Below are 58,141 nucleotides of genomic sequence, written 5' to 3'. Positions count from 1 at the left end.
AGGTAGATCTTTTCATCTTCTAATGTCTTTTTTCTTTCTTTAGCATTCTGTAGTTTTCATGGTAGAGGTCTTTCACCTCTTTCGTTGATTCCCAAGTTTTTAATTTTTTTGATGCTATTGTAAATGGAGTAGTTTTCCTTGTTTCCCTTTCAGAGGATTTGTCACTGATATACAGAAATGCCTTTGATTTATGGGTGTCGATTTTATATCCTGCTACTTTGCTGAATTCATTTAGTAGTTCTAGAAGTTTTCTGGTGGAATTTTTTGGGGTCTTCTAGGTATAGAATCATGTTATCGGCAAGTAGTGCTAATTTGAATTTTTCTTTACCTATCCATATACCTTTAATTTCTTTCATCTAATTGCTCTGGCTAGTATTTTAATAACTATGTTGAATAAAAGTGGTGAAAGAGGGTATTCCTGTCTTATTCCAGTTTTTAGAGGGAATGCTTTCAATTTTTCTCCATTTAGAATGATGCTGGCCTGGGGCTTAGCATAGATAGCCTTTATGATGTTGAGATATAGTCCTGTTATGCCTAGTTTTTCTAGTGTTTTGAACATAAAGGGGTTCTGTATTTTGTTGAATGCTTTTTCTGCATCTATTAAAATGAACATATGGTTCTTATCTGTAAGTCTATTGATGTGATCGATTACATTTTTTGATTTCTGTGTGTTGAACCAATCTTGCATCCCTGGAACAAATCCCACTTGATCATAATGTACTTTTTGATACAATGTTTTTGTATTCAATTTGCCAGAATTTTATTGAGAATTTTTGCATCTATGTTTATGAGAGATATTGGTCTTAAGTTTTCTTTTTTTGATGTGTCTTTGCCTGGTTTTGGAATCAGGGTGATATTGGCCTCATAGAATGAGTTTGGAAGTGCTTCCTCTTTCTAGTTTCTGAAATAAATTGAAGAGTATTGTTATTAGTTCTTCTTTAAAGGTCTTGTAGGACTTGGCTGTGTATCCATCTGGTCCTGGGCTTTTCTTGGTTGATAGGCTTCTGATGGCGTTTTCTATTTCATCGCTTGAAATTGATGTTTAAATTGTGTATATCATCCTGATTCAATTTGGGCAAATCATATGACTCTAGAAATTTGTCAATGACTTCGATATTTTCTATTTTATTGGAATACAGATTTTCAAAATAATTTCTAATTATCTTCGGTATTTCTGTAGTGTCTGTTGTGATATTTCCTTTTTCATCATGTATGTTAGTGATTTGAGTTTTCTCTCTCCTTCTCTTCATTAGCATGGCTAAGGGTTAGTCAATTTTATTTGTTTTTTCAAAGAACCAACTTTTTGTTTTGTCAAATTTTTCAATTGTTTATTTCATTTAAATTTCATTGATTTCAGCTCTGATTTTAATTATTTCCTGCTTTTGCTTTTGGTGTTGATTTGTTCTTCTTTTTCTAGGGCTTTGAGATGTAATGTTAAGTAATTTATTTGTTGAGTTTTTCTTCTTTTAAGGAATGAAATCCATAAAATGAACTTTCCTCTTAGAACTGCCTTCATAATGTCCCAGAGATTTCAATATGTTGTATCTGTGTACTCATTCATCTCTAAAAATCTTTTCATCTCTCCTCCCTGATGTCTTCCTCAACCCATTGTTCATTCAGTAGCATATTATTTAGTCTCCAGGTGGTGGAGTAGCTTTTATTTCTTATTTTATCATTGATTTCTAATTTCATTACATTATGAACTGATAGAATGCAGAATAGTACCTCTACTTTTTTTTTTATATTTGCTAAGATTTGCTTTGTGGCATAATATATGGTCTATTTTAGAGAAGGATCCATGTGCTACTCACCCCACCCCCCAACCTGGGAACCCAAGCCTAACCCACTTCCATCTTGGGACACTGTAGATGTCGCCATAACCTTCCCCACACAGTAGCTCCTACCTTTTTGACAACAAACAGGGCCTATAAGAAGTTGCATTTCAAAGCAGGAATCCCAAAGGCAGTGTAAGGCCCACCCTTTTGGCCTCATCTCTATAAGACATTACATCCATCTTGGGGCACCTCCATTATTATCTCATGTTACTTCTGCTATTGCTGCCACCACCTTTAGTTGCAGTAGCATACTATGAGGGACACCAGCAGGGTCTGGAAGCCCAATATCAAGGTGAGGTACAGACAATCTGTACAGGTACTACATGAATATTGGGAAGAAACTGTAATGTGTCAGATCCACTGCAAGAAAGGAAGACACAGAGACAACATGAAAAAACCAGGGAGGAAAGTGCCCCAAACAAACCATACTACAATAACAGAACCCATGGACAGTAAAGTTGATGAAAAATTGATCACTCCAACAAAGAGATAAGAGAGCAAATACAGTTAGCAAAATATTACTTCAAGAAAGAGAGACTCTGGGGAAAAAAACAGTCAGAAATCCTTGAAATGAAGGATAAACTAAATAAAAGACTCAATAGAAAGCATAACCAACAGACTAGGTCACTTGGAAGAAAGAACTTCAGATAGTAAAGACAAGGTATACAATCTGGAAAATAAAGTTGACCACACAGTGAAGATAGTAAGAAACAAGTATTTAGTAAACATCAACTATACTCCAGTATACCACTAGATTTGTGTTAAGTATGCCATATAATATATACATATAATATATATGTATTTATATATAATATACAAAACTTTAAATATATTTAAAGTTAGTTTTTATTCTTAAACAGCTAACTATGTCCCCAGGGTAATGATATATCTATCTCTATATAACAAAATTTAAAAATATTATTAGAAAATAAATGCCAAAAGTGTGGTAAAGAAAAAAACTGGCATCTTTGTATTTCTTTCTGTTCTTGTTGGTGGACTGTTTTGAGATGGTCTTGTTATGTTGCCCAGGTTGGCCTCAAACTCCTGGGCTCAAGCAATCCTCCTGTCTCAGCCTCCTGAGTAACTGGGACTACACATTCATGCCACCATGCTCAGTTTTTTTTTTTTTTTAATTTCTTAAGCACAGAATGCATATTCCAATTTCAGGGAATTAGCTAAGGCTTTTCCCACTCACTCCTACACTTTCTTCCTTTAGTTCCTCTGCCTGACTCCAATGTATCTATCAAGACACAGCTGGAATGTCACTGCCTCAGAGAGGCTTTCCTTCCTTCCTTGCTGTGAAATAATAAGAAGTATACAGATTGATTTCTGCCTCCAGTCCAGCTTCTAAGTCACTTGAGATTCCTTGGGTAATAGGAGTCTTTTGTTCTAATGAGGTGACTCTTGCTGAGCTCTTGGTTGGGGGCTAATCACCAGAAAGGCTAACCATGATTGTAAGCTTGGAGCTTTCAGCTACTACCCCATCTCTAGAGGGGAGGGCTACAAATGGAGTTAATATTATCAGTCATGCGTATGTGATGAAGCCTCCATAATCTTCCCTGAACTTGGAGAGGGGTGTGGAGAGCTTTTAGGTTGGTGAATATATCCACATGCTCAGAGGTTGGTGTACCATAACTTTGTGAAACAAAATTTCCTGTGCTCTGGACCATTCTAAACCTCGCCCTTTGTATTTTTTCATTTGGTTGTTCATCTGTGTTCTTTATTATGTTCTTTACTAATAATCTGGTAAATGTAAATAAAGCTTTCCCCCAAGATCATGAGCTGTCCTAGAAAATTAATAGAACCAGGGAAGAGGGTAGTGGTATATCCAATTTACAGTTGGTGGGTGAGAAGCACAGGTTACAACCTGGGATTGTGATTGGCATCTGAAGTTGGGGGTAGTTTTGAGGGACTGAACCACTTAACCTGTTGGATCTAATGCTATCTGCATGTGGACATAGTCAGAACCAAACTGAATTGGAGTACACCCAGCTGTTTACTGGTGAATTACTTGGTGTATGAGAAAAACTCCCAGACATCTGGGATTAGAAGTGTTGCACTGAGTGACTCAATGGCCTACGAAATTAGAAAAAACACGTCAATCCATCCCCCATTCTTAATATCTGTCTAAATCAACACTTTTCTGTTTATATCTTTCAGAGAAATATTCATCACCTTTTAATTATCCAGTTTCTTCACTTGTTTACTGATTTAATGCTTCCACAGTAGACTAAGCTGTATAAAGACAAGAACATGTTTTTGTTTTGTTTTGTTTTTTTGACCAGCATATATTCAGTCTCCGGTACAGAATCTAGTATGAAGTAAATGTTCAATTAACATTTGTTTAATAAATACACAAATATCATTAGTTGAAAAGTGTGAACCAACATCATAGAGAAAAAAACCATCTTAAAATTAACTTTTAGGGCTGAGGATGTGGCTCAGTGGTAGAGCACTTGCTTAGTATTCATGAGGCCCTGGGTTTGATCCTTAGCATTGAAAAAAAAAAAAAAAAAAAAAGATGAATCAAGTAATTTCCTGAAAACCTGAAAAAAAAAAAACCAAAAACTTTCAGAATGAATTCTGTCACCTAGAGCCTGCGAATCTTTTGTAGTACTGCAAATATTTTCATTCCCTACCTTCCCAACTCCATATTTTCTTAATCTAGCCTAGATATATGAGAAAGAATAAAGACAGACATTCTAAAGAAGAATTTTAATCATGTCATATGTTTGGGGGGTGTTCATTACATATCTTAAGGACATGTCAAAAGATGTTGTATCTTATTAAAGAAAAGGAAATCCCAGTTAGGAGGCTGAGGCAAGAGGATCACAAGTTTGAGGTTAGCGTTGGCAATTTAGCAAAATCCTGTCTCAAACTAAAAGATTTAAAAAGGCTGGGGATATAGCTCAGTGGTAGAGTGTCACGGGGTTTAATCCCCAGTTTTAGGGGGAAAAAAAGATCATCTGTTTGGCACATGAGGCCACTTGACAAATCAGCATGAACATGTTGAGATTAAAACATTTGCAAATCATGCTTTTTCCAGTGTGGTTAAATGGATCTTTATATTCATCTATTATAATTTATAATCATTGCTAATGTTCAAGTATATTAGGGTTAAATATAACATGAAAATGGAAAAACATAAAAGATTAGTATCCATTCTTCTACAGATGACTCATGCTGATGGCTTAGCTATTTTCTTTAGCTTTTTCATAATTATGGTATGTTTCATGTAGTGAAATATATTTAACATATATTATTACTGATGCTAAAGGTACAAAATTCATGTATAATCATTATCCTAAAAATAAACAAGTTCCAATTACTTCTTCTGAATTCTAGGTATATTAATTGAGATTTTTATCAATTAAATTAATTATTACACTAAGTTTAACTTTTGTGTGTGGTTTTTAAAATTAGTTACTATTTTTTGGTACAGGAGCTCAAACCCAAGAGTGCTTTGGCACTGAGCTACATCTCCAGCCCTTTTTATTTTTTTATTTTATTTTATTTTTTAAAGAGAGAGAGAGAGAGAGAGAAAGGGAGAATTTTTTAATATTTAGTTTTTAGTTTTTCGGTGGACATAACATCTTTATTTTTATGTGGTGCTGAGGATCAAACCCAGTGTCCTGCGCATGCCAGGCAAGTGTGCTACCACTTGAGCCACATCCCCAGCCCTCCAGACCTTTTTAAAAACATTTTTTAAATTGTTGATGGACCTTTATTTTATTTATATTTATATATTTTATTTATTTATATGTGTTGCTGAGAATAGAACCAAGTGTCTCACACATATGAAGCAAGTACTCTACCACTGAGCCACAACCCCAGCCCTTTTTATTTTGTATTTTGAGGCAAGGTCGCACTAAGTGCCCAGGCTGGTCTCAAACTTGTGATTTTCCTATCTTGGCTTCCCCAGTCACTGAAATTAACAGATAATCCCACCATGGACTGACAAATTGTAACTTTGAATGTAGCAATGGAAATGAAGAGAAACTATTTCTTACATGTATCACTTTAGAAAAATCTCAGGAAATATTTTGTATAATAAACCTGTTTGAAACAATTTAAACCTAGAAATGTTTCTAGGCTATAGCAAGATAAATTCAGTTTGTCTGGATTTTGATCCACCACTAAATTTTGGATCTGAGGAGAGTCTTGTTTTTAAATTTAATACAGAAATTAAGTTTTAACTTGGAAACTGGGATTTCCATGGGCTGAGACATGCAGAAATTGTGTAAGAATAAGTCAGTTACTGCTGTAATTCTAATGTTTGTACCCACCACACATATCTAATGTTGAAATTCTCACTCTCAAGATGACGGTATTAGTAGGTGGGCCTTTAGGAAGTGTTTAGGCCATGAGAGTAGAGCTCTCCTGAATGAGATTAGCCCTCTAAAAAAGGAAGCTGGAGAACTAGCTACTCCTTTCTTCCATGTGAAGATACAGCAACTAGGTGCTGTCTATAAACAGACAGTAGATGCCTACCAGACACCAAATCTGTCAGTGATCTTTGACTTCCTAATCTCCAGAACCATAAGGAATAAATTGCTGTTGTTTATAACCTACCCAGCTTATGGTATTTTGTTATAGCAGCCAGGACAGACTAAGATACTATATAGAGACAATAGGATGTTTTTTACATCTGGCAATTCTGAGCAAAACCTAGTGGAATTCACAGTTAAGAACATTTTTCAATCTCCAGACAGTCCTGCAGACTTCAGGTTTAAATGGTTCTGGACTCCCTCTAGTGGCTCAACATTTTTGTGCATTAATTGATGCTCTTCGAGTCATAGAATTGCCAAATTTGGGATGATCTTGAAAACAAATAAGCAAAAGAACCACTCAACTCCTATTAGAATGCTTTTACCAAAGAAGATTAAATAATTTAATGGTATTATAAATATGAATTCACAGATGGTTGAAATAATAGTGTTGGAAAAAGGTCTGACCCAAAGGAACAGAAAGGATCGATAAGAGTTAAAGGTCCAGGAACAGGATCCCTTGTTGATTTTGTTTGAGACTTAAGGTGAGGACTCACCTTTTCAGGGAGGGTGAAGTGAACATTTCCTGGCTATATGGGTCCTACAAGGGCAGAGGATTCTAGTTTGACCTGTATGAAAACCAACCCATCAGATTAACACAAACAACATGCAGTTTTCTCACATCATATTCCTAATTTCAGAAAACACTAAGGTTGAGTTAACTTTATTTGCCTTCTTATGTTTGCTCCCCTAAATTGGCTTCAGTCATGTCCCTTAACTGTATCTTCCATATGCCCATACTCAAAATACAAGTAGAGAAATATCTTAAGTTCATTCCACTGATCTTTCATTTCCTGGTTCTTCTATATTATAGATATTCCTAAATATGCTGACTCTTTTACATGACAGCCCTTTACATACTTAAGACAGTTATCATGTCCTTATTAAGTCTTCATTCTCTTTCCTAGATCCTCACAGTTACTTGGAACTGGAATTAAAGAATCTTCATTGAGGTACAGCCATCATGATGAATAACTTAATAGGCATTTTACTCACAACTTTAGGGGTCAGGAAAATGGGTTTTTTTTGAGAATATGCAAGACAATTATTGAAAAGCCTGAAAGCAGCTGGGGTACTGTGGCACACACCTGTAATCCCAGTAATTTGGGAGGCTGAGGCAGAAGGATTATAGCTAGTTCCAGGTTAGCCTCAGAAGTTTAGCAAGACCCTATTCCAAAATAAAAAAATAAAAAGGATTGGGGTCAGTGGTAGAAGAGCATCCCTGGGTTCAATCCCCAGTGTATGTTGGTGGGGAGAGCGGAGTCTGAAGGCCAAAGAGGACAGAGGCTAATGAAATTAAAGGAATGTAAGAATTACCCATTTCTGGACCTCCTCCTGCTATTTGTGCTATTTTTTGGGTGAATTTTAAGTTGTTCTAGCACTGGAGTTGGGGAAGTAAAAAAGAGATAAGTTACAGTAGAGTCTAGAAGTCTTTCATACGGTTTGCTATTAAGTTTAGATAGAATGAGACCAGGAATTAGCATTGGTCCCAGATCCAAGAAAACTTTCCATTGATTTGATAATATACAATCTTGGATTATTTGCAACAGAAACTATATAACTGCATCCCAGCCATTTAGGCATTCTGTTTGCAATCAGTTTTGTTATTTCACAAATTTGGGTTTCAGTGAAGGTGAGAAAAATAGAGGTAGGAAGATGTGAGCAGGATTAAAAACAAGGCATATTGCCGGGCATGGTGACACACTCCTGTAATCCCAGAGGTTTGGGAGATCAAGGCAGGAGGATAACAAGTTCAAAGCCAGCCTCATCAATTTAGCAAGGCCCTAAGCAACTTAATAAGAAAAATACAAAATACAAAATAAAAAGGGGTGGGGATGTGGCTTAGTGGTTAAAGCACCCCTGGGTTGAATCCCTGGTTAAAAAAAAATGGCATAGCTTCTTGCCTTTAAATATGTCATCCCTTTTAATGAAAATTAAAAGGGATAGGAAATGAATTTCAGCTGAAAAGAGTAATTACTTTCGAAAACGCAGAAAGTAGGTGGAAAAAGAAGAGTAGGCAGTTGTTTTAATAATGTAGACAGGTATAGTCTCTAATCCAGTACAAGACTTAGTAGTGCTATGTCCCAAATAGCCTTTTAATGCCAAAGAACATTCAAAGGAGTAAATCAGGAATCGGAACGAATGTACTAGTATGCTACCAATACATCAGATAGCCTAGCTTTCCTTCTTTCCCCTCTCCAAGGGATTTTAAATGTCACACTGTGCTCCTCTCCTTGGTGCTTTTCTATAGAAAGGCTGGACCACCCCAGCAGGTTAGAATTTCGGTTATGGAAGGTGCCAAGGTTGTTAACTCAGCTAATCCGAGTTACCTAAGACATAAGCAATATGACACCCCCTAAATACTGTTCCCATGGGGGACAGTTGGGAGTTTCTTTATAAAAAACAAAACAACGAGTCTGTAGGCTGATACTCCAATAGCGGCAATAGTAATGAAGCAGACCAGGTACCCTCACTCCAAAGACCCTTGCCATAATTAAGCTTCTCCTCTTGTCAAATTAGCAACATGTCTACAGAAGTTATTGTGATTGGTAGTTTCCTCCTTCCTATAAACGCCAGGTTTGCGCACAAAAGGTGTGACAGAGTTCGTCTGTAAGCTTGTACAGAATATATTATCTCTTGGTAAAATTATCTGTTTTCTTGGTAAAACAAACAAACAAACTTGTGAACCCTGTGTCTGGTCTAGAGGAACAGAAAGTACTTGTCATGTGAGCCTCCAAGTGCTCCCCTCCCACTGGGTATAATGTTAAAAGAATTTCCATATCTTTGATCAGAGGAAGAATTCTTAGGCAAGCGCCACCTCTGAACCCTGCAGTCAATAAACCTGCTTCCTGAAAATTTCTCTGGTGTCCAGCCTCTCCTGTCCTACTCAGTAATGCCGCGGTCCTAGGGCCAGGGAAAAGAACATGCAATGCTGGTGACTCCCAAGGTACCAAGGCCATACTTAATGGTTAGCTTACGTTGCCTCCCAGGCACCTGTAAACACCACCTCCATAAAGCTCTGGGCTGCTCAACTTCATCAAATTGGACCAAAAATTCCCCAGAGCCCAAACGTTGTCTCCTTCTCCTTGATATCTTCACTCAACCGCTAGCTACTGAACATCATCCTTAGCGCATGCGCGCAGCCTGCTTCCGGTCCGGGAGCGCGGTGTGTTTGGCCTTTCCGTCCGGATGGAGTTCCTGCTCCAGCTTCCTAGGACTGAGTCTTCCACGTGCCATGGTCCCGTACTCAGGTCCCTTCCCTGAAGGGCCCGTCTTAAAGCTGCTACCTGTAGATGCTAGGGACCGGGGCACTCAGCGCTGTCGCCTGGGTCCTGCCGCCTTCCGCACCTTGGGTGCGCGTGTGGGCTCGAAAGTGAGGATCTTGCTGCCCGAAGGCGGCTCCTGCCTCTGCACTGCCTGGCCGCGGCGGGATGGAGCTGATGGTTTTGTGCAGCTGGACCTGCAGTGCGCAAGTCCCGGGGCGGCGGTGGGGGAGCGGGGTTCCCCGGGGACTCTCAGCCTGAGCCGCCTCAGCCTGGTACCCTGCCCGCCCCTGCGGCGCCTCTCTGTGTGGCCAGTGTTGCGAATGCCCGCAGGCGCGCCGAGTGCCCCGAGTCCAGCCGCGGTGCTGGAGGCCGCGCAGGAGCTGCTGAGGAACCGACCGGTCTCCCAGGGCCATGTGGTGGCCGCTCCGCCGGGCGACCCAGGTCCTGTGACCGCCCTGCACATCATCGGCGGGACACCCAACCCGGATCCAGCGGGGCTTGTCACCCCTCGAACCTGCATCGCTCTCTGCCGGGAGCCTCCGTCAGCGGCGGCGCCACAGCCCGAGGTGTCCCTAGGGGGCCTTTCCGAGGCGGCCGACTCGCTGCGGGAGCTCCTCCGCCTGCCGCTCCGCTACCCCAGCACCCTGGCCGCGCTGGGGCTAGCTGTGCCCCGTGGCGTGCTCCTGGTGGGTCCTCCCGGAGTGGGCAAGACCCAGCTGGTGCGGGCGGTGGCCCGGGAAGCGGGCGCAGAGCTGCTGGCGGTGAGTGCTCCGGCGCTGCAGGGCTCCCGGCCTGGGGAGACGGAGGAGAACGTGCGGCGGGTCTTTCAGCGCGCCCGGGAGCTGGCCAGCCGAGGGCCTAGCCTGCTTTTCCTGGACGAGGTGGACGCCCTGTGTCCGCGGAGGGGCGGCGCACACCGGACCCCCGAGAGCCGCGTGGTGGCCCAGGTGTTGACGCTCCTGGACGGCGTCTGCGGGGACCGCGAGGTGGTTGTGGTGGGAGCCACCAATAGGCCAGACGCGCTAGACCCAGCACTTCGCAGACCCGGGAGATTTGACCGAGAGGTGAGCAGGCGGGACCGGTTAGCCCTTTTGTCCCTAGAACTCTGGCCTCTTCTTGCCCTGCCTGGTTGGGTGCTTCGAAGCATTTGCCTCTTAGGTTTGGGAGTCAGAGGCTCGACTGGGACGTCTTGTAACGAGCCCTTAAGTAATCTGAGTCAGGACCTGTTTTGTCCAGAATCCATTTGGGGTTATTTTTGCTATACTGTTCCTGAAGATCAGTACTATAATCGGCAATGTTAATTCTTAAGGGAACTAGGTCTGCTACGAAAGTATTAAATGCTAGTACATTTGAAAGCACAACCTACAGGCAGGATAACTTCAAAAGTGTGTTGAAATAAAAAGGGTAAAGGCAAAAAAGACCTAAATCAAAGCAGGCATAAACTCATTGGGATTTATTCATTCCTTATCAGGACACCAGTATACAGTGTACATTTGCTCCTTGAGTTGCCATTAAGGTTAAATATCTAGATAGGCAAGGTGATTCACGTCTTTAATCCCAGCAGCTCGGGAGGCAGGAGAATCATGGGTTCAAAGCCAGCCTCAGCAACTCAGAGAAGCTCTAAGCAAATCAGCGAGATCCTGTCTCTAAATAAAATTATAAAAAAGGGCTGAGGATATGGCTCAGTGGTTAAGCCCCTCTGGGTTCAATCCCAGGACACTACCAAAGAAGTTTGAAGCTTAGGAATTATGTAGTATTTCAGTTCTGTATTAGACTCTAAAGTGGAATAATAATTGCACACTTTTAGCTTATTATTGTACGAGTTGGTGAAGATAAAAAAAATTGAAGCTGTAAAGTTAATTTTTTTTTGTTTTTGTATTGTCTTTAGGTTATCATCGGGACTCCCACACTTAAACAAAGAAGGGAAATTCTACAGGTTATTACCTCAAAGATGCCCATCTCCAGTCATGCTAATTTGGGTCTCCTTGCAGAAATGACAGTTGGCTATGTTGGTGCCGACCTGACAGCACTCTGTAGGGAGGCGGCCATGCACGCTCTCCTTCACAGTGAGAAGGTAAGAAATATTGATTACCCTCTACGTTAATCTTTTTATTAATATAATAAATTAATTTTGGAGTTCAAAAAAGGTGGTAAGTATGTTTTCTAACCTCTTCAGGAAAAAATAATTTCAGTAGGCTGAAGATTCTTAGAGTTTTTGACTTCAATTGTAACATCAAGATTGTTCTTTGATCTTAAACTTAATAAGGATGATTTATCAACCTGAATTTTGAGAAACCTTTTTATCTAAATAATTTATATCCTTTCTTAATTCTTTTTCCTTTATTTTTACTCTTGTATTAAATGTGGGAAGAAGTTATGTGAACTTATGGGTTTGTAGCCAAAACTACTCAAAGTTTTAATAAGTCCTATATGTAAAGGTATGAGAATATATGTCCTTTGAGAGACAGGTAACAATACCAGGGGATGGGAAGAGAGATTTACATTTCAGATTTCATCTACTTTAGAGTTCCATGTTTGACCTTAAGCACCTCTGGCTTAGGTGGACCAGTCAGCTGCTGTCGTCCTAGGGTGGAGCCCACTGCTACTTCAGGAGGGGCCTATCTAAGCATAGTTACCACAGTTGACGGCTGAGTTCAGAAACAACCCAGGGAAAGTGGAAGGAAGAAAGGCAAAAAGGAAGAAGGGACAGAGACATCTGGGAAGGTACTGGCTCCATCTTTTTCTTCTTTTCCCCACTAGGCAGCTGAGGGGCTACTGCTGCCTTTGTCTGTGTCAGGGCAGACAAGGGATCTGTTAAAGATGGTTAAACTTTTGTGGAGAATTTCTGTTAAAGGACTAGAAATGTTAAATACACACCCAGAGGAAAGAATTTATATGCCTGAGAATCAAGTGTTCTAGATCTATAAATCAGATTTTCAAATGTTGGTATCACCTAAAAATTAATTAGTATTTGGGTACCCAATATCTAATATTGCCGTACAGTTTTTTAAAAAAAAGCTATAGTCATGTGCTGCATAGCAACATTTTGGTCAACGACAGGCCTAAAAACACAATCAAAACTAAGAGAAATACTTTTATCCCAATTTCCTTGATATAGAAAGAACTCTTATAAATCAATAAGCTAAGATCAATAATCCAAGAGAAAATGGATAGTAAGATAGGTAAATGACAATAAAAGGAGTACCAGTAAACATGAAAAGTCTTCACTTTTAGTTTCTGAGTGTGTGTGCATGTATCTGTGCATCTATTTTTTTAATTTAGGGGAACTATTTGAGAATGGATTGCATACCTTTTGTTCCTTAATATGTTACTATCTGTTTCTTAAGAATAAGAATGTTGCCATGATCACAGTATAGTCATATATAGTTAATATTCTCAGGAAATTTAACATTGATATAAATATTATCAGATCTATAGTCCATAGTCTCATTTGGATTCTCCCAATCTTTCCAGCATTTTTTTTCTCTCAAACAGAATCTAGTTCAGGATAATAGATTGCATTTTTTTTAGTCTTTTAAAAATCACAATGGTTTTTTTTCCCTGTGAGGGGAGGGTACCAGGGTATTTAACCACTGAGTCATATCCCCAGCCCATTTTTTAATTTTATTTAGAGACAGGGTCTTGATGAGTTGCTTAGGGCTTTGCTAAGCTGTTGAGTCTGGCTTTAAACTCATTATCCTCCTGCCTCAGCTTCTGGGATTATAGGTGTGCACCACTACTTCCAGCTCACAATGGTTTTTTGGCTGAGACATTTGACATAAGTGATGCAGGTCTGTTATTTTATTAAATGGTCAGAATCTGAGTATACATCTCTGTTAGCAACACTGATTAAGTGATGTTATATTTTTAAAGTACCACAAATGGAGGCATACATGTCCATTGGTTCCTCATTGGTGATGCTGATTTTGATTAATGATCAAGGTGGTTTCTAAATTTCTCCACTGTGTAGCCACTGAGAAATTTGTGGGGAGATACTTTAAGGCATGCAAATATCCTCTTTATCAGACTTTGACATCCCTAGATGTAGTATCTTTTTCTTGCCAAAAGAGCCTTTACAATGAAAGTTGCAAAAAAGGTGACTGATTTCACCATTCCCTCACAGTGGTGAGTACCATTTTTTCCTGTCACACTGGGAGAAGCTTAAAAGTTTGGTAATATATAGTGTTGAGGAGGTAGCAGGAGAGCAATAGCTTCATATTACTAAAGGAGAATAAATTGATGCATTTTCTTTTGAGAACAGTTTGGTAATGGCTGTCAAAATTGTAAATGCACATACTCTTAAACTCAATAATTCTACTTTAAGGAAATTATTATATAAAATACTTGAATATGACCATAAAGATTTTCAGTTGAAGCTTGTTTTTCTTTTTGAATAACAAGACTAGGAATAACCTAATGTTTGTCAGAAAGACGATTATGATGTGTTTATTCAATAGTGTATTATGTGTCACAAAGAGTAACAGAATCATATTAATTGACATGAGAAAAATCTCAAGAGAAAAAAATATATATATAATGGTTCAGTTTGCTTATCTGTTTAACAGGATGTACATATGCTTATTGTCATTAAACATACTAAAAAATACACTAGAAAATGTTGACATTCTCTGGGGATGAATACTAGTAGGAATTGGGGAGACATTCAGTTTTTTTGTTTTATGCGTATAAGTTTCTTTCATAATGATAACAAAATAGATTTACAAATTCCAAAAAGTATTTTTTTAAAAAGATTTGTGCTTGTTTACCACAAAAAAGGGTCACCTAATTTTTGGTTTGATTTTGCTTTTTTGTGTGTATTTCTTCAGAACCAAGACAATCCTTTGATTGATGAAACAGACTTCCTTGAAGCTTTTAAGAAGATTCAGCCTTCATCATTTCGAAGTGTTATTGGATTGATGGACATCAAGCCTATTGATTGGGAGCAGATTGGTGGCCTTGAAGATGTAAAACGGAAGTTAAAACAGGTAACAATCTGCTTAAGCTAGTAGAATATTAGAGATTAATATTCTGTGCTTTTACAATGAAAACAGACTGCACTGAAATTGCTCTTGCTATGATCACTAATGTGATCTTGACACCTAAATCCAACAATCACTTTTCTGTCTTTGTTTAAGTGGACTTTTGTAGACATCAAATTAAATTTCTACTTTCCCACCTCAACCCTACTTTTGTTGTTTTTTCTTTAAAGAGTTTATAATCTAGCTAAGTGTGGTGGCTTAGGATGCTGAGGCGGGATGAGATAACATATTCAAGGCCAACCTTAGCAGTTTAACAAATCCCTATGCAATTTAGCAAGACCCTGTCTCAAAATAAAAAACAAAAAGGACTGGGGATGTGACTCAGTGGTAGAGCACCTTGAGTTCATCCTTAATACCTGCAAACCCCCATCCCCCCAAATTTAAAATCTAAAACAGGATTCAACAGATTTTCTGTAAAAAGCCAGATAGCAATTTGTTTTAAGGTTAGTGAGCCAAACAGTATCTGTCACAGTCATTCAATTTCATCACTGTAGTGCAAAGACAGCCATAGACAACACATAAATGAGTACAGTCAGCCCTCTATCCACAGGTTCTGCACCTGTGGATTTAAATCACTATTAAAAATATTCCGGGGGAGGAACTGTAACTGTGCTGAACACTTTACAGGCTTTTTTCCTTGTCTTCATTCCCTAAACAATATAACATAACACTTATCTATATAGCATTTATATTGTATTAGGCATTATAAATAATCTAGAGACAATTTAAAGTACATGGAGGATGTGTAGATTACATACAAATACTATGCTTTTTCTCTTTTTTGGTATTGAAGATTGACCCCAGAGTCTTGGAGTGCTAAGCACTAAACTACACACCCCAGCCAACATCATTTTATATGAGAGACTTGAGCATCCTTAGATTTTGGTACTTAGTCCTCTGTAGATACTATAATTGTATTCTGGTTAAATTTATTTATGAACACTGAAACCATAATTTTCACAAAAATTATTTTATTTTGACTTCCCCAAGATTTAGAAATGTTAAAACTATTTTTAGTTTGTGGGTTTTAAAAATAGGGGCAGTGGGTGTTAGTTTCCTCTGACCTCTGATCTGCATGGCTATAAGACAGGAACTGGTAAAAACACAAAATTGCAATAAACAGTCAGTATGGCATAGTTGTTACTGATTTTCACTTATGGATGAAGGATACAACTCTCTAGGTCCTTTTGCCTGTATTGACTAAAGGAACTAGTTTTCTGTAGGTACGTACATGAAAGTCTGACTTATAAGTATCAATTAGAATTTATTCATTTTAACTAGGAGCTGTATCACCAGAAAATACTGGAATCCTTAAGTCCATGATTGAGAGCATTTATAATATGCCCCAAGTTTTTCATACTCTTTATTTCATTTAATCTTTGTAAGATGAATGAGATAAATTAGCCACATCTTCTTGGAAACTTTTCCCTTAGCTTGGTTGTTAAACTTTCCTATCTTTCTGAGCATTCCTCCCCCCTCCCTTAAATGCTGCTTCAAGAGGTTCCTGGGCTCTTCTTTTTGAAATCTGTGAGTCCAAGGTCTCAACTATCCCTTGAAACCTGTTAATTCAAAAATCAATCTATCTGTCTACCTACCTATCTATCTATCTGTCTATCTAAATATCTATATTTCAGTAGACATTTCTTCTGGTTATCGGGACTATTGACTGGCCTGTCTATATATAATCCTATGGCTCTCAAAATCAGTGTGTTCATAATCCAGTAAGTCAACTACTAACTGACTGAATTCCCTGTCTCAGTGAAAGCAGCCAGCTACCCATCCCTTGTCAGAACTTGTGTTCTAAGAGCAAGTGGCCAGAACTGAGTCCCAACCAAAAATACAGTTCCTTTTTATGTTTCAAATACCCATCCCTTCCATGCCATTTCTACTTTGACATTTCCAGCCTTGTAATTTTTGTAGACAAAATCATTGCAAGAAATTTCTAACTGGTCTCCCTACCTCTAGCTTTAGTTCCTTCCAATGCATTTCTCATGCTCCTTTCTTAGTGTAGACTTAAAAACTCTCATTTGTGTTCTGACTCCTACCTCTACTTTAACTCCATTGCTTCTACTTTCTCCCATCCTCTCCACTGCTCCTGCTTAATGTTGGAATAAATTAGATGGTCTCAGGCACATCTTGTAGTGTTCCTTCCCCTTGGAATGCTCTTTTCTGGCTGTTAGTTAATAATCCTGTTTCCCTAACCAGAATGTGTGTACACAAGGTTCAGAATTCAGGGGTCTTGTCTTATTGTAGTAGTTATATATCAGTAATTAAGAACAAGAGTGAATGCTCTAGAGTTATATTCCTGGCATCAGACTTGTTTCTGCCACATCACTAGCAATAAGAGGTGGGCAAGTTTATCTTTTCTTTCTTTCTTTCTTTCTTTCTTTCTTTCTTTCTTTCTTTCTTTCTTTCTTTCTTAGTTGGACATAATAACTTGATTTATTTATTATTTAGTTGTAGGTGGACATAATACCTTTATTTTATTTGTTTTTATGTGGTGCTAAGGATTCAGCCCAGAGCCTCGCATGTGCCAGGCAAGCACTCTACCGCTAAGCCACAACCCCAGCTCCAAGATTAACTTCTTTAAGCTTGAGTTTCTGTATCTGTAAAATTATGATAATAAAACCATTTATCTTAGAGACAGTCAGGACTCATTGATTATTTGGTACATTTGTTTAATGCCTGCTTGGGGCTGGGTCATTCTAGGTGTTGAGGATTTAGGGGTGGGTGAACTTTGCTTTTATATTCCAGTAAGAACAGAACAGTAGACCCAACATGGAAAAATATTAGCAAATAAGTGCTCTAAAAGTAAATATAGGTAGCAGCATAGAGAATAATGAGGAAGAGGTTCTGTTTTGGCTAGGGTGGTTAAAAAAGACCTCTCCATGGGAAATGGATTTGAACTGAGACCCAAATGGTGAGGAATAGCCACACAGAAATCTTCTGGGAGGTTCAATCAGAGAGAACAGCAAGTAAAGGCTCTGAGACAGGAGTAAGCCAGATGTTTGGGAGATAGATTATGTAAGGCCTTGTAACAGTGGAAGTAGGCAGTTTGGACTTGGATTTTATGCCAGTTCTGTGAGAAGTCACTGAAGCGCTTTCAGCAGGAAGTGATGTGACCTGACTTAGTTTCTAAAATCCTTGGCTACTATGTAGAGAATAGACTGTATTTCAGCTCATAACACATACCTGAGAATTGCTGAGTGAACTGAATGAATTTACTGAATTATTTTATGTTTTCTTATTATACTAAAACAATTTTTTTAATCTCTTTTTGCATATTTACAGAGCATTGAGTGGCCTCTGAAATTCCCTCAGGACTTTATTAGGATGGGCCTGACACAACCAAAGGGCCTTCTCCTCTATGGGCCCCCTGGATGTGCTAAAACCACCCTGGTGAGGGCCCTGGCCACAAGCTGTCACTGCTCTTTTGTTTCAGTGAGTGGAGCTGATCTCTTTTCACCTTTTGTTGGAGATTCAGAAAAGGTTTTGTCTCAGGTTTGTTACTTTTCTCATGCCTTTAAGTATACTTTTTATCTTTTATTTCATATCTTATTAGATAAACCCTATTTTAAAAAATATTAGTAGTTGTGTTTTAAATCATAAAAGTTTTACATGTTTGTTTATAGAAAATTTAGAAAATACAGAGCAGTTTAAGTAAGATACCTTTTATAATCCCTCTACCTACTGTTAACTTTTTGTTGAATTGCCTTTGTCTTTTTTTTTTTTTTTTTTTAAAGCAAAATAGAAGTCAGGTCTTATCTTTCTATAGCTTTATCCTGCTTTTTTAATTTAACATATCTCTTTTGAAATTTCATATTAAATATCCTTTCAAAATATGACTTTAAAGTCCTGCATAATACTTCATTATTCTTTGATTTATTGGTTCCCAGTTTCTTAGGCATTTAGAATCTTCCTTTTTGTACTTTAAAAATTATAGTGGGCTGAGGATGAGCTCAGTGGTAGGGTGCTTGCCTAACATGCACAAAGTATTGGGTTTAAAATAAAAATAAAAGTTAAACGTAGTAATGCAGAGAATGTACATTCACATGAATGGTGTATAACATTAGCTTTTTAATATTTTTTTTCTCCAACATTAGGTATTTCGACAAGCAAGAGCAAATACTCCAGCAATTGTGTTTTTGGATGAAATTGACTCAATCTTGGGGTCTCGCTCAGTTAGCAAAACAGGATGTGATGTTCAAGAGCGAGTTCTTTCTGTTCTCCTGAATGAGTTAGATGGTGTGGGACTTAAGACAATAGAAAGAAGAGGAAGTAAATCAAATCTACAGGGTAAATACCAGGAGCTGAAAAAAATGAAGAGGTATTTATTAGCCAGAGCACATAAAAAATCCAGACCAACATTAAGTAGAATTCTTACCATGCTCTTGCTTTACATGTGCTGATTTATTTAGAGGGATGTATGTAATTTCATTTTGACTCTGTGTCAAACATAAATGTTAATAAGATTTTTAAAGGGCTGGTGGAAATTGTGATTTGGCGAGGAAATGTGAAGTAAATTTTATAATTATCTTTGATGTATGTGAATGTAAATATTGTTTTCCGAGTCTCTTTTCCAGCTAGAGTTTGATTTCTATTTAGTATCCCTAGTAGATAATTTTTTAATTAGAAGGCACCAATGAGATTATCAAACCAAATCTTAAGAATACAGGAATTCCTCATATAGTATTTGGCAAGTATTCACCCAGCCTCTGTTAAAGTACATGGAACTCCCTGCTTGGAGGGATTAGATGACCAAAGAACAGTTCCCATTATTCAGTTCAACAAATAATTTTAATTGATCATTGTATACAAGGCCTTGCTTGTCTGCTTTTAGACATTTCTTCTCTTCATCCAGGATTTACATGCAGCTTAGGTTATTTGTCATTATTTATGTCTCTGGAAAGAAAAATAAGAAGTAAAGTAAATCCCCTTGGGGATAGATAACCAAGAATTTTCAGAGCCTTACATTTCTACTTGCTGAGTCATTTGCTTCTGTCATTTCAGGTAGTCCATTTAAGTTATAATCATTGAGGGTTCAAGTACATTCAGGTCACCAGGTAGGGCAATGAGGCTTTTCATTGGTTCTCACATGGAGAAACAGTTTCTCAGGACTATCCACTCTCTTTCTGCACACAAAGTGGCTCTTTGATGATGATATGTTTCTGGAATACCTTGATACCAAGAAAGTGGTCTGGTTAGGAGGTATAAACATTCTGGTCCAAAGAAAAAGATATCCCTATTTAAAAACAAATGGACCTTCTGATGCATAACTTGGAAAAAAAAAAAAAGAGAATAATTTATTGGTATTACTTTGTGTCATATGTTTTCCCTCAGAGTTTCAAGAAGTTTTTAATCAAAATGTCATGATTGTTGCTGCAACAAATAGACCTGATGTGTTAGATGATGCCTTATTAAGACCTGGAAGATTGGATAAGATCATCTATATTCCCCCTCCAGATCAGAAGGTACTCACTGTAGATATTTACTCTGAACATTCTGAACACCACATCAACATCTACATTCCAAGAGCTTGGCAGAATTGAATTCCAAACTGAACATAGTTGAACATAGTGTCCTCCTCACACTGGGCTTTCAGTATCTCCTTGCCTGATGGCCCTTCATAAAATCATAATCTTGATCTGCTCTTGGTGGATACCTGGCCCTGCTTTCAGAGAAAGATAAGCCTAAAAGTAAGGTAGTGTTGTGGCAGACTCGGTGCTGAGTCCTGAATCTGCTCAACATTATTTTGCAACTGGAATGGAGGAATCCTAGAGTGTTGAAAAGAGGTTAAAAGGGTTTTGGAGATAATCTGGGTCAGCATCCTCATTTCACAGAGGAGAGATTTTAGATTACAGAGCTTATGCAATGCATCCACAGTCAAGTCAGTAAATCCTTTGCCCTTAGCATCTAGAACCACTGACAAGGAATGGCAGAAGACTCAGAATGAAGTGTTTTTTTATTCTCCCCCCCCCCTTGGGCTTTTATCAAGTTTTTAAGAAATTTTTTAAAAATTAAAATGTCTGTAATACTTTTAAATTTTATCTGACAATTCATATATTTTTATCTTAAATTGTTATAGTTGTACTATTTGTACCCAAGAGAGATTTGTCTTATGTCTTAAAGAGATCTGTCTACAGTTGGCTAATTTAAAATTATAAAATATTATAATATTATAAAAATATTAAAGTTTTTTATGAGTGATTATTTTTACCATGGTCACATGGGCCATTGAAGACTTAATTTTTCTTACTCTTCAGAAGTAAAGATATATATATATATTTTTTTACTGTTTGATTCCCACATACACACACACACACATACTTTATATATGATAGATAACTCAAAATGTTTTAATATATTATTGTGTCAAACATAAATGTTAATAAGATTTTTTATTTTGTTCCAGGGCAGGCTTTCAATTTTAAAAGTCTATACAAAAACCATGCCATTAGGACCCGATGTTTCCTTAGAAAACCTAGCAGCAGAAACCAGTTTTTTCTCTGGAGCTGATCTTAGAAACCTCTGCAAAGAAGTAAGTTAATTAGTGAAGTAATCAATGTATGGTTCAAAACATTTCATCATCTATTCAAATCTTCATTCACTCAAAAACATTAACTATAAGACTTCTGTGTAACAAATATCATTCAACAGGAAGCAGACAGGGGTGGCCCCTTTCCTTAGAAGGTAGATAGACATTAGTAGGGGAGGGAGCAGAGATTGAAAATATGTAGAGTTGAGGAAATCTAAGGTGCTATGGGAACATGTAGGAAGGACATCAGCCTAGAATTGGGACATCAGGGAAGGCTTTTGAGAGAAGATATGTAAGCTAACGTTGAAAAGCTAATCAGGGAGTCAGCCAGCTAAAAGTGGAGGGAATTATTTGAAGCAGGGGGCATAAAATGTGAAGAGGATTAGAGTTAAGAGATACCTGAGCCAGGCGCGGTGGCTGGGGATGCTGAGGCAGGAGGATCATGAGTTCAAAGCCAGCCTCAGCAACAGCGAGGCGCTAAGCAACTCAGTGAGATCCTGTCTCTAAATAAAATACAAAATAGGGCTGGGGATGTGGCTCAGTGGTTGAGTATCCCTGAGTTCAGTCCCCAGTACCCCCCAAAAAAGAAATGACCTGACATTACTGAATGTTGGAGTGGAGAAAGACAAGAAATAAACCTGGAGAAATGGACAGAAATCAGATCATATGGGCCCTTACAAGTCTTTAAGACCTTTATGTTTTATTTTGAAGGCAGAAGACATTACAGGTCAGCTTTAAATGTAACATTCAGAAAGCACAGATCATAAGGATATGGTTTATGGAATTAATATAAAGTGATCACGCTTTTTAATTACTACTCATATCAAGAAATAGAATGAATATTATCAGCACACCAAAATTTTCTTTTGGGCCATTTTCACCTCTGTTCCCTGCACTTCCAAAAGGGAACCACTTTCCTGACTTAAAACACTGGAGACTGGTTTGCCTGCTCTTGAACTTTATACAAATGGAACCTTACAGTATATAGTGTTTTCTGTCTGCTTCTTTAACTTAAGATTGTGTTTGAAACTCATCTGTAGTTTTGTGTGTAGCTATAGTTTGTTTTGTTTCCATTGCCTTATAATCTAGTATATGAACATTATTCATTTATTTGTCCTTTCTTAAAATTTTGAACTTCTCGGTTTCTACTTTTTTACTATTATGAATTCTGCTGCTATGAAAAGTTTTGTGTAAGTCTATTGGTGCATGTGTGTAGTTATGTCTTTCATATATATATATATATATATATATATATATATATTTTTTTTTTTTTTTTACAAGGAGAATTTCTGGGTCAGACTATGTGTTTTATCTTTTCTTTTATTATCTCTGAGTCTTAAAACTTTCCTACTCCAAGATCAAGAACTGTCTTATCTTTATAAATATATATGGACTCATTATTTATTATTCTGCAGCTTGCTTTTTTTTTTTCCATTTCAAGCTGGAGTTTTAATGTTGGAGAAACTCTGGTCGACTCAGTGGCTTTTAAATTACCTTTAACTTTTTAGCTTAATGTTTTTAATGACATGAATATTGGAATTCTGTGAAGTGAGACTGAGGTTTTGCATTCAGATTTTAAAGTATTACTGTAGATCATTCATTTTTTTAAAATGAGCAAATTAGCAATTTCCTGTTGGTTGTCATTTATAGGCTGCTTTGCTGGCTCTACAAGAAAATGGACTGGAAGCAACCTCTGTGAATCAAGAACACTTTCTACAATCACTTAAGACTGTAAAACCATCCTTAAATCACAAGGACTTGACTTCATATGAAAACTTATTTAAAAAAGAAGGATTTTCGAACTGGGAAGATATTTAAAAATTACATCTTTGTTCAATTGTTCACATTTATCTAAGTGTGAGCTTGCTTTTGGTTTCCAACTTCACACTTTTAGACTTTGTGTGTATATTTTCTGTAAATAAATAAAAATTTAGATTTGGGGATGTAGCTCAGTGGTAGAGCTTCCCTAGCATGTATAATGCCCTGGTTTCAACCCATAGCACTGCAAAAACAAAATTAAAAAATTTACACTTTATAAACTAAGGCTTATCCTACTTCTAAAAGTTATATTAAAATACTGTAATTTAGGAAGAAAGCATATGTTTATTTTGTGTGTATGTTGACTTACATACTTAAGAAGAAGTATGTAAGTAGTTATTTTTGGCTAATTGCTTTTTTGTAACTTTGAAATAGTTTTATGCTTACAAAAAAGTTGCAAGAATAATATGAAGAACTCATATACTTTGTACTCTTAATTCAGATTCACCAATTTTTAACATTTTCCCACATCTTCCTCCCTAGTATTTTGCTGAACAATCTGAGAATAGATTGGCATGCATCACTTAATGATGGGGATACATACTGAGAAATGCATAATTACAGGGCTAAGGGTATAGCTCTGTGGGGCACTGGGTTTGATCCTCAGCACTACATAAAAATAACTGACTAATGGTATTGTGTCCATCTGCAACTAAAAAAATTTTTTTTTAATTAAAATAAGAAATGCATCATTAGCCAATTTTGTTATTGTCTGAGTATCATGAAGTATACTTGCACTAAGATGGCTACAATATCACAAGGCAATATAATCTTATGAATCTTCCATCATAAGTGGTCCATCATTGACTGAAAGCTTGTTGTGTGATATATGACTATATATGCATCATTACCCCTCATCCCCTTCATTGTTTATTTGTTATTAAAAAGGTTGTTTTCTTTTACTACAGTGCAGTCACCAAATTCAGGATAATTAACATTGGCACAACATTTTAATCTGTCATCCAGTAAATTTCTTCCATTGCCCCAATAATCCATATAGTACTTTTTTTCTATCACAGCATCCAGTTTAGGATCATGCATTTTAGTTTTCATGTCTCTAGACAGTTATTCAGTCTTTCTTATCTTTGACATTTTTGAAGAGTATAGACCAATTATTTTATAGAACAATTGGTCTATGGATTTGAGTTGTCCAGTGTTTTGTTATGATAAATTTAGGTTATATATCACCAATGGAACACTCATGAGTAGCATTGTGCTCTTAGTACCACAGCTGGAGATGTGTGTTATCTGTATATTATTGCACTAAGTTTTGTTCACTTGTTTATGGTTTCTCTATACCTACTGTTTTCCTTTTGTAATTATAACTAATATTTAAGGAGATAGATTGCAATACAATATTTTTATATTGTATGATTGCACATACAATACAAAATTTTAAAATATTTTTTTGAGCTGCTGTTGAACACAATACCTTTATTTTATTTATTTATTTTTATGTGGTACTGAGGATCAAACCCAGTGTCATGCTAGGTGAGCACCCTACCACTGAGCCACAACTCTAGTCCCTACACATACATTTTTATTTTCCTTTATTACAGAAGTAATTAAGGATATTAGAAAACACAAATAAACATGAGAAAATACTTTGGTATTTAATCTTCCATCGCTTCCTTCGTATATAGATTTTTTTTTTAATTTTTAGAAATAATGATACTGTAAAACTCTTGTTTCTCTCACTGAAGGATATCTGATGAACATCTCACTTGGCCCATTCTTCAGTCACAAGGTGCAGTGCTCAGTACTGGGATGTAAAGTGAACAAAGCAAACATGGCACTGACAGCCCAGACACATCAGATAAGTTAGTTCATTAGAGTGGTGGGAAGTGCGACAGAAATAGGGCACAATGACAACACAGTGCTTGAAATATATGAAGTCATAAATAGTAAGCAGTTGTTGAAAAGTTTCCTGTTTCTGATTGGAAACAGGATTATCAGGAATGGGAAAGAATCATGTGGCTTATAAGTATACAATATAATTCAATTAAAATTATTTTAACCTTCACTTTTGAGTATTAGGAGAATCCTTAAAACTTCCTAGAATTCTGACTATATTCCTTACTGATTGTTGTTTTTGGTTTTGTTTTTCAATACTGAGACCTAATCCTGGGGTAGTCTGCTAATGAGTCACATCCCGAGCTCTTTCTGTTTTTTTTTTTTTTTTTTAAGAAATTTATTTTTCAGTGGACACAACATCTTTATTTTATTTTTATGTGGTACTGAGGATTGAACCCAGTGCCCCGAACATGCCAGGCGAGCGCATTACCGCTTGAGCCACATCCCCAGCCCACTTTCTGTTTTTTTGAGACAGAGTCTCACTAAATTGCCCAGGCAGGCCTTGAACTTGGAATCCTCCTGTCTCAGCCTCCCCAGTATCTGGGATTACTGACTCACACTACACCACAGCATCCAGTTTCCTTACAAGCTACTGATCTTATAGAACAAGGCAACCATTAAACCTTTGCCATACATACAAGTTCTGTTAAACCCTTCCTGGCCTGAACCTCAATTTGGATATCTGACTGTGGGCTCCTTGTTTCTTCCTTGAAAAAATTGCTAGTAGTCAAGTTAGAGATTTAGTACCCATACTTGTTCAAGGCTGAATTGTTTGAAAATGTCTTTAAATTGTAATTATATTACAACTGAAATATTGTAGTACATTATAGTACAATTATAATAAAATATTCTTTACTATTGATTATATCATAATTGAACTTTGGAAGCCTCCCAAGAACCATGACCATATATCTGCTCTTATCGAAATGCCCAATAAATGACAGTCTGATAAGAATCTTTTTGGATTCAGTTTTAATCAGACTTGAGGATAGCTCTGGGAAACTTCCAGAACTGTATTTTAATCTGTAAGGAAATTAACACTTCAGTTTCTAAGCACCTCTCTTCTGGTGGGGGCAGGGCAAAAAGACAGTCAGTGTAAATAATTGGGTCCAACCTGGAGATGGGGGCTGGTTCCAAAGGGAAAGAATCAAATGCTAATGCCTCCAGAGCCCTTCCCCCTTCTCCCCTCAAGCTGTTGCCAAGGTTACCTGCCTACAGGGAACTGTTCCTCTGAAAAGGTTGTTAAGGAAGCACCTCCTGGGTGGCCCTTTTCCTGCCCTTCTGGGCAGACATGGAGAGATAACCTTAGAAGGCATCCTTCCCACCTTTTGGCTCATCTTTTGTCCACTGGTCACATGAGCATGATGGGGAGAGGAGAGAAGCAAGAGGAAAAGGAGGGCATGAGAACAAAAGAACTCTAAAATATATAAAAGGGACAGGACACACACACACACACCCCATTCCCGCCCCCCTTTCTTTGAATACCCAGCTCTGGAGAAGTCTATCTCTGATCTCTCCTTTACATAAAACTCCCTTTCTACGCTTCTCTCTGCATTTCTTGAGTGTCTAATCTTCAACATATGGGAAATGGGAACTTGTCATCCTATCACTGGTATACTGGGAAGTGTGCATTTTTTTTCTGTGTGCTGAGCTCAAACTGCTTTCTGGCAACATTAATAGTCCACCTTAAATAAAATATAGACCACCTTCAGACCCCCCCCCCCACCTTTTTTTTTTTTTTCTTCTCTCTCTCTTTCTGCAAATCCAGAATTATAGACCTGGTAACGAATTATAAACCTGGTAACGACACCAGGTTTATAACTGGATTTGCAGAAGGGGGCTGGGATTGTAGCTCAGTGATAGAGCACTTGCCTTGTACGTGTGAGGCCCTGGATTTGATCCCCAGCACTACATAAAAATAAACAAAAGATATTGTGTCCATCTACAACTAAACAACAACAACAAAACTCTGAAGGATGGGTGTCAGGATTAACATAGTCCACTATCATGGTTGGACAGAAAGAATTTCAACAAAAAAAAATTTTAATAATAGAATATATGATTTTTATTTATAATGTCTGAGCTAGCCTGATTATGTTCAAATTCTGTGGGAACTAAGCAATATGGCTCATTGTGCCTCCACATCTGGGTGGTGGTAGTTAGAAAAGATTCTAGAAGTTTCTGGCAGTTGAGTGTGGAGAGGCAAAGCTCCCTAAGGAATTACAGGCCATTGGAGAAGTTACAAAGAGTAATGTTGGTTAGTGTCCCAAATGGATCAAAACAAATTACATATAGCCTTGAATTTCCCAAAAGTTTAATACACCTAGTCATTAATGCAATGGGAGGAAAAGTGTGGTTTTCTGGGTTTAATTCTCATTGCTGCAAATAGAAATAAGCAGATCTTACAGGTTAATATGGGCACACATCTATAACTATTAAGTAATGTTTGAATTTTTAAAATGTTTTATTCAGAACATTTCCAAACATAAAAATGAAATAGTATAATGATACCTAATACATATATTGAATGATTAATATTTTGCTGAATTTGGATTTTAGTTTAATTATTATTTTAAAGTAAATTTCATATATCACGATGTTTTATCCCTTAAATATTTCCATTTACAATCTCTAAAAAGGTGGAAGAGGGATTCTTAACATAACTGTAATACCATTATTGTTAGGTAGTAGCTAGCAATGAGCAGTGAAATGCATGGTAAGATCATAAAGTGTTCTCTTTTGGGGGGGAATGAGGGGTGGGTACCAGGGATTGAACTCAGAGGCTCTCGATCACTAAGCCACATCCCCAACCCTATTCCCTATTTTATTTAGAGTCAGGGTCTCACTGAATTGCTTAGCACCTCACTTTTGCTGAGGCTGGCTTTGAATTCCTCCTGCCTCAGCCTCCCAAGCAGCTGGAATTACAGGTGTGTGCCACTGCACCTGACACAAAGTGTTCTTTAAATTACTTTGGGGTCCGTCTTTAAACTACTTCCAAAGTAAACAAGAAAGCAAAGGGTGGCAGTTAGTTTTTAGAAAATAAACCGAAATCATGTCAAGAGGAAAGGATCCACTGAGGTCGATGTGAAGTGAGGAATTATGACTATGTCTCCAATCGTCTGGGAAGGAAGATTCCTTAGTAGTGCAAGTGCACTAAGGTAACTGACCAGCTATTGACCTCGGTGCCCACATTAACATGGGATTGACTTGTAAATGAAGCCCCCTAAATAGGATGGCCACTATGACAGTTCCGGAGAGGACCAACTAAGGTTAAAAACTCCACCACCCAACTTGAAGTAGGAGTTGAACACCTGATCGGCGAAGAGTACAGAAGGTGGTCCCCAATTCTCCTGGTAAACATCAAACGGTAATAAAATTTGGGAAGCATTGTCTCCTTTGTCATTCTTTGCTTGGAGACTGTCCACTTGTCTCCCTTGAGAGTGCTTTTTGCTTAAGTCTCACTTTTCTTTTACTTTATTTTCACCTCCCTTTCACTTCTAATAAAGTTCTCTTGCATGACTTTTGGTGTCTGACTTTTGTAGGAACATAAGAAGGAAGGTTTGGAGTTTCAGCTCCCTGCTTTCCTGTGACATTATCACATCTAACAATCCACAATACACAATACAGACAGTCCCTAACTTACAGCAGTTTGATCCGTGATTTTTTATCTTTATGATGGTGCAAAAGTGATATACATTCAGTAGAAACTACCTTGAACTTTGAATTTTGATCCTTATTCTGAGATGTGATTGATATGTGGTATGATACATGGTGCTGGGCAGCATCAGCAGCTCCCAGCTAGTACCCCCCATCTCCATCTTCTTTTTCTGAACCTTCTGACAAAGAATCAACTTCTCTACTGCGTACTGTATTGCTAAGCTGTGATGGTTAGGTGTATTAGATGCATGTTTGGCCTGTGGTTTATCCACATGTAACCCCATTATAAGTTAAGGAGCATCTGTATTCCTTTAATAATATCTCCTGTCTGTGCTCTATTTAAGTTTCTCCCCAAATTTCTTTTTGCAGTTGGTTTGTCTATTTGTACTTTCAAATATGTACCCCCACCTTTGAAAAGTTTTCTCAGACTCCCCAGAATTAATCAGAATAAATCACCTGTATTTGATACAAAATCATGCCTAGGGTTAGAATTATTTACAAACATAGTTTGTCAACACCTTGAGGTACTTGATTTGAGCACTTTATATCTTGTCTTTTAAGTTCTATGGTGCCCCAATCCCCATACTAATGCCTAGCCTGCTACGGCATAGCACTAAATTTTGAAAAGAAGTGATATTGGCAAAGTGGGGCTCTGAGTTTAAAATCATCAAGGGCTACACATTTTAATTTTAATTTGGCAGTCATGATTCATTCCCATAATATTTCTTCCTCTTTCTCTCTCCCTCCCTTTCCTATGACCCTTTTTCTCTCCTTCCTTTATTCCTTTCTCCTTCTTTCCCTTCTTCTCTTTGCTTCCTCCTTTCCTCATTCCTTTCTTCCTTGAAAAACATTGTTAACAAAACAAAGCTTTTTCTTCTTCTTCTGAACCTTCTGACAAAAGTAGCCTTAGAAATCTTAAGGAGAAGCATTAAAAGACTTCTCCAATTCTATATAACACAACCAGGAAGAATCAACTTCAAATTTTCTTTTAAGTCTTTTGAGTAGATCTACCCAATCAGCAAATGTCTTCGGTTACAGATCTGGGATTACACAATAAGAACACTTGTCAAAATACAAGGGTTGAGGAGAAGGGAAGATGGTGGCGATGGGAGTGCATCACCCCAGTGCGCCGCGTCACTGTGCGGGAGAAAGACGAGGTGAAACGGCTGAAGGCTACCTTATTGGGAATTTCCAGTGAAATTGAGGTGCTCCAGAATCTAGAGGACGGATTTACATCGTGCGGGGTTCGGCTGTGGGGGCTCGGTCACAGGCGATTTCTCTGCACGGAGGGTAGCAGAGCCTGGTCGGCCGACCGCCCCACAGATGGAGTCTGCGGTGCACGCTGGGTAGCGGCGAGGTACCGGAGCTGGAGTACAGCGATGCGGATTCTGGGGGCTCCTGCCAGCGGTGCAATGGCCGTGCTTAGTGCTGAGTTCCGGCTTTGAGACAGAGGAGAGAAGCGGTCCAGTTCGGTTCTCGACACCGGTCGGACCACGGAGGAGGACAGCAGCCGCCATCTTGGAGAGCTGATGTAATCATCCCTGTTTTCTACTGATCTCAGCTCATTCAGCTACGGAACAGGTGATTTCAGGCTGGTATTTGCCTGCGTCTCGCAGACAGATTGCTCAGGCTCGGGGCTGGAGAACCTGAGGAGAATACTCCTCGGGGCTCGCTCCTGGCAAGGCGTGTGCCGGGCTTTGAGCGGCTGGATTCTGGTTCCCCGGGCTGCTTTGGCCCAGGGCTGGGGAACCTGCGGGGACTGCGTGCTGAGGCCAGCTCCAAGTGGAACGTGCGCTGAGGGGCGGCTGGGCTCTGACTCCCGGAACAGTTTTGGCCCAGGGCTGGGGAGCCCGCGGGGACTGCGTCTTTGGGCCTGCTCCTAGCGGAGCGTGCACTGAGCTGGGAGAGTTTGGAGCGGCCGGGCTCGGGCTCCCGGGGCTGCTTTGGCCTGGGGCTGGGGAACCCGCGGGGGTCGCTCTGTGGAGCTTGCTCCTAGCAGAGTGTGGCCGGGATCGGAGAGGCCGGGTTCTGGCTCCCGAAGCTGCTTTGGCCCAGGGCTGGGGAACCTGCGGGGACTGCTTCTCGGTCCGGGTCCTGCTGGGTTCTGTGGGGGTCTGGGGGGCAGAGTGGAGCTGCCGCCTGCGCCCAGAGCAGGCCAAGTGACCCGCCGGCGTGGTATCACGACACCCCAACTGCAGCTGGGGCCGAGGAGAGTAGCCGCCCTCGCCTGGAACAGGACCAGCGACCCGACGGCAGGGTAGCCAAGTCACCCCACTTGGAGTGGGGGCTGTGCAGAGCCGCCGTCTGAGCCTGCAAGGTAGGCAGACCTGCGACCCACTGGCAGGACAGGCCCGGCAGCCTGCCAGTTTGGTGGACAAGTAGCACCGAGGCAGTCATGTCACACTGGTTGGAGTGGGGGTGGAGCAGAGCCGCCGCCCGTGTCCGGAAAAGGCCCAGCGACCCATTGGAGAGGCAGTCAGGTACCCCCACTGGGAGTGGGGGCTGAGCAGAACTGCCGCCCGAGCCCGCAAGGTAGGCAGAACTGTGACCCACCAGCGGAACAGGCTTAGAGGCCGACCAGCGTGGTAGACACGTCACACCAATTGGAGTAGGGGCCGAGCAGAGCTGCCACCCACATCCGGATCAGGACCAACGACCGGAGGGCGTGGTAGTTACGTCACCACAATTGGAGTGGGGGCAGAGCAGAGCTGTCACCCGCGCCCGCAGGGTAGGCAGACCTGCGACCAACCAGCGTGGTAGATAGATCACCCTAATTAGAGGAGGAGCACAGCCACTACCAGCCCTGCAAGGGAGATCTCCCAACTATACAAGAGCAATATAAATAAATAGGGGGAAAATTTCAAAAACACAACAGTTTCATCAAGCAGAAAGAAACGCGAGCAGTATGAAAAGACAAGGAAAGAAAAGACCACAAGCAATGCAGGTCAACTCAACTTTAGAAGAGGTAATAGCTGCAACAGATGGAATGTCAGATAAAGAGTTCAGGATATACATGCTTCAGATGATCTGGAGTCTCAAGGAAGACATGAGACAGCAAAATCAGACAATGAAAGATCACTTTGACAAGGAACTACATAAACAAATACAGGAAGTAAAAGATCAATTTCACAGGGAGATAGAGGTAATAAAAAACAAACAAATAGAAATCCTAGAAATGCAGGAAGCAATAAACCAACTTAAAACCTCAATTGACAATACTACCAGCAGAGTAGATCACTTAGAAGATAGAACATCAGACAATGAAGACAAAGTATTTCAACTTGAAAAGAACATAGACAGCTCAGCAAGTCTGCTAAGAAACCATGAGCAGAACATCCAAGAAATATGGGATAATATAAAGAGACCAAACTTAAGAGTCATTGGGATACAGGAAGGCACAGAGCTCCAAACCAAAGGAATAAACAATCTATTCAATGAAATAATACGAGAAAACTTCCCAGACCTGAAGAATGAAACAGAATCCCAAATCCTAGAAGCCTACAGGACGCCAAATGTGCAAAATCATAAGAGATCCACACCTAGACACATTATAATGAAGATGCCCAACATACAGAATAAGGAGAGAATTTTAAAAGCTACAAGAGAAAGGAAGCAGATTACATTTAGGGGTAAACCAATAAGGATAACAGCTGATCTCTCAACACAGACTCTGAAAGCTAGAAGATCCTGGAATAACATATTTCAAACACTGAAAGAAAATGGGTTCCAACCAAGAATCGTGTATCCGGCGAAATTAAGCTTCAGGATGGAAGATGAAATTAAAACCTTCCACGATAAACAAAAGTTAAAAGAATTTGCAGCTAGAAAACCATCTCTTCAAAAAATCCTTGGCAAAACATTACAGGAAGAGGAAATGGAAAATAACATTGAAAACCAACAGTGGGAGGTAGGACAGTTAAGGGGGGAAAGTAATCAAAGAGGAAAACAAATCAGGTTTAGTAACATTAATAAACAAATATGGCTGGAGGAACAAACCATATCTCAATAATAACCCTAAATGTTAATGGCTTAAACTCACCAATTAAGAGACACAGGCTACTTGAATGGATCACAAAACAAGACCCAACAATATGCTGCCTACAGGAGACACATTTGATAGGAAAAGATATACATAGACTGAAGGTGAAAGGTTGGGAAAAATCATTCCACTCATATGGACTGCGGAAACAAGCAGGAGTGTCCATACTCATATCAAATAAAATAGATTTCAAGCCAAAGTTAATCAAAAGGGATAAAGAGAGACACTGCATACTGCTCAAGGGAACCATACACCAACAAGACATAACAATCATAAATATATATGCCCCAAACAATGGTGCAGCTATGTTCATCAAGCAAACTCTTCTCAAGTTCAAGAGTCTAATAGACCACCATACAATAATCATGGGAGACTTCAACACACCTCTCTCACCACTGGACAGATCTTCCAAACAAAAGTTAAATAAGGAAACTATAGAACTCAATAACACAATTAACAACCTAGACTTAATTGACATATATAGAATATACCACCCAACATCAAGTAGTTACACTTTTTTCTCAGTAGCACATGGATCCTTCTCAAAAATAGATCATATATTATGTCACAGGGCAACTCTTAGACAATATAAAGGAGTAGAGATAATACCATGCATCTTATCTGATCATAATGGAATGAAACTGAAAATCAACGATAAAAGAAGGAAGGAAAAATCATGCATCACTTGGAGAATGAACAATAGGTTACTGAATGATCAGTGGGTTATAGAAGACATTAAGGAGGAAATTAAAAACTTCTTAGAGTTAAATGAAAACACAGACACAACATATCGGAATCTATGGGACACATTGAAAGCAGTTCTAAGAGGAAAATTCATTGCTTGGAGCTCATTCCTTAAAAAAAGAAAAAACCAACAAATAAATGATCTCATACTTCATCTCAAAATCCTAGAAAAAGAAGATCAAAACAACAGCAACAGAAGTAGAAGGCAAGAAATAATTAAAATCAGAGCTGAAATTAATGAAATCGAAACAAAAGAAACAATTGAAAAAATTGACAAAACTAAAAGTTGGTTCTTTGAAAAAATAAATAAAATCGACAGACCCTTAGCCATGCTAACGAAGAGAAGAAGAGAGAGAACCCAAATTACTAGCATACGGGATGAAAAAGGCAATATCACAACAGACACTTCAGAAATACAGAAGACAATCAGAAATTATTTTGAATCCTTATACTCCAATAAAATAGAAGATAGTGAAGGCATAGATAAATTTCTTAAGTCATATGATCTGCCCAGATTGAGTCAGGAAGATATAGACAACCTAAACAGACCAACATCAATTGAGGAAATAGAAGAAACCATCAAAAGACTACCAACTAAGAAAAGCCCAGGACCGGATGGGTATACAGCGGAGTTTTACAAAACCTTTAAAGAGGAACTAACACCAATACTTTACAAGCTATTTCAGGAAATAGAAAAAGAGGGAGAACTTCCAAATACATTCTACGAGGCCAACATCACCCTGATGCCTAAACCAGACAGAGACACTTCAAAGAAAGAAAACTACAGACCAATATCTCTAATGAACCTAGATGCAAAAATCCTCAATAAAATTCTGGCAAATCGGATTCAAAAACATATCAAAAAAATTATACACCATGATCAAGTAGGATTCATCCCTGGGATGCAAGGCTGGTTCAATATATGGAAATCAATAAATGTTATTCACCACATCAATAGACTTAAAAATAAGAACCATATGATCATCTCGATAGATGCAGAAAAAGCATTCGACAAAGTACAGCATCCCTTTATGTTCAAAACTCTAGAAAAAATAGGGATAACAGGATCATACCTCAACATTGTAAAAGCAATCTATGATAAGCCACAGGCCAGCATCATTCTGAATGGAGAAAAATTGAAGGCATTCCCTCTAAGATCTGATACAAGACAGGGATGCCCTCTCTCACCACTTCTGTTCAACATAGTCCTCGAAACACTGGCCAGAGCAATTAGACAGACGAAAGAAATTAAAGGCATAAAAATAGGAAAAGAAGAACTTAAATTATCACTATTTGCAGATGATATGATTCTATACCTAACAGACCCAAAAGGGTCTACAAAGAAGCTATTAGAGCTAATAAATGAATTCAGCAAAGTGGCAGGATATAAAATCAACACGCATAAATCAAATGCATTCCTGTATATCAGTGACAAATCCTCTGAAACGGAAATGAGGACAACTACTCCATTCACAATATCCCCCCAAAAATATAATACTTGGGAATCAACCTAACAAAAGAGGTGAAAGACCTATACAATGAAAACTACAGAACCCTAAAGAGAGAAGTAGAAGAAGATCTTAGAAGATGGAAAAATATACCCTGTTCATGGATAGGCAGAACTAACATCATCAAAATGGCGATATTACCAAAAGTTCTCTATAAGTTCAATGCTATGCCAATCAAAATCCCAACAGCATTTCTTGTAGAAATAGATAAAACAATCATGAAATTCATATGGAATAATAAAAGACCCAGAATAGCAAAAACAATGCTAAGCAGGAAGTGTGAATCAGGCGGTATAGCGATACCAGACTTCAAACTATACTACAGAGCAATAGTAACAAAAACAGCATGGTACTGGTACCAAAACAGGCGGGTGAACCAATGGTACAGAATAGAGGACACAGTAACCAATCCACAAAACTACAGCTATCTTATATTTGATAAAGGGGCTAAAAGCATGCAATGGAGGAAGGATAGCATCTTCAACAAATGGTGTTGGGAAAACTGGAAATCTATTTGCATCAAAATGAAACTGAATCCCTTTCTCTCGCCAGGCACAAAACTTAACTCAAAATGGATCAAGGAGCTTTATATTAAATCAGAGACACGGAGTCTGATAGAAGAAAAAGTTGTCTATGATCTACATACTGTGGGGTCGGGCTCCAAATTCCTCAATAGGACACCCATAGCGCAAGAGTTAACAACTAGAATCAACAAATGGGACTTACTCAAACTAAAAAGTTTTTTTCTCAGCAAAAGAAACAATAAGAGAGATAAACAGGGAGCCTACATCCTGGGAACAAATCTTTACTCCACACACTTCAGATACAGCCCTAATATCCAGAGTATACAAAGAACTCAAAAAATTAGACAATAAGATAACAAATAACCCAATCAACAAATGGGCCAAGGACCTGAACAGACACTTCTCAGAGGAGGACATACAATCAATCAATAAGTACATGAAAAAATGCTCACCATCGCTAGCAGTCAGAGAAATGCAAATCAAAACCACCCTAAGATACCATCTCACTCCAGTAAGATTGGCAGCCATTATGAAGTCCAACAACAACAAGTGCTGGAGAGGATGCGGGGAAAAGGGTACACTTGTTCATTGTTGGTGGGACTGCAAATTGGTGCAGCCAATTTGGAAAGCAGTATGGAGATTTCTTGGAAAGCTGGGAATGGAACCACCATTTGACCCAGCTATTCCCCTTCTCGGTCTATTCCCTAAAGACCTAATAAGAGCATGCTACTGGGACACTGCTACATCAATGTTCATAGCAGCACAATTCACGATAGCAAGATTGTGGAACCAACCTAGATGCCCTTCAATAGATGAATGGATAAAAAAATGTGGCATTTATACACAATGGAGTATTACTCTGCTTTAAAAAATGACAAAATCATAGAATTTGGAGGGAAATGATGGCATTAGAGCAGATTATGCTAAGTGAAGCTAGCCAATCCTTAAAAAACAAATGCCAAATGACTGCTTTGATATAAGGGGAGTAACCAAGGACAGGGTAGGGACGAAGAGCTTGAGAAGATGATTAACATTAAACAGGGATGAGAGGTGGGAGGGAAAGGGAGTGAGAAGGGAAATCGCATGAAAATGGAAGGTGATCCTCAGGGTTATACAAAATTACATATAAGAGGAAATGAGGGGTAAGAGAAAAATAATACAAGTGGAAGAAATGATTTACAGTAGAGGGGGTAGAGAGAGAAAAGGGGAGGGGAGGGGAGGGGAGGGGAAGGGGGATAGTAGAGAATAGGATAGACAGCAGAATACATCAGTCACTAGAATGGCAATATGTAAATCAATGGAAGTGTAACTGATGTGATACAGCAATCTGTATACGGGGTAAAAATGGGAGTTCATAACCCACTTGAATCAAACTGTGAAATATGATATATTAAGAACTATGTAATGTTTTGAACGACCAACAATAAAAAAAATAAAGAATTAAACCTACAAAAAAAAATACAAGGGTTGACAAATAAGGTTATGGTCCCTTCAATACAAATCTTTTTGCAAATAACAAAACCTATTCATTGAATGACCATTACAGGCAGGGAAGAATGCCCAAAGCTTTACCAACATTCTAACATTTATGCCACTCTCTCCTAAGTTTGCCCCCTTTTTGCAGGTACTTAAACTGAGACTCATAAAAGTTAAGTAGTTTACTCAAAGTCAGGTGTGAGCTGTGTACTCAGGTCTGTTTTACTGCAAAGCCTGTATCTCTAATCAAGATGGGATTGAAATACAGCTGAAATAGATTGAAATAGAACATTCCCAGGGAACATGAAGATGTTTCCCTTTTAACTTTAACTTACAGATTAATTTCAAACTGTTTTTAAATAGCCAAGTTTCTGCTCTTAATTGATGTAGCTAAGAGCCGGGCAGAAAAAGTGCAGGTGTGGGACACCAGAGATCTGCATTCTCTGGTGGACTTACATCTCCACTCACAAGCTGTGTGACTTGAACATCTCTGAGTCTTAATAAGTACCCACCTTGCAAAAATGTCAGAGGAGTGAGACTCAGAGTCTAGCACACAGCCCTTGGCTTAGTGAAATTTATATCATTATTTCCAAAGCAAATTGGGAGGAGGTGAGGTTGCCATGTTAGGAGAGATAGGACCCAAAGACAAGCCAGGTAATGCGGTCGTTTGCAGAAACAGACCATCTCGGGTTGATTCTTTTTATTCTTCATCTTTAACCCTGCCTTTTTTTTTTTTTTTTTTTTTTTTTTTTAGTTTTTTATGTGGTGCTGAGGATCCAACCCAGTGCCTCACACATGCTAGGCAAGCGCTCTACAGTAGAGCTACAACCACAGTCCTAACCCTAATATTTTGTTTTAATGGAAAAAACAGGACACCATGGGAGTTATTCTGAAATAAATTTCAATTATCTCTATTTGTGCGCCGCATTACATTTGGGAGCTTTTAATTAATTCAATCACATTAAAGGTATCCGCTTGCACGTGGGAGTCTCCCATGGGACTCTGGGTGGAGGGACAACCCTGGGACTCCCAGCTCTGCTCTCCTTTGTTTGGACCCCATCAACGCTTCCCTTGGCTTTTGGGTTTCCCTCTCCCACAGTGAACCTCCGGGACCCGTAGCAGGCGGGGGTCTGGGGTTGGCCCAGAGCTATTAACCACCTTAGTTAAGTACCCTGGTGAGCTACAGCCCGCCCGGCACTCTCCTTTGACCGCGCCGTACCTGCAGGGGGCGCCCGGGAGTCGGGCACCGAGCGCCCTAGCCGGTCGGAAAGTTCCCCGCCGCTAGCGTGACCAGAACGTCCTAGCCCCGCCCTTCGGGAGCGGTTGTGGTCAGTATATAAGGTCGGGATACAGCACCCGCTGGTTTCTGGGCGTTAGCATCTTCTGCGTGCCCCGTGTCGCCCCAGGTGAGTCGCCTTTCGGGGAAGGTGCTGCTGAGCCGGCCCGCGGTTGGCCTTTTGAGCGTGTTGGATGGGTTGGTGCCCACCAGGTTGGGCCCTAGTGGCTGAAGTTTTGATAGATTATCTTGGATTCTTTTTTTCCTTTTTTCTTCTAGATTTAGCATTCTACACTGAAGTCATCATGGGAATTTTCCAAACCATGATGAAAAAGAAGGAAGTAAGTTTTTAAAGTAATAGAAAAACTTGTATGATATGTCAAGATCATTGTACTGTCATGTGTAACTAATTAAAACGAATTTAAAAAAGCAATAGAAAAACTTGACTGAAAGTAGTAATTTTTAAAGATGAAAAGGTGGTGTAGATTTTGAAAAACAAAAGTGATTTGTAGCAATTTTGTTACAGAGTTTTCCTATTGGAGTTACTGATAACCTGTTGTCTGTTAGCTCATTCCTTTAGCGTTTTTCATGACTTTCGCAGCTGTAGGAGCCTCATCTTTTGCCATATATTCCTTGAAAAAAACCGACGTGATGTAAGTAGGTCTCATTTATAAAAACATTTTTGGCATTGTTTGGTTGACCTTTCATGTGTGAAATGCATGCCATCAGTTTCCTGTGTCCCTCCTACCCCCATGGATAAGAATGTCAAATTGTGGACTTGGAGTCAAGGCTGAAAAGCATCCTGATATCTGAAGACTATGAAATTATGACATTGGTATTTATTTATTCCTGTATCTAAATGTCCTTTTATTCATTGGCCCTCCTCCAATTTCACTCTCCTGCAGAGAAGTAAAATTTGATTTTTTTCAACCTTTAGTTTTTCAATTTAAAGTTCTTAAGTTATTGGAATATATATATATATATATATATATATATATATATATACACACACACACACACACACACACACATATATACACACACATATATATACACACACATATATATATACACACACATACACACATACATATATATATATACATACACATACATACATATATTATGTATATAATCAAATTTAATAATTTTAATTTTTAAAATTTCAACTTAAGTCTTTAAAGACTTAAGTGTTACAGAATCCATACATTCAGTTGTCTGCAGTGAATCCTAAACCTCAACTTTGAATACAAGAAGGTTTAAAACAAACAAACAACAACAAACAAACATGTCTCCTGGAATATGAGAAAGAGATAAAAGGAGGACCTGGTGTGTCCTCTGCAGGGCTGGAGAGGTCACTTAGGGGAGCCCAGGAACCCTGGAGTTACCACCCACGGAATTCAAGTCCCACCCCTTGGCCACTCCCAGAAAATCGGGCAAGAACCTTGTTGCTTGTCCTTAGCGAGCAAATCCACCCCAGTAGTTATGTTGTTTGTTGGGAATGTTCTGCAATCTAGACCAAGAAAGAAAATACAGACCTTCTACTCTGCAGAGGAATTGATCTTTAATGTTTAAGCCAAACCATGAAATTCCCTTAATGAATCTTCCATCAATTTTAGTACTCTTGATGGTTTCTAGTAGTTAACTAAGGGCTGAATGTCTAAGTGTGGAGATCAGGTCTGTCATTTAGCTTATTTGCACACCCAGAATCAATGCTGGTTTAGATTCACATACTTTGACGTTTAATTAGACTTCTTTTATTTTTAGTCTTGATCGAAAAAGAAATCCAGAACCATGGGAAGCTGTGGATCCCTCTGAACCTCAAAAGGTATCACTAAATTAAAAACAAGTGATTTACATTTAGCTCAAACTTTCACACCTTTGTAAGCAAAATAAATGTAGTATCTAACAGAATGCCGTTTTATGTAGTGTTAAAGACAATACTAAAACAAACAAAACCCTCTAGAGTTCTAGAGATCAAATTCAAATCCGTGCTCCATTATTCATAGGTGATTTTGGACAGTTTGGCCTCTGTGAGGCTCAGAATCCATAAAATGGGCATGATAGTAGGGCTCTACCTCAGAGTTAAAAGGATTAAAGAAAATAAAATATGTAGAGCCTTTTTAGACTTGCCTAGCCCACAGTAAGCACTCAAATAAAACATTATTGCAATACATTATCTCATTTTATCTATTACTCACCTAAAGTTAATATAAATTCTATTGTGATAAATCACAGTTACTCCTGAAAGAAAGGAGCACATTCTCCTCAAGTGAAATTAATTAATTATCCACTCTTTTAAGACTATGGCAAAGCTCTCCTAGGTTCTTGGGTAATGGAACACCGGTGAGGATAAATGGGTCTCCTGTGAGGATAAATGTGATGTTTTGGGAAACCAAGAACTGTCCACAGCTCTTAGATCATTGGTGCCTTCATTGAGCAATTGCAATGAGGAAATTTTATTCAACACCTACTATGTGTTGAGGCCTGTGGGAGGAGCATTGTACATAACTCAGGAGGAACAGATGCATTTTGAACTTTAAGCTCAGATACTACCTTGTCAAACTAAAAAATCTGGATGGTGCTAATGAAAGTAGGGCAAATGTGTATGACCTTTCTCTCTGGTCTCATAACACGTAGGTATCCAAGGGCTTTTTGGAGGGATGGAGTGAATAGATATCAACCATGTTACTATTTGGTGCATGTTTTAGAGATGGGAAGAGGTGGTTCTTTGACTACAAATACTATAATGCTGCTTTTCCTAAAAGGAACCTGAACAAATCCCAAAAAGTGATGAGAGGATTAAGAGCAGATACTTAAAACATTTTTATTTCCTTTGTTAAAGCTTATAACAATCAATCAACAGTGGAAGCCTATTGAAGAGTTGCAGAAGGTCCGAAGGGCAACCAAATGACTGGTCCGTGCTTCTTCCTCCCAAAGAGTACTCTATGAATCTAGTGGAAACATTTCTGCACAAACTAGATTATGGATACCAGTGTGCGGAAATGCTTCTGCTACATTTTTAGGGTTTACCTACTTTTTTTGGATTCTGGATAAGGAATTAAAGGTAGTGCAGCAATAACTACATAGTACAAAAATAAGTTTTTTGGTTTATTGTTGTAAATTTGAATATTACATATTGAATTTTTATGTTTATGATGCCAGAATGTTTTCCTTGAATGTATAAAGATCTGTAAATTATATTATTATCTGTAATAAAATGTCATTTGTACAAATATCTCAAAAATTAGCTGTATATTTAAATGGAAGAGAACATTTTTATGGGAGAAAAACACTCATATACATATATATATATAATATATGCACATATCTAGATATCTGTACATATAGGTATATAATGTATAATATGTATATATATATTGTATACATAATGTACAAATATATATATAAATTTTGGGGGGATGCTGGGGATTGAATCCAGGGTCCTATGCATGCTAAGCACACACTTTACCACTGAGCTACACCCCCAGCCCCAGAAAAACATTTTGAATCACAAAATTTTGTCTTTTAAATAATGCACATGTATATTTCTATGTGAGCTTGTCTTCTAAATTCATTTACCCCTCAGAAATTTATTGATCATCTACTGCTTGCAGTAAAAGCAATGAGCAAAACCAAAATTTGGAGGGATATGAATAAGAGACGGTAAGCACATGAAGAAAAGAAGTGGTTGTGGGGTGTGAGAGTCACACAAGGATTAGACTTGGAGACAGTGCTGGGATTCTGGTGGTGAACAGGAATGTGGGCATGCTGAAATGGGCCCCAAAGAGGCCAGTGCAAACTGTGATGCTTTAATGAGGATCAGGGAGGGGAGGCTCAGAGCCAGCAACCTGCAGAATGTGGACCAGTGGTGACCTGGAGGCTAAAGGTGCAGTTGAACCAAACATGCCCTTTTGCTGTCCTCAAACATAAAGAGATCAAGTAGAAAGTTGCTTTTCATTAACTTCTTTTGAAAAAAATGATATGCTTCAAATGTCAGTTTTCATCCATTTAAATTACACAATTTAGTGACTTTTTGTTAAGTTGCACAACCACCTCCACCATCTAATTCCAGAACATTTTCATCATCCCCAAAAGAACCCTGTACCATGTGCAATCATTCCTCTGTTCCCCTCAACTCCTGGCCCAAGACAAACACTACTAAGCTTTGTCTCTCTAGATTTTCTGTACTTTGCACATTTCATGTAAATGGAATCATGATAGGAGGCCATTGTGTCTGGCTCTACCTTAGCATAATGTTTTCAAGAGTCATTCCTGTTGTGTTATATTATCAGTTTTCCATCCCTTTTTTGAGGTATGCTATTTCATTGTATGGATACACCAGATATTGCTTATCCATTTGCAAGCTGATGGACATTGGAATACCACTTCCTTTTGGCTATGGTGAATACTTGTTTGAACAGCCATGTACAAGGTTTTGTGTAGCCACATATTTGCATTTCTCTTGGTTAATTATCTAGGTTTGCTAACTCCTTTAGATGAAAATGATTAATGCGTCTTTCTATTTTTTTTCATATGAATGTAATGGGAAAATAAGAGGAGGGCTAAATTCCTATCACCTTCGTGGCAATAAAAAGTTATCTAGCTCTTGCTTGAGGCTGTGGCAATTCTGAAAGGATTAACTGAGACTACTTCTCCCAACCTTTGTTGCTTACTTATCACCTTCAAATTTCCCAGATGAAAATCTCCAATGGTTGATCTCCAGGATTACATGTAGCAATTGGGAGGCACATTTTTATTTGCTTAAGTTTCTAAAGTGGAATATGATACCATTTAGATAAATAAAAATGAATAGCCATGGCCATCTAGAACAGCAAATCATAAAGTGCTTCCTGAAGGACAGCTGTGCCTTTCAACGTTAAAACACAAACCTGAATGGTGGGGAGTGGCTTTATGGTGTGGATATGGCCATGGAAGTTACTGTTCATCGGATTTGGGAGGAAGAGAGGTCCTGTGCCAAGCTGATACCCTGGGGCAGGAAAGGGGGCAATAATGATAATGACATATTTTAATGTAATTTAAATAGTCAAGAAGTCATACACATCTTAAACACTCACTACATGCTTGGCATTTTGCTGGCCTCACAGATCAGACAGTGCAGGAGGGAGACACTCCTATGAGCAAATCAATACAATATTGTGACAGTAAAGCAAGAGTACAGATGAGCCCTTGGCACAAAGGAAAACACCACAAAGAAGGTGGATCCCTAAAAGTCTAAGCAAGTCTAATTACTTTGAAAACTAAGAATCAGAAGTCAGCAAGGCAAATGAAGCAGAGGCAGATGTTTATTAAGGCAGAGAGGCATAAAATAACATGATGTCTTCATGTTTAGACTGAAAGCAATTTAATGCAAGGAATTTTAAATACTGGAGTGTGAGGTGGGAGAGGTGGATGAAAAAATTAGGAGAAATGTGTAGGGTTTTTTTATGCTCGTATTCTGCCAATACCAAGGATCTAGAACAGGTTTTATGGAGATTTTGGCTATAGTGAGGGGGAGGTTGGGGATTCCCACTGACAGGGATTTTGGTTGGAGACCAGAGACCATTTGCTGCCCATGGTCCAGGGGACAGGTAGTGAGGGCCATGATTAATCAAAGCAATATCCAAGGGATGCATTTGAAAGTAATTGAGGAGAAATCAATGAGAAAGTCTCAAGGCTTACTGGATGTAGCTGGATGATGTCCAAAATGATACCCAGATTTCTCACCTGCATAGCCTGGTGGGCAGTGGTGCCGAGAGAAAGATAAGGAGAAAAGAATACAATGTGGGTGGTGGGTGGACAAAGAAGAGAATGGGTTAGGCCTAGTGTGCTCCATAGGTAACTACACTTTGAGAGAATTTAAAAGGGTGGTAAGATTAGGGACATGGATTAGATCACTTCCAAAGGGCTTCTGTAGTTAAATGAAGACTGAACCCAGAGCCACATCAACAGGTAGGATGCAGTCAGAGAAAGAGAATCCTGGGGATTGAAGGAGAAGGAGAACCAGGAGAGACCCAGTGGAGCCCAGACAGGAGGAAGTGCTCTCCCCTATTGGGAGACTGGTACAATTTGCAATCAAACCAAAGCCAGAGAGACCTTTCAACTTTATGGCTTGAGCCTTAAGCAAACACGATCCCCAGCACCAGGAAAAAAAAAATGCAAAGCAAAAAACCCCACACCTATAATTCTCTTTTTACCTACAAATAAAATGTGAATTAAGTTTTCCCAATAAATAAGTTAAAATCACATTCCAGGTGGCCAAAAAACTGGAGTGAGGTCCAATTTAATACTCATTTATCATTGTTTATTTTCCTTGAAGAAATTCTCTCACATTGTAGTTAAGACTTTGTGGTAGAGAATGAAATTACAAGCTGTAAATTCAGACTGCTCTGCCATGGACAGTGCTGGCTTAGAGAAGCCTCAGAGCTCTCCTCCATAAAACTGGGTTAATTAGTACCTCTCAGGTTAGTTGTGAAAATTATATGAGATAATAACTGTAAAGTACCTAATGTGGTATCTAACATGTAATAGTTGTTCAATGTATATTTCGTTTTTTCTTTAAAAAGAAAGGATGATTAGCACTATAAAGCAGAAAGCTCTTAAATGTATTTAAGATTAAATTCTTATGAGAGTGGGAGCAATGCTTGTTTCCAATTCACACATACCTACCTCTGGTGACTCCTGGCTCACCTTTGTTTTACAATGTAGCGATTATGAGCCTTTAAGAGAACATGTACAGGCCTGTAGATAAAAGCTTCTTACACTCACTCTCACCTACATAGATAACTTGCAAAATATAAGAAACCCTGCGTATATGCACTGTAGATGATCTCACATGAAGAAGAGACATGGTGATAAAACTATTATCTATGGATCTGTACCTACATGTATGTCCTCAGAAGCAAATGTTCATGTTTCAGTTATTCACCTAGCACATTACACACATCTCAGAATCAAAAGGGTTATTATGTGGTTTGAATCAGGAAGGAGAGTGAAAGTAAGTGTATGTACTTAAGATAGCAATAAGAGTAGAATTAGGGTTAGGGATGTGGCTCAGTAGTAGAGTGTTTGCCTGGCATGCATAAGGCCCTGGGTTTGATCCCCAGCACTGAAAAAAATATGAAATTAATTTTCCTGTAATTATCCTTTGTAATGTTTTCCTCCCATGCTTAGAGAATTGCCCCAGATAATTATATACAATTTTTTTTTTCTATAACTAGGGCTGGTTTTTGGTTTTGGTAGTGTTTTTGCATCATTTGCCTTAGTTTTAAAATGAAAATTAAAATGAAATTAAGGATAACCCCAAATTTTATTATAACTCTTACAAAAATGTTAAAACCAGCTTGCTTATACATCTCATATGATTAACACATATGTATATATAATATATTACCTATTTTAATAATATATAATAAAATATTGTTCATTTGGAGAGTGGGTATACTCTTTAAAAATTAAACTCCATTTTTTTTTTTTTACTTTTACATCAAGTAATGTGATTTTTCCATAAAGTTGCTATTATTTCTTGGTGTTTGGTAGGGCAGGGCAAGTTAACCTGGTGTTTTAAAATGTCTTTGCTTAGGCTGGGGTTGTGGCTCAGCAGTAGAGCGCTTGCCTAGAACGTGAGAGGCCCTGGGTTCGATCCTCAGCACCACATAAAAACAAATAAACAAAGTAAAGGTATTGTGTCCAACTACAACTGAAAAGTAATTTTTTAAAAAATATCTTTGCTTATCTGAAGTCTCTTTGTCAACAAAAAAGGGAAATAGAAGAGCTGGGTGCTGTGACACACGCCTATAATCCCAGCAGCTCAAGAGGCTGAGGCAGAGGACTGCAAGTTCAAAGCCAGCCTCTGCAATGGTGAGCTGCTAAGCAACTCAGTGAGACCTTATCTCTAAATAAAATACAAAATAGGTCTGGGGATGTGACTCAGTGCCCCTGAGTTTAATCCCTCAACACCCCCACACCTTCTGCAAAAAAACAGGCTGGGGTTGTGTCGGGGGCCATTCTGACGCGTGATTGGGTGACTCCCGTTAAGGGCCTGAGGTGCTTTGGCTCTGTGGAAGCTTTCCCGACCCTTTCCTGATGAGAGAGCCCATCCGTGTGGGGGTGTGCCTGACCACTGACCCCGGGGACCCAATCACTGACCCTGACCTTGGAGTGCAGCCCCCCTCAACCTTCATTGGATGGAATTCTCCCCTGAATCTCTTGTCCCCCAAATAAAAGGCTACTCCCCGGCGTGTTCGCTCTCTCTCTCTCCTGCTAGCCCAGAGTAATCCTCGCTGCCCTGCTGGGCGGCTAGAGGCGGGAACCAGGGAGGCGAGCCGTCTGGGACCTAGCAATATAAATAAGGTACTGTCTGTGTGTTTTATTTCGATCTCTTCTAACTAACTTTATGCCTAGAACCTCATTAATGAAACCACTGCGCAGGCCGCGTGGTAGAGGGTTGTTGTGCAGTGGTTAAGTGCTCCTGGGTTCAATCTCTGGTACAAAAAAAAAAAAAAAATAGTACTGCAAGACAAATGTGACCTATTGTTTTCTTATCATTTTAAAAACAATTTTGTTGAGTCAACTACTAAACATTCCTCAAATTTTAATTGTTTCAAATTTCTTTTCAAATTATTGTTGTTAGGATTAAAATGTAGTTTAGATACAATAAAACAGACACAATGAACAGATCTTAATACTTTGGTTCAAAGAAGGGTTTTGATCATTGTATATACCCATGAAACCATCATGCAAAAACAAATTGCCAAAATATTCTGTTACTCAGGAAGATCTCTTGGTTTTTAAATGAAAAACCATCAGCATTTCTCCATCAGCCAGGGAAAACCTGACACTGAGGACAGCGTCATGGCTTCCACACCGTAGGTGCATGGCCTTCTGGCCACACTTTCATGCTGGAGGAACCTTCCTGGGCACCCTAAGTTTGCTGTGGCTGAACCAAGAAGATACACATAGATTTCTCTCATTATGTTTCCATGAGAGAATCTGCAGAGATAAAGAAAACTCGTGTCTGTCAGAAAGTTAAGTCCAATGATTTTGGAATGCAAAGAATTTCTTTGGATTGAATTCCATAGACATTTGTCACTAACCTATGTTCCTGAACTATGAAACATGAGTATAAGGGCTAAGGAGCAGTTTCTCTTGACAAATAATTAATAACTTAGAGTGAATTTTATGGTCTGTGAATTATATTGCAAGAAAAGAAATAAAGCTACCCCTCATTGGGTTGCTATCTTACTTTAAAATAATAGTCTCTTACACTTTTCTCTACTATATAAAGTAACCCCACCTCCTACTTATAATATTTGATTCATTTCTTTTCTCCAAAACAAGAAATTTGAAATCACTGAACATCATAAGACACACATCAACAAGACCTGTTGAGCCAGGTCTTATAATTCACTCCACCTGGGCAGTGACAACAAGTATACTTTCAGAGGCTTTGGGGAGCAGAGTGCAGACACTGGGTTTACCTCATGTCTGAGGATGGCCACCATCAACAGAAGAAGGACCTGACAATACAAGAAGTATCCTAGCAACAAGACTATCCTGGCCTAAATCCTCTCCAGGGCAGGGTTGTCACCAAGGGAGGCAGAGAGTTTACTGGCCAATTCTTGCAGTAGATTTTCAAAAATAGCGATTTTCAAACTTTACCTGGGCCTCAGAATCTCCTGGAAGGCATGTTAGAGTATGGATTGCAAAGTTTCTCTCTGAAGAGGTATGGGTTGGGACCCAGGCATATGGGTTTCTAACAAATACAGCTGATACTGTTGTTTTGGGGACAAATTTTGAGAATCACTATACTAACACTCTGCTCCTTGTAACATTTGGTAATTAGCTGGGGATTCTTGATCAGTCAGTAATATACTAGCTCAGTCCTGGCTAGGATATTGTGTTACCAAAATCTAGGTTTTGAATCAAAAGTTGTAGAAATGAACACTGGACTTGGACAGAGTTTAAGGACAGCAAAGTCCATATTAATGGGGGCTTCTGCCTGAGCCACAGGGGGACAGAGACCCCAGACTGACTTGAACAAAGGGGAATAGTTTTAATGGCATCTAGAATGTGTCAAGAACCTAGGTTTCTTGATGGTGTCACATATAGAGTGGGACTTCAGACATACCTGTGCTGCTCTTCATCATGCTTCTTCATATGTCGTGTCTCATAACCATCCTAAGTCCACCCAGGACTATGCATTTTGCTACGCTAATAACGCTTTAAAGGTAACCATAGGTCACTTTGGTGACTACACATATGTTTGCCTTTCACTACCTGGAATTGCCCTTATCATCTGGGAAAGTCTCTGATATTTTATGGATAGTGCAAACCCTGCTTTTCCATTTCCACTGACCAGATCTCATAAGGCTGGGCTGACTTTCCCAGCCTCCCATCTCCTGAGGAGTTAGCTCACTCCCATAGCCCTGAAAACTGGAACACCTTTTAATTCCTAATTTCTAACCTCATAGAACTGAGAGCTAGTGTGGCTGTCTTATGTCCCCTGGACAGTGTTCATCTTTTAGTCCCAGGGGGTCCTGTTTTTTGTAGGGGGTCTCTGTGAGTAGGGTCAGGGCCAGGCACAGAACATCTCTCCTGGCTGGGCTGCTCTGGCTGCCTGTTCAGACACATTAATCCCAGGATCCTAACCTGAGGGACAGTGGATTCATTAGGTGTGTGTACAGATGTATGTATGTATGTGTGTTGTGAACATTGTTCATTGTACACACAGGTGACGCTTCTCACCTGCCATGTCAAGATAGTGTGGTGGCAGTTTTGCCAGCGACAATCAAATCTTATGCTAATTCAACTTCACAGTAGACTCTGTGGGCCAGAATGAAGCAGACAGGTTAGCATGTATATCCACATTCTACCAGTCAAGAGCCATGTGACCTGGACAAGTTACTTAATTTCCTAGAACTTTGCTTTTCAAGTAAGGATTCATTTCACTAACCTGTGAAGTACCAATGGATGAATGCTGTAATCTTGAGAGTGGGTCTTGATAAAAGGATGGCTTGGCCCTGGTTCCCTACCCCACCCCTGTGCTCTCTTGTCCTTCCATCGTTTGTTATGGAATGACACAGCAAGAAGGACTTTGACTCTGGACTTTTCAGTCTTGTACTATGAAAAGTAAATATCTGTTCTTTATAAATTACCTGGTCTCAGATGTTTTGTTATAGTAGCACAATGGACTAACAGCAGTAGAAGTCTGAGAAGCTCTGGCCCAGAACAAAGAAGTTTCAGTGCAGAGGCTTCAAAATCCACAGCTGAGACCACAGTTGGAAATCCAGTGAGCCTCTGTTGTGTGTGGAATGTTGGAAGAGATGAGTTGTTGTTTGAATGGCAAAGTTTGGGAAACTGAGCACTGAATTTAGGCTAAAAACCAGAGTAGGAATAATTTGTGATGGTGTAATAACCATCTCTGTGCCTAAAAGAAAAAAACAGTTTGGTCAGCAGGGAGGAGAAGAGGAACAGATGGAGATGAGATTAGCTCTTTGAGGAATTGAGTGCCTTTTCAGTTTCTTTCTCTTCATCTCCTCCTCCTTCTCCTCTTTTTTCTTTTCAATATTTGTTTATTTTTTTAGTTGGACACAATACCTTTATTTTATTTATTATATGTGGGGCTGAGGATTGAACCCAGAGCTTCTCACATGCTAGGCAAGCCTTCTACCGCTGAAACACAACCCCAGCCCTTTAATCCCTTTCTCAAAGACCCCATCAGCCTTCACTTGAGAAGGTTTACCAAAGGAATCAGAGTCTCTCTCAAGAGCTTAAAGTAAGATAGACAAGAGGCACAATCAGAGTCTGTGTTAGTTTTCCCTTACTATAACAAATACCTGAGATAATCATCTTAAAAAGAGAAAAGGTTGATTTTGGCTTACAGTTTTAGAGGTTGCAGTTCATGATCAATTGGCCCCATTACTTTGGATGAGGCAGCACATCATGGCAGGTGGGAATGGTGGAGCAAAACTGCTCAGCTGGTGGCCAGGGGCCAAAAAAGAAAAAAAAAAAGAGGAAGCAGTTGGGGTCCCACTGTCCCCTTCAAGGTCATGTCCCTGGTGATCTGAAGACCTCCCTTTTGCTCCTCCTCTTAAAGGTTCTGTCACCTTCTAATAGTGCCACAGGCTGGACATCAAGCCTTCCACACCCGGGTCTTGGGGCACAGCTACCTTATCCACAGTAGAGGCAACACCTGAGGAGAAAAGGAAGGACTGAGAAGTTGTCAGAGGATCACTTGGCACCCCAAGTCATTGAGGGGTAGAGTTGGAAAGGAAGTTAGTCCAGAAAGAAAAAGGGGAACTGGGGAGTAAACCAGAAAGAAGATGAGGGGAGGTAGCTCATGTCCTGGCCAGTAGGATGAATGCTATGAGTCCTGGGAAGTAGTGAGGGAAGCTTCTCAGACAGAGCACTAGTGGGGCCAGAGTCATCACCTTTGTCCTGACTCATGATAGTTTGGTCCATGTGCCTCCTCTGGCCTGTCCTCAGGGTCCTCCAGGCCTGCTTATGACCTCACCCTGCACTGGTCCTGGGGGAGGTTCCTTCAGGGTTGGCCCCTGAAGACCTTTGGCAATTGAGGAGCTCCTCAGGGTCCTGGCTGAGGAAGGGGCCTGGGAGGCAGTAGGTTCCAGTGCCCTGTCACCGTAGGGCAACTGGGTGTGCCCCCATGGCTCCCAGAGAGTTGGCTCATTGTTTTCCTCCTTGCTGAAAACAGTTTCTGACGCCCATAGCGAGGTCAGTTTCAGTTTAAGATACATCGCCTAAAAAGAAAGAAAGAGACCAACTCCTTCCTCTTAACCTAAATGCTTTTTGAGTGTGGCATTGAGGACCAGGCAGTCAGAAGTCGTAAGTTTCCTCACATTTTGCAGGACCACAGGGAAACCACTTGACCCTCTGATGTGTCAGACAATCACTGTGTGCCAAACACCTTCCTGGAACAAATATCATTTCATGGACTCCTCAGTTTAGCCCTTGAGGCAGCTGCGTCCTTCCCCAGCTTTTGGATCCTTCCCACAGTAATCATGCTGTGATCCTGAGAGCTGGGATCGTGCCTGGGCGCAGGGTGGTCTGAAAAGTAGAGGCAGCTCTGAGCTCCTAGTGCCCAAACTTCCTGCTTCTAGTTCTGAGTCAGGGACCATCTGACTGTGGGAGATCATCACTTAGACTGGCCACACCTGTTTTAATCTTGAGGGTGTCCACATGTCTTCATCCCACTGTGACATGATGAAAACAGCTTCACATGCCACCTGCAACTTCCTTAACAGGAAGAGTGAGCTAAGACACATGGCAGAGGCATGAGTCTCGCCACCAGCCTAGACTCCCCCAGCCCCCAGGGCAGACATCCTATTTATTCATTTTTATTACTGCACCCCCTCATGTTACAGAGAACATGGGACATTGTAGATGCTCTTTAAGTGTTTCCCAATTAACCAGTGATGAATACGATTGCAAAGATTCATACCATAATCAGTTTCTGGCATTTGTAATCATAATTTTATTTATGTGCCATACTAGGGATCCAACTCAGGCCCTTGCACATGCTAGGGCAAGTGCTTAACCACTGAGCTACATTCCTTGTCCAGAAAAATTTAAATAGCAAATTTTTTTCAATAAATATTTAAGTCGTACTGCATACCAGGCACACACGAGGTGATCAGGATCCAGTAGTAAGCAAAAATAACTCCTTGTGGGGCTCCAGTCTTGAGGGGAAGAAAACATTAATGGCTTTCTCAAATGCAAATTAAATGTGTGCTGTGATAAGATCACTGAAGGACAAGAGCATGGATACAGGCAGAAGCCCCTTCAGGGTCCAGGGCAGGATTTCCACATCCACTATGAACCATGTTCTGGAGGGAGCTCCTTTTCCAATGGGCAACTGGCTCCTCTATTCTATAATGGGAATTAAAGATCAACTCAAGCTAATTTGAGGCTATACTACATATCCATTTGGTTATCAAAAACAAAAAGTATGAAAAGTCTGCCATTGACAAAGCTGTAGGGAAATAGGTACTGGTGAGATATCTTTCTAAAAACACTGTTAATTGAGCTTTTCTGAACCTGGTAGCAGGTAACCACAGCTTCAGATGCTTTACCCCAGAAAGGCTACTCTGGGAAATATTCCTAAAGAAACAGTGGTGTGTATAAAAGCAACATGTTTTATAAAGGAAACAAGCTAATGTTCAATAAAAGAAATGTATTAACACATGAAAGACAATAATATATACATATATGAAATGCTGGGGCTGGGGTTGTGGCTCAGTGGAAGAGCGCTTGCCTAGCACATACAAGGCGCTGGGTTCTATCCTCAGCACCACATAAAAATAAATAAATAAAATAAAAGCATTGTGTACAACTGCGACTAAAATAAATAAATAAATAAATAAATAAATAAATAAATAAAATGCAGTACAGAAGGGTCCTGATATGCGTGTGTATATGAAAATTTGAAGAAAGCAAAATACAAAATAGAAAATGCATGGGAAATATAACTATGTAAAATTGATTCACTTATATTATGAAAACCAAAAGTTTAGAGAGATATAAAAATGTAGAGATTTGGTCATTTAAGTATTACTTTTATTTTTAGTTTGTAAACTTTTTTGGAAAGAATTTCAAACACAGAAAAGTTGCAAAGATAGTTTAAAGAACTTTTTCATCCCTTGCCCAGATTTCCAACTGTAAAAAATGTATGTTTTCCTTATAACTTTATCTATCTCTTTATATCTGTCATCTATCTACCTACCTATTATCTGTCTATCTATCTATCTATCTATCATCTATCCATCCATTTGAACACAATTGCCAGGTTATCTGTCTGTCTTATCTATCCATCTTTTCTTTTTTTCCTGAGCCAATTGGCACGAGGTGGAAGCCATGATGATGCCTCATTATCCTTAAGTTTGTCAGGGTATATGCGCCAAAAGCCAGAGAAAATTTTCAGTTAAGATTCGTTTTGCTCTAAGAGTGGAATAATGTGGTTTTCCACCACAGAGTAGGAGCAGCTAGTACCTAGAGGTGGTCTTCTCTCCTTTCTTCATCGCCTCCAGCAGGCAGAGGACTGTAGGCCACAGGCTCAGTGTGGGAGGGTCTCCGGTCGGTCAATTGAAGGGAGACTTCCCAAGGGAAAAGGCAATGCTGGAACAGCTTAGCCAGTGGGAAGACAACTGACCTTGACAATGTGGTGCACCAGTCCCCATGTGCAGGTGATCCATCCCAGTTGAAAGAGATTTCCTGTCTTAGGTGAGTCTCCGGCTTCTGTTCCTTAGTGTCTGGGTGCTCTCTAAGGTCATAGGAATAGGGCACCTGACTGAGCCCATCAGACAGAAGGTGCTAAGGGGTCATGTTCTTCATACGCCTTCCCTACGTTTGTGTATATCACCCTTTTGGAGGATCACAACACTTCTGTGAGGAACAGGAGGCTTGGGCACCCTGCTAAGGAAGGCAAGTATCCTGTGTCCTCCACACAACCCCATTCTGCCAACCTTTGTCCCTCTGGGCCCCTAGTTCTGCTCCTGAGGGGACCTTGGGCATGGTCTTGCTCCCCAGTTGAGGTCACTGTCTGCTTTCAATATTTGTCCCTGAGTTCATGCCTGGGCCTGAAAAGGGGAAACCCAGTTCTTGTAGGATCAGCCACACAGTCTGGCTCCATGACCCTGCCCATGGAGCCTACCTCCTGGGATCTCTGGGGGTGTGGTATTTTCCAGTTCTTCCCACCCTGTGTCAAGTCTGAAGCCCACGAAGTACCCACTCATGGTCCTCTGACTTCACTATGGCCCTCAGCTCCTGTGTGCTGAAAGCTGGGTGGTGCTCTGGAGAACCCACATCTCCTTACATGGAAACCAAGGAATTTCCCCAGTAAGGAGTCTTTGGCAACTCCAGGCCACAGGAAGTTACAGCTATGGAGACACAGAAAGAATGAGAGGGAGGAAGCACCAGCCCTGCCCATACTTTTAGGGGCCTCTCCCAAAGGGCAAGATTGCCCTGCATCCCCATAAATGGGACACAGCAGCAGGTGGGGAGCACCTTGCTTGCACGAGGGTTCTGTCTTTCATGCTTTATGTCACACCTCCTCCTCCCCCTACTTAGAGCCATGGTTCTCAATCCTGGCTACACAACAGGACTCCTGGTCCCAGGCTGCATCCTGGAGCAGTTACATGGGAGTCTTTGGGTAGGACCTGGAGGGCATCAGTAGATTCTTAAGCTCATATCAAGTATTTGCAGTGGGCAAACAAGGTTGAGGTCTACTAATTTAAAAAAAATAAAATTCTTACACCACATCTTCTGTAGTCAGGATGTGCTTATTTGTAGGGAAAGCCTACTTGTCCTTCAAGACATGTCTCAGATGTCCCTTCTTTAGTGAAGCCTTCCTTGACACACCTGTTTCCCAAGACACAGTTAACTGCTCCTCATCCATCACTGATTCTATGCTTGGGCATGTGGGGGTCTGGAGGCTGCCTGTATTCAAATCCTGCCTCCAGTACTTACTAGTTCTCTGAAAGCCTCAATTATCTCATCTGTAACATGGGAATGATAATAAAAACACCCATTCAGTTTAATGAATAATTCGGTGCAACAATTTCTTATAACAGCCTGGTCAGTAAGTACTTGCCTTTTCCTTAGAGTTTGTATTCTTTTTTGCCTCCTCGGAACCTTCAGAATGTAAACTTGAGGGCAGGGCCTGTCTGTCTCAGCTTTGTGTTCCCAGGACTGGAGCTTCGCATATAGCAACACTCAGTAAATATTTGCTGAGTAAATGGATCATAAGGGAACCATTATCTGACATTAAGGCTTGCTTCCTAACTTAGTGCTGGAATAAATAGAATCTGGACACTGATTTGTTTAGCATTTCCCCCCCCCCTTTTTATTGAGTGTCCTCCACTATGTGCTGGGTTCTACAGATTTGAAGATAAAGATATAGTTCCTATTATTGAGGAGTTGACAATCTAGTAGAGGACACAGGTTCATGATCCTGTTATTTTTTGTGCTGTGACTGGTGCAGAAAGGATATGAGCACTCTGAGCACTCCAGGAGGAGGGTGGTGGGTGGGGGAAGAAGTGGAGGAGGAAGAGGAGGAACAGGAGCAGGAGCAGCAGAAGTGGTGGGAGGGAATCCTTGTGTAACATTAAGACTTGCTTCCTAAGTTAGCTCTGGAATAAGTAGAATCCATATGCTAATTTTTTAGCAATTTTTTTTCTTTATTGAGTAGCTAAGCCCCTGTGAGAGGAGCTTGCCAGGTGGAGAAGCAGGGAAGGGCTCTGGAGGCCGAGGGAGCTGCAGGGCCTAGGAAGCCAGACCCTAAGGGCGTGGTGCAATCTGAGGGTGGAGTGAAATGCAAGGAAGGAGCACAGGTCCAGGGTGGTGGGAATGGGACTGGAAAGGCAGGGCTAGAGGACTGGACCAGGAGGCAGGGACTTTACCCTGTGAGCTGAGAATGTAAACAGAGCGCACCTGTGACAGTTTTCCTCTTTAAGCCATTCTGGTGGCCACTCCTTACCTAGGTGAGTCCTGACTCAGAGACAGTGTGCAGTCCTGTCCTGTCTGGGAGAGGTCTGTCAGGTAGGTCAAGCTTTGTCCCCAGATGAATGAGCGTGAGTGGAAAGAGGAAGAACGTGGGAGTAGAGATGGCCCCAGTGAGTTTCATTCATTGAAAGTGTAACTTGGGGGCTGGAAAAGGTGAGACAGCCTGTGAGACTCAGGAGTGGCAGGGTGCAGACAAGGGCCCTGTGCTGCCCAACAGGTAGACCTGCTGTTTCTGTTTGTTTTAAATCATAACTCTGCCCTTACTCCTGTGACATCTTGGGTCCTTAATCCCTCACAGTTTCATCTGTAGAAAGCAGGGGTGGACCAGGTGATCTTTCAACTCTACAGTTCCAAGGAAGGAGGAAGTTCAGGGAGCAGTGTGGGATTTCATAGATAAGCTACCAGGGTGGGGACTCTCACACTGGACAAAGTCTCTCCTAGAAGGGACTGCAGCCTTTTCAGAACTGGTGCATCTGAGAATGTACAGGAAAACAAACTCAGTGGCTTATGCTAAGCGCTCACAACATAGACCATTTCTGTGATCCTAAAATGTGCAGCAAGCTGTTCCCAGTGGACATCAGCTGGGAGTCCTCTGATTTAATTCAGTTCTGACACTGTCTACCTGGAGGTAGCATAAGATCCCACAGATAGAGGGTAATCAAGGGTCCAGTCCACAAGACTGCCCCTCAGTTCCGACCCAGTCCCAAGACTGGGTCTCTGGAACTTCTGACTGACCAGCTACCATAGGGGTTCCCACAAACCCCTCTTCAAGCTTTATTAGTTTGCTAGGGTGACTCACAGAATTCAGAGCAACATATCTATCAGCTTATTATAAAGAGTAGTTGACAGGATACAAATAAGCAGCCAGGCGAAGAGAGGTTGGGAAGGGTCCTCAGCACAGGGGCTTCTGACCCCATGGAGTTGGGGGTGCACCACGATCCCCTGCACACAGATGAGTCTTGTCCACCTTCCCATAAATCTCCATGTGTTCAGCTGTTCAGAATCTCCCCCAACCCTGTTCTTGTGGGGTTTTATGGAGTCCTCACTGCACAGGTACGATTAAAGCAGGGACAGCTGTAGAGATGTGATTGGACAAAAGAGGTGTGAGCTCATGCTCATGGACCCGATGGGGGAAAAGCAAGGCCTGTCTGTTCTGTTGCTTCCTGTCCTGTCTGTGCAGCACTCTTACTAAAGAGTATGGGCAGGACCTCTTCTTAAATGGGGATCTTGTGATCTCTCAGACAAAGTATGGGGGTGGGTAAGACTGGGAGGTCAGCCAGGTTTCTGGACCTGGCGTCCAGAGAAAAGATGGTGCCTCAAGGCTTGTGTCCACCTCCCCTTGGCAATAGCAAACCCTGTGGTGTCCTAGAGACCCACCCTCCTCCACACACCTTGGCTTCACAAGCACTCTTGTTTTAAGAAATATTTCTCTATACCTTCATTAGCACCTGGCAATAACCTCTTCTGAATGTGTGAAATAAGGAGTTTTACAACTAATTAAGACAATATAAACCCTCACATGTGGACTAAAAGGACCTATCTGTCCTTACAGCAAACATTTACTGCACCAAACCCTGTGCTGGGCACAGAAGGACCTAGGACCTGGAATGGGAGCAGATCCCATGAACCGCCCAGCAGATTCGCGATAGATTCCCTGAAGGAGAGAGCCTAGAATCCCTCGGAGCTGGGGCATCTCAAGGACAAGGAACAGCTGTGGCTGAAGCAGGGTTTTGATGGGCAATGTTCCTTTTCCTGCACTCATCAGAGTTCTAAGTCCTTGTTTACGTTTTTATTTCGTATCTGTGTCCCCTGGTAGACCACAGTCGCCAGGAGGGGGAATGGTGTGCATTATTTTCACTGCAGGATCTGGGACCCAGCACAGTGCCAAGCACACAGTAAATGTTCAATTAAATTGGCACAGCATCAATAAATGAGAAACAATTGTGATAATGAGGGTCAGATCAGAAGGGCTGTGAAGCTATAGTTATCTCAGGGGCAATAGGAAGCCACTGAAGGTCTTAAACAGGGAATAACAGGTACTGTAGGCTTTATACCCTAAGAATCCTTCTTTTGGATTTGGTTTGGAGAAAGGATGGAGGGAAGGACCAGAACTTCATTGGAACTGCAGATCCACAGGATTATGTTGTGTTATGGTGCATGTTCCTTTTGTGGTCACAAGAATGCAGATTTCTGAGGCTACCCCTGTGAGCTCCACAAGGCCAGCCTTCCAGAAGGCCAGTTTCATTTATTCAAACTAACCTCATTACCTTCCTCATAGCCAGGGAATTTCCCCCTTCACTCCCTGAGATCAGTCCTGCCACCCAAGTGAGCCGGTTCTTCCTGGCTATGCCTCAGCAGGGGTCAGGTGTTTTCTGGTTTCCTGGGTATGAGACAGTGGCCCAGAGCTGATGGCAGCGGATGGAGAACCTGATGAGAGTCCTTAACATCCCATTTCAAGTCAGACCCAGGAGTTGCAGAGCCTGGATCAGACCCCCTCACCCCTGGC

General features: G+C 40.1%; 2 protein-coding genes across 3 annotated transcripts; both read left to right on the top strand.

Moving 5' to 3' along the window:
- Window positions 1-8,820: 8,820 nt before the first annotated feature.
- On the top strand, window positions 8,821-25,676 carry AFG2B (AFG2 AAA ATPase homolog B). Of its 2 annotated transcripts, XM_081289406.1 has the most exons (8): window positions 8,821-10,712; window positions 11,537-11,722; window positions 14,475-14,633; window positions 17,979-18,188; window positions 18,791-18,983; window positions 20,028-20,158; window positions 21,100-21,225; window positions 22,873-25,676. In XM_081289406.1, the coding sequence occupies exons 1-8, from the start codon at window positions 9,516-9,518 to the stop codon at window positions 23,038-23,040; spliced, it is 2,370 nt and encodes a 789-aa protein (XP_081145532.1). In that variant the 5' UTR covers window positions 8,821-9,515; the 3' UTR covers window positions 23,041-25,676. The 2 variants fall into 2 exon arrangements, 1 of the variants encoding a protein (XP_081145532.1); XR_014021393.1 differs by lacking the exon at window positions 22,873-25,676 and having other exon boundaries at window positions 8,824-10,712; window positions 18,791-19,014.
- Window positions 25,677-38,210: 12,534 nt separating this feature from the next.
- On the top strand, window positions 38,211-41,221 carry LOC308648043 (normal mucosa of esophagus-specific gene 1 protein). Its single transcript, XM_081292744.1, has 5 exons — window positions 38,211-38,248; window positions 38,398-38,459; window positions 38,686-38,771; window positions 39,886-39,946; window positions 40,964-41,221. Exons 2-5 carry the CDS (start codon window positions 38,424-38,426, stop codon window positions 41,030-41,032), a joined length of 252 nt encoding a protein of 83 aa, XP_081148870.1. The 5' UTR covers window positions 38,211-38,248; window positions 38,398-38,423; the 3' UTR covers window positions 41,033-41,221.
- The last annotated feature ends 16,920 nt before the right edge of the window (window positions 41,222-58,141 follow it).

Source organism: Spermophilus citellus, assembly GCF_964194105.1.
Source record: "Spermophilus citellus genome assembly, chromosome: 4".
NCBI classification, from domain to species: domain Eukaryota; kingdom Metazoa; phylum Chordata; class Mammalia; order Rodentia; family Sciuridae; genus Spermophilus; species Spermophilus citellus.
The sequence above is the reverse complement of the archived record's forward strand: the minus strand, read 5'-3'. Positions and strand labels throughout refer to the sequence as shown.

What these genes read in the sequence shown, in the direction of transcription:
- AFG2B (XM_081289406.1), top strand. Translation starts at nt 9,516, where the DNA reads ATGCGCGCAGCCTGCTTCCGGTCCGGGAGCGCGGTGTGTTTGGCCTTT. An exon ending in CCGGGAGATTTGACCGAGAG is followed by an intron (nt 10,713 to 11,536) that starts GTGAGCAGGCGG and finishes TATTGTCTTTAG; the next exon opens with GTTATCATCGGGACTCCCAC. An exon ending in TTAGAAACCTCTGCAAAGAA is followed by an intron (nt 21,226 to 22,872) that starts GTAAGTTAATTA and finishes TGTCATTTATAG; the next exon opens with GCTGCTTTGCTGGCTCTACA.
- LOC308648043 (XM_081292744.1), top strand. Translation starts at nt 38,424, where the DNA reads ATGGGAATTTTCCAAACCATGATGAAAAAGAAGGAA. An exon ending in CCATGATGAAAAAGAAGGAA is followed by an intron (nt 38,460 to 38,685) that starts GTAAGTTTTTAA and finishes GTTGTCTGTTAG; the next exon opens with CTCATTCCTTTAGCGTTTTT. An exon ending in ATCCCTCTGAACCTCAAAAG is followed by an intron (nt 39,947 to 40,963) that starts GTATCACTAAAT and finishes CCTTTGTTAAAG; the next exon opens with CTTATAACAATCAATCAACA.